Source organism: Oncorhynchus kisutch, linkage group LG11, assembly GCF_002021735.2.
Source record: "Oncorhynchus kisutch isolate 150728-3 linkage group LG11, Okis_V2, whole genome shotgun sequence".
In the NCBI taxonomy this organism is placed as follows: domain Eukaryota; kingdom Metazoa; phylum Chordata; class Actinopteri; order Salmoniformes; family Salmonidae; genus Oncorhynchus; species Oncorhynchus kisutch.
Window position 1 is genome coordinate 31,789,760 of NC_034184.2, and position 72,089 is coordinate 31,861,848.

The following is a 72,089-nucleotide window of genomic DNA, read 5'->3' on the forward strand; positions in this document are numbered from 1 at the left end:
ACAATTCACACAATGAAACATGAATGCACAAGAATTGGCGGGAGACAGCGGAGTGCATGCATTCCGGAGAGAGACGCACCATATCTTAGCCACACACCCCTGACAGTCGCAACTCAATCAGTTAGACCTATTGCCACACTCACGACCCAAATTGCGGTCTTCCCAAGTAGGCATAGGCCAACACATTTGTGATTTGAATCAATTCACAGCAAACATTTTTTAAAGAAGCTAATGATCATCTGTGGCTAAGTAATGCTCCCTGGTGAAGTATTTTGTATGATTTTTTATTTAGACAGGAGTATAGCCTATACTTTCGGCGAAATACCAATTCACTTGAGGGGAATCCAGCTACCAGCCAATTTTCATTTCCAATTCCCAAGAGACTGAAACCAGAGATATGTATATAATGACGAAATGCTCATATAGCCGCAATGGGAGTCTTTGTTCCAAAGGCGGGAAGGCAGGCGACAAGCTTAGGTCTGCATATTATGCACATGGAAACGCATTGGGCTTATTCTGGAAACATTTTGGCGAGTGAGCTCTCTCGTTTCGCCTTTTCCTCTCTGCTGAAACGACACTACATTATCAAAAGTATGTGGCCACCTGCTCGTCGAACAACCTACTCCAAAATCATGGGCATTAATATGGAGTTGGTCCCCCTTTTGCTGCTATAACAGCCTCCATTCTTCTGGGAAGGCTTTCCACTAGATGTAACATTGCTGTGGGGACTTGCTTCCATTCAGCCACAAGATAATTAGTGAGGTCGGGTACTGATGTTGGGCGATTAGGCCTGACTTGCTGTCGGAGTCCCAATTCATCCCAAAGGTATTTTATGGGGTTGAGGTCAGGGCTCTGTGCAGGTCAGTCAAATTCTTCCACACCAATCTCTACAAACCATTTCTGTATGGACCTCGCTTTGTGCACGGGGGGCATTATCATGCTGAAACAGGAAAGGACCCACACCATTATACAGTTGAAGTCGGAAGTTTACATACACCTTAGCCAAATACATTCAAACTCAGTTTTTCCACAATTCCTGACATTTAATAGCAGTAAAAAAAAAAGATTTTAATTTCTTTCTTCACATTCCCAGTGTGTCAGAAGTTTACATACACTCAATTAGTATTTAGTAGCATTGCCTTTAAATTGTTTAACTTCGGTAAAAATGTTTCAGGTAGCCTTCCAGAAGCTTCCCACCATAAGCTGGGTGAATTTTGGGCCATTTCTCCTGACAGGTTTGTAGGCCTCCTTGCTCACACACGCTTTTTCAGTTCTGCCCACAAATGTTCTATGGGATTGAGGTCTGGGCTTTATGATGGCCACTCCAATACCTTGCCTTTGTTGTCCTTAAGCCATTTTGCCACAACTTTGGAAGTATGCTTGGTGTTTGTCCATTTGAAAGACCCATTTGCAACCAAGCTTTCACTTCCTGACTGTTGTCTTGAGATGTTGATTCAATATATCCACAATTTTCCTCCCTTATGATGCCATCTATTTTGTGACGTGTACCAGTCCCTCCTGCAGCAAAGTACCCCCACAACATGATGCTGCTGTACTTCACGGTTGGGATGCAGTTCTTTGGCTTGCAAGCCTCCCCCTTTTTCCTCCAAAACATAACAATGGTCATTATGGCCAAACAGTTCTATTTTTGTTTCATCAAACCAGAGGCAGGAAACTGACTTGTTGGAAAGGTGCCAACATATGACGGTGCAACGTTGTAAGTCATGTAGCTCTTTAGTAAGGCCATTCTACTGCCAATGTTTGTCTATGGAGATCGCATGGCTGTGTTTTCAATTTAACACACCTGTCACTCACGGGTGTGGCTGAAATAGTCTAATCCACTAATTGGAAGGGGTGTCCAAATTAATTTTGTATATGCAGTGCATTCAGAAATTATTCAGACTGATTGCCTTTTCCCACATTTTGTTACGGTACAGCCTTACTCTAAAAATTGATGAAATTGTAGTCCTCAGCAATCTATTCACAATAGCTCATAATGACAAAAATGACAATTTTGTTGAATTTATTAAAATTGAAAAACAGAAATACCTTATTTAGACAAGTATTCAGAGCCTTTGCTATGAGAGTCAAAATTTAGCTGAGGTGCATCCTGTTTCCATTGATTATCCTTGATATGTTTCTAAAATATGATAAGAAACCACCTGTGGTAAATTCAATTGATTGTACATGATTTGGAACGGCACATACCTGTCTATATAAAAAGGTCCCACAGCTGACAGCTTGGTTTTTACCTAGACATGCACTATGAGGTTGAAGGAATAATGCGTAGAGCTCCGAGACAGGATTGTGTTGAGGCACAGATCTGGGGAAGGGTACCAAAATATTTCTGCAGCATTGAAGATCCCTAAGAACACAGTCACCTCCATCATTCTTAAATGGAAGAAGTTTGGAACCACCAAGACTCCTCCTAGAACTGGCCAAACTTAGCAATCAGGGGAGAACAGCCTTGGTCAGGGAGGTGACCAAGAACCCGATGGTCACTCTGACAGAGCTCCAGAGTTCTTCTGTGGAGGTGGGAGTACCTTCCAGAAGGACAACCATCTCCGCAGCACTCCACCAATTAGGCCTTTATGGTAGAGTGGCCAGATGGAAGCCATTCCTCAGTAAAAGGCACATGACAGAGTTTGACAAAATGCCCCTAAAAGGTTCTCAGGGCATGAGAAACAAGATTCTCTGGTCTGATGAAACCAAGATTGAACTGTCTGGAGGAAAGCTGGCACCATCCCTATGGTGAAAAATGGTGGTGGCGACATAATCATGCTGTGGGGATGTTTTTCAGTGGCAGGGACTGGGAGACTTGTCAGGATTGAGGCAAAGATGAACGGAGCAAAGTACAGAGAGATATTTGATGAAAACCTGCTCCAGAGCGTTCAGGACCTGACTGAGGCAAATGTTCACCTTCCAACAAGACAACGACCCTAAGGACACAGCCAAGACAAGGCAGCTGTGGCTTTGGGACAAGTCTCTGAATGTCCTTGAGTGGCACAGCCAGAGACCAGACTTGAACCTGATCGTACATCTCTGGAGACCTGAAAAACAGGAAACAGCAGAGAGAACACGCCTATCCACATTGACGGGAGCGCAGTTTAGAAGGTGAAAAGCTTTACGTTCCTCGGCGTACACGTCACCGACGATCTGAAATGGTCCACCCACACAGATCGTGTGGTGAAGGCGCAACAGCATCTCTTCAACCTCAGGAGGCTCAAACGTTTACAGATGCACAACTGAGAGCATCCTGCCGGGCTCCATCACCGCCTGGTACAGCAACTGCACTGACCGCAACCGCAGGGCTCTCCAGAGGGTGGTGCGGTGTGCCCAAAGCATCACCGGGGGCACATTGCCTGCACTCCAGGACCCCTACAGCACCAGAAGTCACAGGGAGACCAAAAAGAACAAGGGCATCAACCACCCGAGCCACAGCCTGGTCACCCCACTACCATCCAGAAGCCAAGATCAGTACAGGTACATCAAAGCTGGGACTGCGAGACTACATTTTTTTATATCAAGGCCATCAGACTTAAATAGCCATCACTAGCCGGCTACCACCTGGTTACCCAACCCTGCCCCTTTGAGGCTGCTGCCCTATATACATAGACATGGAGTTACTGGTCACTTTAATAATGTTTACATACTGCTTTACTAATTTCATAGGTATATACTGTATTCTATTCTACTGTATTTTGGCCAATGCCTCTGACATTGCATGTCCTAATATTCATATATTTCTAAACTCCATTCTTTTACTTTAGATTTGTGTATTGTAGTAATTGTTAGATATCACTGCACTGTTGGAGCGAGGAACACAAGCATTTCACTACAACCGCAATAACATTTTGCTTGGTCATTATGGGGTCTTGTGTGTAGATTGAGGGGAAAAAACTATTTCACCAATTTTAGAATAAGGCTGTAACTTAACAAAATGTGGAAAGTCAAGTGGTTGGAATACTTTCAATGCACTAGTGTGTCATCCAAGAAAGCATCCGAGTGAGCGAAACAGAGCCCCACTATAGCCCATTTATCTGATGCAGTCTGGCCAGAAATATACTGAACAAAAATAAACAAAGTAATGTTTTGGTCCCATGTTTCATGAGCCAAAATAAATAAAAAACTCCAGAAATGTTCAACACGCACAATTGTATTAAGTAGTCAATATAGTGTAGATATTGCCTCCTAATATTGTACAATTGGTGTCGCTCCACTGGCCTGGGATATTGTTTGAATTCAAGACCAGATTGATCTCAATTTGTCAGTGTCAAAGTAGCCACTCATTTCAGTCATGTGTGGGTTTAAAACATATTCAGCTAATATCTATCATGTCAATGATGTGGAAACAAAATAAGCCTACAAAGAAATGCTAGTTTGTTAACACCACCTGCTTTAAGTCACAAGCTTAAGTTACTCAAGATTTAGACGCATATTCAAATTATTGGTATGCATTTTGACATTTCAACAGTAAAACGTGAAGAATTATCGAGACACGGTGTGGGCATATAGGGGGAGGATGCATTTTAAGCACCTAGTCTAGAATTAAGGAAGGCACAAGGGGGTGTGATATGGCTAATATACCACAGCTAAGGGCTGTTCTAAGGCACGACCCAACGCGGTGTGCCTGGATACAGCCCTTAGCCATGGTATATTGGCAATAAGAATTTGTTCTTAACTGACTTGCCTAGTGAAATAAAGGTAAAAAAAAAGAAAAAGTAATGCTGATTGGCTGACAGCCGTTGTATGAGACCATATGCCACATGTATGACAAAACATATATTTTTACTGCCATATACCACACCTCCTCAGGTCTTATTGTTTAATTATAGAAATGCTACATTTATTCTTCCAATTATGGGCTTGTGGTGCAGTTAAGTGAAAGTAAGAAAGTGGTGTATATTTCAGAGGATGCTGACATCTTTAAAAATATGTTTAATACAGACAAATGAACATTAAACGTTCTAGCTCATTCATGTCAGTCAATCCTTTTAAGACTGCATAATAGGAAAACACATTAACAGAACAGATTAAGAGAATAGTTAAAACCGACTCAAGACAGGTGAAATATTAAATAGTTAAGAAATGTAAAAGGAAAGTCACATTCTACTAGTTCTGACACCCGAGTGGTAATTTGGACCTGAGTGGGGTATCGTGAGTGTCATTTTCTGCCATCTTGGAATGATTGAGGGATTTGTTTTCCTTCTTGCCTGCCTTCTTTTGCTGAAAGGAGAAAACATTACATTCAAAACAAAGCCATAGCTGGGGCTAGGAGCGAGAGATGACAGTACATTAACAAAGAAACACTGGGGCAATCTTACCTTGAAGAATGGCACTCTTCCATTCTCGTAGCACATGAGGTTTTCGTCGATATAAGATGGCTCAGTGACATAGCTGTCATTGTAGCTGCTCAACTCGTCCTCCAGAGAGTCCTATGGCAACAGATGTCATAACATCTATTCTGTACACTGAACTTCACCCTTTCCAATGTCATTATTGCCTATTACATGCTGAATAGTCTAGATCAGTCAGTATTCATAGTCCGTGTATACAGTAGAGGTTGACCAATTAAAATCGGAATAACCGATTAATTAGGGCCGATTTCAAGTTCATAGCAATCGTAATCTGCATTTTTGGACTCCGATTATATTGCAATCCACGAGGAGACTGCGTGGCAGACTGACCACCTGTTACGTGAGTGCAGGCAGCAAGGAGCCATGTTAAGTTGCTACCTAGCATTAAACTTAATCTTACAAAAAATATATACATAATTTTTTAAAATCAAGCTTAACATAATCACTAGTTAACTACACATGGTTGAAAGATATTACCAGTTTAACTAGCTTGTCCTGCGTTGCATATAATCAACGCAGTGCCTGTAATTGTCACTTCTCTTGCATTCAGTGTAAGCAGTCAGGGTATATGTAGCAGTTTGGGTTGTCTGGCTTGTTGAACTGTGTGAAGACCATTTACTTTAGATTTGTGTATTGTAGTGAATTGTTAGATATTACTGCACTGTTGGAGCGAGGAACACAAGCATTTCACTACACCCACAATAACTTCTGCTAAATATGATATTTCGCAAAAACGTTTAAAGCAGCTCTTCGCAATACTTGAAGCACAGCGATGTTATTGACTTCAAGCCCATCAACTCCCGAGATTAGACTGGCAATACTAGTGCCTATAAGAACATCCAATAGTCAAAGGTTTATGAAATATAAATGGTATAGAGAGAAATAGCCCTATAATAACTACAACCTAAAACTTATTAACTGGGAATATTGAAGACCCATGTTAAAAAGGATCCACCAGCTTTCATATGTTCTCATGTTCTGAGCAAGGAACTTAAACGTTAGCTTTTTTTTTTTTACATGGCACATACTGCAATTTTACTTTCTTTTCCAACACTGTTTTTGCATTAAATAATGAAACATGTTCAGTTTTGGTTTGAGACTAAATTGATTGATTTGTATTATATTAAGTAGACAATACTGTTCATTCAGTATAGTTGTAATTGTCATTATTACACATACAAAAACGGCACACTTTTGGGTACTCAAAAAACAAACAAAAAACAGTATTGGTGTTAAAATCAGTCAGTCAACCTCTGGTATACAGTTCCCTTAATGTAACCGTGACAGTAATCTGCAATACTGCCCCAAACTGACATGACCCAACCAGGTAAAATTGGGACCTAATGTGTACCTGATCGACCTGCTTCTCCTCCTCTACTGTGTCACACTGGAACAGGGCTGCCTGCAGCTCCTCCTGCTGGTGGCGGAAGCTGTCCAGCAGTTCAGCTCTGCTCTTCGACTTGGCCAGGAGACATGGGTACACAAACTCCCTCCTCTGAGGAGTTGTACCTGCCAGAACAAAACAATGTCAGTGACTCAGACTATACATGTAGAAGAAAAAAAGCCAATTTCACATTTTAGATGGCATTACATCCACGTCAGGCTCACCAGTTGGGACATCCCGTTTGAGCTGCTCGCTGAGGAAACTGTGGACACTGACCACGCCACCCTCCATGTGGGCCTTGAGTTCTATGTGGTGGTGTTCCAGAGTGTTCTGGTCCAGTGACGTCTGCTCCTTCAAGGCGCCCAGACCCTCCTCCACCAGCCCTTGCTGCCACTTCAGTTGACCACTCACCTCCTGGACCCTCTCCTCACAGCTCTGCTCCACCCTCTGATTCACACCAGAGAAACACCGGTCAGGATTTCAGTTATGATTTCGAAGCTAACCATTTTTGTAAAACTGAACGGTGTAGTACCAGACTACTAATATTTTCCGGCACTGAGCAAATTTCAGGTCTGCTGAGCGCAAACTTGAAACGTGTGCAACTTCCAGCACGTCTTTACTGTGAACAGAGGCTTTAATTTACGTTTCAGTGGCCAAATAGCCTACTGTGACTATTTGATCATAAATGTACACCTACCAGAGTGGCTTAACATAAAAAAATATATTTCTTTTAGAAAACGCATCATGTAAAATTAACATGGAAATTGGTTATATCATTCAGCCTACAGTAGCAGCCAATGTATAGTGTTTAATGTAGGCCTATATTCCATGAAACTTTTCCTTCAGACAAGGTGGTGACTGAACATTGTTTAATACAAGAAACCAAAATAGGCATAGTTATTCCCATATCATTATTAAAGACAAATCAGACAAGTTATGCTACTCTGTGCCTATTGGCTACTTAGCTTATTCAGACTCTTCTCAAAATAAAACACTTCCCCTTAAGACAAAAAGCTCTTTACCTGGCACGCTTTAAGATGGCTAGAAAATGTACACATTGTGATCTTGTAGGAAGCACAAATTTGCTATAACTGGGTTAATAATTCACTAGCTAGCAAATATATATATATATATATATTTTTTTTTAACCTTTATTTTACTAGGCAAGTCAGTTAAGAACAAATTCTTATTTTCAATGACGGCCTAGGAACAGTGGGTTAACTGCCTGTTCAGGGGCAGAACGACAGATTTGTACCTTGTCAGCTCGGGGATTTGAACTTGCAACCTTCCAGTTACCAGTTACTAGTCCAACGCTCTAACCAGTAGGCTACCCTGCCGTCCCAAATATGTACAAAATGTGCACACGGTGCTACATGCGATTGTTTTGAGATCAAAGTGTGAGCTGCGTAAATCACAACCGCTCATGCTGTAAAACAGTCCAGTTCAAAGTGAATGGCACAAATCCATATATGGCAATTGTCTACTTGCACATAGGCCTACTGCAGCTGTGATTGTTATGCCGCACTGGTCTGTGTAAAGGAATACAATAGAATCCTACTCTGATGCGCTCAAATGTCGATCGACCGAGAATAATCCGTTCTTTCTTCCAATCTGAAAAAAAGGTGTACTTCTCCATATATAGACACCCTACACGCCGAGCTGGTCTGATACTTTAAGTGCACTCTTAGATAAAATTACTCGTAACAGGCAAATGTTTACTGATTGCTCAGGAGGGAAAGTCAGATCTGTGGAAGACATCCAGATAGAGGGTATAGGAGCAAGCGTTGCGTGAGTATTATGCGCCAAACGGGTGCGATTAGAATACAATATTTTTTATCATTTGGAAAAGTGCACACACTAAGTGTACCAGAGTGTTAAGGAAAAAATATGAAGCCTTTAAAACAGCAAAGACAAAAACTGTTGCATGCATTTGTGATTTGCAGTTTATTCATCGCTTAGGAAAATAATTCAAAGCTCCCTTTCTTATTCCGTTTTAAAACTAAAAGTTTGATTACATTTCAAAGCATGAATGACGTGTCATGACATGGACTGATACATACAGTAGCATACATACAGTAGCATACAGTGCCTTTGGAAAGTTCAGACCTTGACTTGTTCCACATGGTTAGCCTTGTTCTAAAATATATTTTTTTATTTTTTATAAAAGAATCCTCAGCAATCTACACACAATACCCTATAATGACAAAGCGAAAACCAGTTTAGAAATCTGAGAAAATGTATTACAAATGGGGGTTGGGGAGAAAAATACCTTTACATAAGTATTCAAACCCTTTGTGATGAGACTCGAAATTGAGCAAAGGTACATCCTGTTTCATTGATCATCCTTGAGATGTTTCTACAACTTGATTGGACTCCCCCTGTGGTAAATGCAATTGATTGGCCATGATTTGGAAAGGCACACACACACCTATATAAGGTCCCACAGTTGACAGTGCATATCGGAGCAAAAACCAAGCAATGAGGTCGAAGGAGTTGTCCGTAGAGCGCCAAGACAGGATTGTGTCGAGGCACAGATCTGGGAAAGGGTACCAACATATTTCTGCAGCACTGAAGGTCCAATAACACAGTGGTCTCCATTCTTAAATGGAATTAGTTTGGAACCACCAAGACTCAGTTTGGCTGAGCTGGCCGCACAGCCAAACTGAGCAATCGGGGGAGAAAGGCCTTGGTCAGAGAGGTGACCAAGAACCCAATGGTCACCGACAGAGCTCTATAGGTCCTCTGGAAATGGGAGAAACTTCCAGAAGGACAACCATCTCTGCAGCACTCCACCAATCAGTCCTTTATGGTAGTGACCAGACAGAAGCCACACGACAGCCCGCTTGGAATTTGCCAAAAAGTCAAACACTCAGAATATAAAAACAAGATTCTCTGGTCTGATGAAACCAAGATCAAATGCCAAGCTTCATATCTGTAGGAAACCTGGCACTATCTATACAGTGAAGCATGGTGGCGGCAGCATCATCCTGTGTGGAATTTTTTCAGCTGCAGGGTCTGAGAGACTAGTCAGAATCGAGGCAAAGATGAATGGAACAAAGTACAGAGAGATCATTGATGAAAACCTGCTCAGGAGCACAAACTGGGGCGAAGGTTCACTTTCCAACAGGACAATGACCCTAGACACATCGCCAAGAATGCAGGAGTGGCTTCGGGACAAGTCTGAATGTCCTTGAGTGGCCCGGCCAGAGACCAGACATGAACATCTCTGGAGAGACCAGAAAATAGCTGTGAAGCAACACACCCCATCCAACCTGAGAGCTTCAGAGGGATCTACAGAGAAGAATGGGATAAACTGCCCAAATACAGGTGTGCCAAGCTTGTAGCGTCATACCCAAGAAGATTCGAGGCTGTAATCGCTGCCGAAGGTGCTTCAAAGTACTGAGTAAAGGATGTGAACACTTGTGTAAATGATATTTCAGTTTTTTTTGCTTTGTCATTATGGAGTATTGTGTTTAGATTGATGAGTAAAACATTAATTTAAAATCAATTTTAGAATAAGACTGTTACGTATCAAAAAAGTCAAGGGGTCTGAATACTTTCCGAATGCACTGTATGCATGTATACATGCACACACACAGTACAGGTCAAAAGTAGACACCTACTCATTCCAGGGTTTCTTTTTTCCTATATTGTAGAATAGTGAAGACATTAAATCTAAGAAACATACAAAATCATGTAGTAACCAAAAGTATTAAATCAAACTGATTCTTCAAAGTAGCCACCATTTGCATTCTCTCAACCAGTTTCAAGAGGTAGTCACCTGGAATGCATCTCAATTAACAGGTGTGCCTTGTTAAGAAATTCCACAAATTAACTTTTATCATCTTAATGGGTTTGAGCCAATCAGTTGTGTTGTGACAAGGTAGAGGTGGTATACAGAAGATAGGGCTATTTGGAAAAAGACAAGTTCATATTATGGCAAGAACGGCTCAAATAAGCAAAGAGAAACATTCCATAAATTCTCTAAGACATGAAGGTCAGTCAATCCAGGACATTTCATTTAACTTGAAAGTTTCTTCAAATGCAGTCGCAAAAACCATCAAGCGCTATGATGAAACTAGCTCCCATGAAGACCGCCACAGGAAAGGAAGACCCAGAGTTAACTCTGCTGCAGAGGATCAGTTCATTGGAGTTAACCGCACCTCAGATTGCAGCCCAAATAAATGCTTCAGAGTTGAAGTAACAGACATCAACTGTTCAGAGGAGACTGCATGAATTAGGCCTTCATGGCAAAGAAGCCACTATTAAAAAGGATACTAATCATAAAGAGACTTGCTTGGGGCAAGAAACAAGCAATGGACATTAGACCAGAGGAAATTTGTCCTTTTGTCTGAGTCCAAATTTTTGGTTCCAACAGCTGTGTCTTTATGAGATGCAGAGTAGGTGAACAGATGATCTCTGCTTGCATGGTTCCCACCATGAAGCATGGAGGAAGAGGTGTGATGGTAAATTGCTGGTGACAGTCAGTGATTTATTTAGAATTCAAGTCACACTTGAGCAGGATAGCTAACAGCATTCTGCAGCGATATGCCATCCCATCTGGTTTGCACTTAGTGGCACTACTATCATTTGGTTTTTCAACAGGACAATGACCCAACACACCTCCAGGATGTATAAGGGCTATTTGACCAAGAAAGAGTGGCGTGCTGCTTCAGATGACCTGGCCTCCACAATCACCAAGCTCAACCCAATTGAGATGGTTTGGGATGAGTTGGACCGCCAAGTGAAAGAAAAGCAGCCAACAAGCTCTCAGCATGTGGGAACTCCTTCAAGACCGTTGGAAAAGCATTCCAGGTGGAGCTGGTTGAGAGAATGACAAGAGTACGCAAAGCTATCAAGGCAAAGGATGGCTACTTTGAAGAATTTGTTTAACACTTTTGTTACAACATGATTCCATGTGTTTTTTCATAGTTGATATCTTCACTATTATTCTACAATATAGAAAATAGTACAAATAAAGAAAAGCCCTTTTAATGAATAGGTGTCCAAACTCCTGACTGGTACTAACATGAAATTCAATCTCCTACATTTTCTTAGACAATTAAAAGGCAAGAACTGTTTCCTCATTCCGCTGCTGCCTCCGCCACATTGTTCTCAACACCAATACGCACGCTGGTTAACTTTGCTATTATGTATATAGCAACATAGGGAAAGGCACCAATTCAAAGGCACACTGAAGATTGTTTCAGAACCGTGGACAGCGACCTCTATCCAACACAGGAGAAAGCGCATGTTACAAATTATTATTTATTAGTGGTGCATAATTATTTTCACACAATATAACCATATACAATTTCAGGTATCATATGGTTGAGTGAAGACTGTGCCATCCCCGTGGCCGCCACAATTGTTTTGTCTACCGAAACAGGGGTGAATCAGACAGCTCGTGCACCATGAAAAAACGATTTGCGATTGCTCGACCAACAGCCTATCGACCAGTCAACTAAATGGGACTAGCCCTAATGAGGTCTGATCCTGTTGGTATCCAACATGCCATCAGACTGCTGAACACTTGAACTAGACTGCAGACTCTACAAACCTCTACACATACAGTATATTCATGACACACACACACCACACTACTAATGATTGCTAAATACTGCACAATATAAAACACTCCCACCCCCCCCAATCCCTGCCTTCCCCAAAACACATGAAAATATTGGACTATAAATTGTGCCTTCCTGTATTATGATAAAAAGTGTACTCTATTCTACTAAGCTATTTACGTAATTTGTATTCTTATCATTTCTTACAACTGAAACGTCTAGGCCAAGAAAAATTGGCTAAATAGCAAAAATACATGTTAGTACTCCATTTCATAAAGTACCACCAAGTCCCTGTTTGAGGTAAAACTGCACAATATTCTGTCTGAGTGTATAGTTTACCTGTAGCAGGGTCTGAGCAGAGGCGGTGTTCTCTCTCATCAGGGTGAGCTGAGCATGGGAGTCAGTGCTGTCCTTGGTAGAAGCACACCATTGCAGACTCCTCTCACACAGTTGGGTCAGAGAGCTGTGCAGGTGGCTGCAGTAGACGGAGCACTCCTCCATCGTATGCTGGGCCTCCTGGGCAGTCTGCTGGACCTCAGAGATAAGGCTGGCGGTGGAGGACGCTAGACGCTCCTTTTGGGTTGCGGTCTGGTTCTCAGCTGCACTGCATCTCCTGGAAGACAGAATCAAATGAATTAGAGGCTATGCACTGGCAAACATCAAGTGAAAAGAGTCATATGCAGATTCAATGGACCAAGTCAACGACATGGTAGGGCTGACTCCAATTAGTCAACCGGTCGATTGTTTGGTCGTTAGGCTGTTGGTCGACCGAGATTGTGTGTTACTGCTTTACTAAAACACACACCCAACTCCGTGAACTAATCCATTGGAGGCCAAGACTAAAAGCCAATTTGTTTGATCCGAAAATGTGGTTTGAGGCTCCATATGGAGAGATTAACGCAATTGCGGAGCCTCCAGAGGCGAAATCAAGTTCTGTACTGCGTCGCCATGCGCGTCCCAAATGTTGTAACAATGAGAAGGGATCTGTACAGCTCCGCATTGACATGACATTGGTTGACGGTAGGTGGGGGCGGTACATCCTGTATAAACACAAACTCACTTCTTTGAGAACAGCTGTGCATTGCGCCGTTAAGCGCAAGAAGTATGAATTCCCTGACATCTGATGAGACTATGTAAATGCTGCATGGCCAATGCAGATGTCGGATTGAGCACGCACAATGCACTTCTCTCTCCAGCATGCGCTCTCTCCCGCAGATTTGTGCACATTCATAACTTCATTGTGTGAATTGTTTGCATATATCACCAGTAGTATATTTAAGCAATAAGGCCCGAGGAGGTGTGGTATATGGCCTATATATATATATATATAAATTAGTAGTCTTTTGTTTGGAGCTCTGCGGTCGATGTTGATTAAGGACACGCACGCATATAAGTAGGTCTACAAGCTACCGTGAAAATGTAGACAGTGTTTATTTGGGGATATGATAGTATTTCTGATTGGCTTGACGCACCATCACTAATGACCTGTGGAGCTTCTCAAAGTAATGTTTTCACCTCAAAACAGCAAGCAAACGGCAGCTGTTTTTACATCCATTGAGAATTACAATAGTTAGACGACTTTCGGTTAACCACAAAAAATATATATATTTGAGTCGAAACAGCCCTAACGCCATGGACAGGTATTCCACGTCACATTAGGCCAATGGCCCAGTTAAGACAGCCCAGTTGCACTTACGTTTGCAGGGTCTGCTGAAGGGACTGGACAGGGACCTGCAGGGCGTCGGAGGCACTCATCATGCCAGCGTAGTTATTCTGAGTCTCCATGGCCAGGAGGTTGAGCTGGTTCTGCAGACACTGGATCACTTGGGTCATGCCCTGTAGGGGAGGTAATGTCACAAGGTCAGATCAAAAAGCACACTTGTTGACCAAAGCCTCGATAGTGATTTTTTTTTTTGGGGTCAACATCCAGATGTCTAACAGGGACTGGACCAACGGTATAAAAGCAGAGTAGACATTGCCAGAGCAATCCTATTGTGCATATCAAAGTGTATTACGTTGACATCTTGTTTTTTCAGATGATTGCAGAGGGTGATAAGACACTTTATAGACCACCCCAAATCGATCCCAGGCCGTACCGTCTGATGCTCCTTGTCTGCTCTGCTGATCTGTTTCTTCAGGTTGTTGTGCTCAGTCTTTAGGGAGCCGAGACCTGCTGTGGCAGTCTCCCTCAGGGCAGCCAGGTCCTGGGCATGGCCACTGAAGAACGACGTCATCTCCACCTTCATGGACGCCATCTGGGAAAGAGGAAAGCATTCATTAAATTGTCTAACACATACATAAGCAAAGTATTTAGAGTATATACAATGCATTATTTCAGCCAGCTTCACTTACCTTAGCTGCCAGGGCATGGTGGCTCCCCAGTGTCTTCTTCAGGCTGTCATTCATGGCCATGATGGCACTGAAACCAGGCAACATCTGGGCCACCAGGACCTCCTCAAGCTCCAACTTGTGCTCCTCCTGTTAACACAGGATCATATTAATCAAGAAATGTCACACACACACACACGCCTCTTTATACAGATGTATACAGAAAAAAGAAAAAAAAACACCAGAAAAGAACAGACATGGCTTAATTTATACCCTTACCAAAACCTGGTGCAGAGTGTTTTTGGCCTCCACACACAGAGTCTCTTGCACCATCAACTTAGCCTGACACTTGGTCATGCCATCAGTAAACAGGTTATTGATGCCGCAGAAGGACGCGGCTACAGTAGCCATGGCACCTTTGAAGGCTTTGTCGTTGACTGTAAGAAGACCCTCTGAGGGCGCAAAAGACATTCAATCAGATATTAATTCCTATGATGCGCTCATATCACTCTTGTAAACTACTGGTCTATTTCAAGCTGCTCACCAACTGAGGTTTTGTAGGAGTCCAGCATGCTCTGGTGCTTGTTGCGCTGGTCTTCCACAGAGTTCTGCATCTGGCTGAACATAGCATCCATGTGGTCGGTAAAACTAATCTGGATTTCAGAGTTGTGCTCCTCAACTTTCTTCTTCCTCTCTAGCTTAGCATGCAGGTCAGATACATCTTTGGTGCTCACATCAACAGTTGTCAGCAACTGGAGAAAAAAAGGTTAAATCTTAAAAACAGACAGTCATACAGTACATGTTCAAATGTAATTTTAGTAATTTAGACTGAACTGTTAACCAGAGCGAATTATAGCAGTGAGTGTATACATTTCCGTACTGGCCGTAACCCTAACCTTATCTGCAGTGGTGTACAGTTTCTCCTCAGTGGTGGCCAGCTCAGACACGATAAACGCCTCCTCAGTGAGCTTCTGTTTGGTCTCCTGCAGGTCCTTGTGAGTCTCCTCCAGCTTATAGTTCTTCTCCTCCAGATCATTGATGCACTGGTCCAGCTTATCCTTGCTATCCTCAAACAGCTCAAAGACCTGGGAATGAGGGACGATCACAATATTTTTGGATTAGTCATGTGGAGCCAGTAGCCATTGTTCAGCTCATCCAAAAACAGGAAGTAAAATGACATTTTTAAACATGCTTACTCTCTTCAGCTCCTCCTCCACTGATGCAATCTTCTCGGTGTATTCTGTTATATGCTCCTCTTGGGAAGATATCATGCCCGCCATGCTCCTGTGGGGTGATAAATTAAAATGTTAAACTCCTGTACTTTCTCCTTCTGAAGTGATTACATTCCAATACAGATTTTTGTAAAAATGTTTGGTTCATGAACAAAATGTGTGTTGTACAATGGGTAATTACTCATAGTTCTCAGACGACAAATACACTCCATTCTTGTCACGAGTGGCAGCCAAATCCCGTTTTAGACGCTCAATTTCCTCTGTGTATTCCTGATAAAATACAATATTTTAGTATAGACATTTCACCAAATAAAATATTCTTAAAAACATACATAAAGTAAACAGAATTCTCCAAATTTCAATTTAGAGTTTCAGTTCTTATATTCACCTTGATGAGAGTTCTCTTTGTCAACTTCTGGTTCACCTCAGGCTTGTTCATGATGTTCTTGGCCCTGTTGGCATATTCCAGCGTGCTCAGAGTTTCCTGGGGATTTCATGAAATGAAAAGTTAAAGTATTGAGGCATTGCTAAAAACTAGACATCAATCTAGACACACGTGCCAAGAGACAGTAAGACAGCCAGACACCTCCAGGTTGATTGAGGCTGGGGAAACGGTGGCGATGATGGAGGTCTTGGTGCGGCCTCCCAGTGAGTCCTGGAGGATACGGGTGAGTTTGGACTCCCTGTAGGGCACGTGGGGCCTCTTCTCCACCAGTGCAGTGATCACCCTGCCCAGTGTCAACAGAGACTGGTTGATGTTGCCGGCCTCCCGCGCCCGCTTGTCCACAGCCCCCGATCGGCCGATGTTCTCACTGCCAGCAAGGTCCACCTACAAGAGGTCACGTTAGCGAGAATTCCTAATGGGTATCACAAGCAGGTGCACATACAGGACAAATATTTGATCTTTCTTTGTAAGTCACGGGTACAGGATATGTGACAATGATATTTGTAGGTAATACCGGTTAACCGTACCAAATTCAGTTTTCCAATCTTGACCAGTTCCTCTCCTTCAATGGTGATCTCCTTCATATGAATCGTGACAGAGAACACAGAGTGAGAGCGGCTGAAAAACAAAAAGGGGCAGATCAATATTAAACTATTCAAACGCTATAACACCTTGCTATGAGAAGTTTAGCTGGTTAGACATGCAGGTTTACCTGGAGTAGGCATTCATAAGAGTGGAGGCAGTTTTTCTCTTGGCAGATCCACGCTCCAGAATCTGGTAAATCTCATTTTTGTTGTGTACCGTGATTTCCTCCAGGCCCTTGATGATGACACCCCTCTGATGGACAGAAAGTACATTTAAACACCATAACTAGTTTAAGAACATCACCCAATTGGTGGAATAGCAGGTTGTCTATGGAAACAGCAGTGACGTGTTGACACTTGTGGAATTCAACTAATTAGGAACGTACATAAATGTGAGAGTGAGTACTACCTTATTACGTGGATCATCAAACAATTGAAGGCGTTCAGTGACATCAGGACAAGGACTTAGCAGGTCAAACAGCTCTTCATTGTAAATCTCCAGCAAGGAAACCTTGACAGAAAACTCTGTCCCATTCTCAGACAGCTTCTCAAATATCTGATGAAGTGTCCGGGGAATGATACCAGCAAGAGGGTCCTGAAAGAGTAGATTCAAATCACACATTAGTACACATACAGAGGACAATAACAAAAAAAGTCAACTGACAAATCTGACAATTATGTTATACCTCTTCCCATGTAAATTCTTCATTCGGAGATCTTTCTCCTTCCATTGTGAAGGTCTTTCCTGTTCCAGTTTGGCCATATCTACATGACAAAAGCCATTTAAATCAAAAATATTTTAGAAAAACAGACAGACAAGTCTTCAGTGGCCAATGTCAGCTTCTTTATGGGGGGGGTGGCACTCGGTGTTTGGTCACTGCTCATGTTTTTGTTTGTTAATTTGTGGATTGCGCTGTACTCTGCCACTAAATGTTGTCTATTGCTTGCTAGTGAAGGGGAATATATACATTTTAGAATAAGGCTGTAATGTAACAAAATGTGGGGAGTCTAGATGTCTGTATACTTTCCAAATGCACTGTAACTGCCTTAAATGCTGCTGGAACCTGCTAAGAGCCTTAATAAATATAAACATATTTCTCACCATATGTCTGCTGCAGAGGGACAAGAGCCATGAGAAAACAAGTTTAGATGAGTCATGGAAATAAATTAATTATTTAACAATATCGCACTGTTTGGACACTGACGAAATGTTATTCTTGCACCAGTTCAGTACTTTTATTTCCATGACTCATCTAAACTTGTTCTCATGGCTCTTGTCCCTCTGCAGCAAACATATGGTGAGCAATATGTTTATATTTAACGCTCTTCGCAGAGTCCAGCAACATTAAGGCAGTTACAGTACACAGACTCCGACTCCCCACATTTTGCTACTCTAAAATGGATTCAATATTATTTTTCTTAATCTACAAACAATACCACAGAATGATAAAGCAAAATCAGGTTTAGACATTTTTGCAAACGTATAAAAAATCTGAAAAAACGTATTTACATACAGTTGAAGTCGGAAGATAATGACCCCAAGTTTAAAACTCAATATTCAACCACTAAACAAATTTCTTCTTAACAAACTGTAGTTTTGGCAAGTCGGTTAGGACATCTTTGTGCATGACAAGTAATTTTTTTCAACAACTGTTTGAATACAGATTATTTCACTGTATCACAATTTCAATGGGTCAGAAGTTTACATACACTAAACTGACAGTGCCTTCAAACAGTTTGGAATATTCCAGAAAATGTCAGGGCTTTAGAAGCCTCTGATAGGCTAATTGAGGCTAATTGAGGTCATTTGAGTCATTGGAGAGGTACCTGTGGATGTATTTCAAGGCCTAGAGTCAAACTCAGTCCCTCTGCTTTACATCAGGAGGAAAAAAAAATATATCTGCCAAAACCTCAGAAAAGTTGTAGAACTCCACAAGTCTGGTTCATCCTTGGGAGACACCTGAAGGTACCACGTTCATCTGTACAAACAATAGTATGCAAGTAGAAACACCATGGGACCACGCAGCATTCATACCACTCAGGAAGGAGACGTGTTCTGTCTCCTAGAGATGAAAGGACTGGTGCGAAAAGTGCAAATCAACCCCAGAAAAGCAGCAAAGGACCTTGAAGATGCTGGAGGAAACAGGTACAAAAGTATCTATATCCAGAGTAAAATGAGTCCAATAACGACATAACCTGAAAGGCCGCTCAGCAAGGAAGAAGCCACTGCTCCAAAACCACCATAAAAAAGCCAGACTAAGGTTTGCAACTGCACATGGGGACAAAGATGGTACTTTTGAGAAATGTCCTCTGGTCTGATGAAACAAAAAATAGAACTGTTTGGCAATAATGACCACTTATGTTTGGAGGAAAAAGGGGGAGGCTTGCAAGCCGAAGAACACAACCCCAACTGTGAAGCGCGGGGGTGGCAACATCATGTTGTGGGGGTGCTTTGCTGCAGGAGGCACTGGTGCACTTCACAAAATAGATAGCATCATAAGATATGAAAATTACGTGGCTATATTGAAGCAACATCTCAAGACATGAGTCAGGAAGTTAAAGCTTGGTCGCAAATGGGTCTTCCAAATGGACAATGACCCCAAGCATACTTCCAAAGTTGTGGCAAAATGGCTTACGGACAACAAAGTCAAGGTATTGGAGAGACCATCATAAAGCCACAACCTCATTCCTATAGAAGAATTGTGGGCAGAAGTGAAAAACCATGTGTGAGGAAGGAGGCCTACAAACCTGACTCAGTTACATCAGCTCTGTCAGGAGGAATGGGCCAAAATTCCAACTTATTGTGGGAAGCTTGTGGAAGGCTACCCGAACCGTTTTACCCAAGTGAAACAATTAAAAGGCAAAGCTACCAAATACTAATTGAGTGTATGTAAACTTCTGACCCACTGGGAATGTGATATAAGAAATAAAAGATGAAATTCTCCATCATTCTGACATTTCACATTCTTAAAATGAAGTGGTGATCCTAACTGACCAGAGTTAGGGAATTTTTACTAGGATTAAATGTCAGGAATTGTGAAAAACTGAGTTTAAATGTATTCGGCTTAGGTGTATGTAAACTTTTGAATTCAACTGTAAGTATTCAGACCCCGTTTCCATTGATCATCCTTCTACAACTTGAGAGTCCACCTGTGGCAAATTCAATTAGACATGATTTGAAAAGGCGCACACCTGTCTATATAAAAGGCCCCACAGTTGACAGTGCATGTCAAAGCAAAAACCAAGTCATGAGGTCGAAGGAATTGTCCATAGAGCTCAAAGACAGGATTGTGTCGAGACACAGATCTGGGGAAGTGTTCCATGTAGCCATGGCTCTGTGGTACTGCCTTGTTCCGAGCCAATTGTAATTTGTGGCACCTGACCACACGACTGGACAGTAGTCAAGGTGTGACAAAACTATGGCCTGTAGGACCTGCCTTGATAGTGTTGAGGCAGAGCAGCGCTTTATTATAAAAACAGACTTCTCGCCATCTTAGCTACTGTTGCATCATGTTATGACCATGACAGGTCACAATCCAGGTTTACTCCAAGCAGTTTAGTAATCTCAAATTGCTCAATTTCCATACTCATTACAAGAGTCGCTTGAGGTTTAGTGAATGATTTGTACCTACCACAATGCTTTTAGTTTGAAACATTGAGGACTAACTTATTTCCAACCATTCTGAAACAGACTGCAGCTCTTTGATAAGTGTTGAAGTAATTTCACTTGCTGTAGTAGCTGACGTGCAGTTTTGAGTCATCCGCATACATAGACACTTTACTGAAAGCCAGTGACATGTCATTAGTCAAAATAAAAAAGCCTAGACAGCTGCCCTGGGGAATTCCTTATTCTACCTGGATTACGTTGGAGGCTTCCATTAAAGAACACCCTCTGCTATAGTGTGGATAAAGAGTTACTTGTTGTTAGACATCAGATAGTATCATGAGGTCCCTGGCAATTCCCAGCCCTATGGCTTACAGCACCACCTTACAGCAAGTAAAATTCAGAGTATGAGTAAATGTACTTGGCAAATAAAGATGATTTTGATGTCAGTTATTACTTAGTACTTACGCAAAAACTGTACAGTTGTATCCACTTATCACTTCATCCAAAATGGGACAGACAACACTCTTGTAGACGTCGATTTGCTTTGCAGCTGGACCGAAAACCTGAGGGTTTGATAACATGTAACTTAAATGTGCAACCTTACAGATGGCCTTCCAACCCAAGTAAATATTGGTGTTAGTCCATTTTACACAACATTCGCTACATTAGTTACCATATCAAAAGTGTACATTTTCCTAGCTGCCTTGTCGCCAATCCCTCCCGTTCGCACATTGATCTCTTTTCTGTTTTCAACAGTATCAATGACTCCATGGGAGGCAGACTTGCGTTCCGCGTTGTTGAAGGGTCTGAAAAGGCAAGGGCAGAGAAGTTAACGAGACATTAGTTAAGCCTAGATACAGTGCATTCTTAAAGTATTCAGACCCCTGGACTTTTCCCACATTTTATTACATTACAGTTCCCCCCCCCCCCCCCCCTCAAAGACCCCATAATGACAAAGCAAAAAAGTTGACAATTTTGCAGGACAACACTCCCCATCCAACCTGACTGAGCTAGAGAGAATCTGCAGAGAAGATTGGGAGAAACTACCCAAAATACAGATTTTCTCCCAATCTTCTCTGCAGATTCTCTCTAGCTCAGTCAGGTTGGATGGGGAGCGTCGCTGCACAGCCATTTTCAGGTCTCTCCAGAGACCGGGCCACTCAAGGACATTGAGACTTGTCCTGAAGCCAATCCTGAGTTGTCTTGGTTGTGTGCTTAGGGTTGTTGTCCTGTTGGAAGGTGAATCTTCAAATCAAATTTTATTTGTCACATACACATGGTTAGCAGATGTTAATGCGAGTGTAGCGAAATGCTTGTGCTTCTAGTTCTGACAATGCAGTAATAACCAACAAGTAATCTAACTAACAATTCCAAAACTACTGTCTTATACACAGTGTAAGGGGATAAAGAATATGTACATAAGGATATATGAATGAGTGATGGTACAGAGCAGCATAGGCAGTATATACATATGAGATGAGTATGTAAACAAAGTGGCATAGTTAAAGTGGCTAGTGATACATGTATTACATAAGGATGCAGTAGATGATATAGAGTACAGTATATACGTATGCATATGAGATGAATAATGTAGGGTAAGTAACATTATATAAGGTAGCATTGTTTAAAGTGGCTAGTGATATATTTACATTTCCCATCAATTCCCATTATTAAAGTGGCTGGAGTTGAGTCATAGAGATCTTAAACCCAGCCTGAGGTCCGGAGAGCACTGGAGCAAGTTATCAACGATCTCTGTACTTTGCTACATTCAGCTTTCCCTCAATCCTGACTAGTCTCCCTGCCGATGAAAAACATCCCCACATATGGTGGTGGCAGCATCATTTTTTCACCGTAGGGATGGTGCCAGGTTTCCTCCAGACATGACACTTGACATTCAGGCCAAAGAGTTCAATCTTGGTTTCATCAAACCAGAGAATCTGGTTTCTCATGGTCTGAGAGTCCTTTAGGTTCCTTTTGGCAAACTCCAAGCGGGCTGTCATGTGCCTTTTACTGAGGAGTGGTTTCCATCTGGCCACTCTACCATAAAGGCCTGATTGGTGGAGTGCTGCTGAGATTGTTGTCCTTCTAGAAGGTTCTTCCATCTCCACAGACAAACTCAGTCAGAGAGGTGACCAAAACCCAATGGTCACGCTAACAAAGGCCGTTATCCTCCGATTGCGCAGTTTGGCCATGCAGCCAGCTCTAGGATGAGTTCTTGGTGGTTCCAAACTTCTTCCAATTAAAAATCATGGATGCCACTTCTCTGGGATCTTCAATGCTGCAGACATTGAAAGTGCCTCGACAAAACCCTGTCTCAGAGCTCTACTGACAATTCATTTGATGTTTGTATTTAAGTCCCAACTGGTTTCATACAAGTCACGTTTAGCTTACCTGCATCTCACAACGACTTGAATATTTCTCCCCTTCTCATCCTTTTTGGCAACATTGAACAAGTTGTTCGAAGCCATGTTTGCAGAACACTCAAAATCCTGCCAACGTCAACTGTAACAAATAACGTTACCGTTTTTCAATTGAAAAACGCAAATGTATTAGTTAGCTAACATACCATTACTGTTATTCTAACTAGGCAGTTAGCTAGTTAATTAACGGTAGCTATCTACTGTTACTAACTAGCGATTATCACTTCAATATATTTGCTAACGTTATCTTGCTTAGTTAGCTAGCTATGTTACATAGGCAACCAATCCAAATGTGTCATTACCAAATCTTTGCTCTCGGATTTCTCTCGAACAAGTATCTTGTAGATTGCTAGCTAATTTTAACAAAAACAACTTGATTTCGTTCGGACAGTGTAGTATTTCAAACTTCAAAATACTTTCATCCGAGTTCAGCCAATCGCTAAATTGGAATGTCTCAAACGAGATTTTATTGGCAGTCTGTGGTCACATGAAAAATGGAGGAGTGATGCATCACGGGAACTATAGGCTATAAATAGGGACACATGCTAAAATGCACTGCATGACCAAAAGTATGTGGACATCTGCTAACAGCTTATTCCAAAATCATGGGCATTAATATGGGATAGAGGTGAGGGCTCTGTGCAGGCCACTCTCATGCCATATTCCTATTGCTAACGTTATAGTTATTGCTATTCCATTACTTCAGTTCCATTTCTATAGTTTATTTAGTCTGGTGGCCAGTTAGTATATGAAAAGATAAAGATTTCCATTCTTCTCATCACGGACTGGTAGAGTTGGGACACCAGGAGGGTGCAATAATGATCAAGTAGAACAGAAAAATGACAGTTCTCACAACCTCCATACACGGACCTCTAGCTGCTGTCCTCTTAAATTCCACGAGTACAAAATTACTAGCTGATAACACAATTCATGTTTGTATTTACATCATATAATGTAGTGCTTAGTAGAAAGTATATTTATTGTTAAATTGTAACTAGGTTTTCCCCAATGGTTCCTCTAGCTAGCAAGTGATTGTGAAAATCAAGTCGTCTGCTGTAAAACTCGTTGCTGTGTAATACGCAAAATATCGTTGTAGTGAACGGGGATATGACGTCATTACAAAATATGTATCCCTTCTAGCCATGCTATTTTTTGGGTGGGAGGAATTATCACATTTGGTTTGGCATTGTGACTCAAGCAGAGTTTCTAGCACAGAGATGCAACATCGCGAAATTTACGGGAATGCTTGCTGAACAGACCAAGCAGACCAGGCTGGGATTTTGGGTTTACAAAATCAGCGAGTTCATTAGTTCATTTTCTCGAAATCTGAAGGCACAACGTAGATTCGAACCAATGTCTTAAGTACTTGAACATGTTATTACCCCAACCGCTTGAAAGAGACAAACTGACACGTTTTAATTGACGTCAAAAACAACTTTATATCGAAGGAGTGCCTTTGATTTGACGGCCGGAACATGCGCAGTTTGGCTTGAGACAATCATTAGACCCGAGGATGTATTTCTACGCATGAGTTTAGCTAGCCAACAGGGATTTATTTTGGAGAAGCAGTTTCTGCCTATCTTTATACTGTACTGTCTTTGATTCAAGGCAAATAACATTTACATGACAAACATTGCACGGGAAGTCAATGTCATTTTTTTTCTCCCCACATTTGGTAAAATGTGCCATTCACAACGTAAGTCGACTATTTGTTTAAAAAACAGTTGTTTGAAACACACTGTGGTCAATACAGATCCATCAGTTGTCAATTCAACCATAGTAAGTGTCTCAATTATTGATTTAAAATGTAGGTGGAAGTTGCAATGGGTGTAAATTGACCAAAGGTATGGACTTTATCATACAAAGTGAGAGACACACTTTAAAATAACTCATAGATATTACCCGTTCAACAAAAGTATTTGTTAGGATATCACCTTTCCAACAAGTCAGTTTGTCAAATTCCTGTCCTGCTAGAGCTGCCCCAGTCAACTGTAAGTGCTGTTATTGTGAAGTGGAAACATCTAGGAGCAACAACGCCACACAAGCTCATGGAACGGGACCACCGAGTGCTGAAGCTGTCCTCGGTTGCAACAATCACTGCCGAGGTCCAAACTGCCTCTAGAAGCAACATCAGCACAATAACTGTTAGTCCGTAGTTTCATGAAATGGGTTTCCATGGCACACAAGCCTAAAATCACCATGCACAATGCCAAACATAAGCTGGAGTGGTGTAAAGCTCACTGCCATTGGACTCTGGAGCAGTGGAAGCAAGTTTTCTGAAGTGGTGAACGTTTCACCACCTGGCAGTCCGTAGGGAAATCTGGGTTTGGTGGATGCCAGGAGAACGCTACCTGCGTAAATTTATATTGCCAACTGTATGGAGTGCATACAGAAATGGTTTGTCGAGATCGATGTGGAAGAACTTGAGTGGCCTGCACATAGCCCTCACCTCAACCCCATCAAACAACTTTGGGATGAATTGGAATGCTGACTGCGAGCCAGGCCTAATCACCCAACATCAGTGCCCGACCTCACCAATGTTCTTGTGGCTGAATGGAAGCAAGTCAATGATCCAACATCTAGTGGAACGCCTTCCCAGAAGGGTGCATGCTGGTATAAAGAGCAAAAGGGGGACCAACTCCATATTAATGCCCATTATTTTGGAATGAGATGTTATACGAACAGGTGACCGCATACTTTTGCTCATGTAGTGTATATTCGAAATGTTCATGAGAAATTTACATTTTGTTCATCTGTTTATGTGACTATGTTCTGGGTGGATCTTCGGCTAGACTTGGGTAAAAAAAGATTTGGTAGGGACATCGATCTGCAAGCTTGATGTTCTTTTTATTTTTGATAGTCCAAGGTTTTCCACCGAGAAAAAGTATGTGTAATTTGATTTTACACCCATAAAATATTTTTTTATTTAAAAATGATCCTATTCAGGTAGATTTAAATAATTAGTTTGCCAGATACTATGCACTATAAGAATAAGAAGGTAATGAAATCAGTACTCTTAACCTTTTCACATTTCTTTAAATGTAAAAACCCGTTATGCGTTTCTGTTTTTGTGTTTCTGTTTGTTTGATGTTTACATGATCAATTCATCAGTTATGTCACCCTACAGACTTGAAGCTGACCAAATAGCTCAGAACATAATTTCTGTTATCTCAGTGGCTACTTGACTGACTGGTGGAGGGAATCTGTATAAAAAACTATCATGAATTTTGACACTCAACTCTTTATCACATAATTTTTTTGCCCTTATAAACCAGGTTTCATTACAGGCCTGATGGAAACAGAATATTTTGGGGTCAACTTTCCAAGGTGGATCTTTTTCTGTCGGTTAAATTAATTATGCGAGAAATGGCGGTGCACAAATATCGATTTAGTAACCATCATATTAAAGTAAAACTTGTAGTCACACTATGATATGGTGTGTGGTCCTTCCACTGCGATTATGGAAACCATGCAGTTTATTTGGCTACAAATGAAATAGCTGGCTGTTGGGCTGCAACCTGGTCTCAGAGCATTTCGTATTATTCTGCTCCTAAATATGACACACTCCATTTAGTATGATATGGTATGTATTAAGGTGTGGATGTCATTCACCCATTTCGTAAGATATGTTCTGAATTACAATTGGCATTAAATGTTACGAATTTACAAAACGTATGATATGTTACGAATTCTAGTAAGCCAGCTAACGTTAGGCACTTAAAGTTAGCTATGCTCAGGGTTAAGTTATGGCTAGCTAAAAGTTTTTTTTAACTAGGCAAGTCAGTTATGAACAAATTCTTATTTTCAATGACAGCCTAAGAACAGTGGGTTAACTGCCTGTTCAGGGGTAGAATGACAGATTTGTACCTTGTCAGCTTGGAGATTTGAACTTGCAACCTTTCGGTTATTAGTCCAATGCTCTAACCACTAGGCTACCCTGCCGCCGGTTTAGGGGAAGGCTTAGCTAATATGCTAAGTAGCAAAAAATTTGTAAGTAGTTGCTAATTAGCTACAATACTAAAGTTGTTTGTGATGAGATTCGAACTCACATCCAGCCACCTTACTTTCGTTTTTGCCTTAAGTAACAATCTTTCTAATGTAAACATACCACACTAATTTGGCAGTCACTAATGTACGTTTACTATGGTACGTCTAGTGTATGAGACCAGGCTGCAACCATTTATGACGTACTTCCCTGGATGGTGAAAGTGCACTGTGCTCTTGATGCTCCTTTCCAATAAATATCTAGGGTCTGATTGTGGTGACATAAGGATCAATGCTTGACTGCCGTTTGACCAATATTCTGGCTCTTAACCATAATCTCATCATGTAGACTAGCCTATACACACTATCTGTGAGCTGTTGGGTAGAGAGCATGTGCCAAGACCATTTGGAATTCACTATTTAACCCAACAGTTTTTGTGACAAAACTATTGGTAGAGTTGAAAACTGCGATAGAAACACATTATTTCATGTACCAAATAAATATCTAAAGTGATAAAGTACATGTTGTGTGCACTACGTCATCACGCACTGTTTTTTCTATCTGCAACAAGTAGGTTTGGTGGAAACACCACCGGTGAAAAAATTTGCATATTTTATTTATGCAGATTTTAGAATATTCGCATGGAAATTTGATGGAAACCTAGCTATAGAAACACAATATGAGCCATTTGAGGAGCACACTTCCATCCAGTGCCAATATCCTTGAATATACATTTAGTAGGTCGTCATACAGCTATCATATTGAGGTAGATGAACAACTGTTTGAGATGAAATTTGTTATAAGCACGTGCACTGGACTGGTGAGATGTACCATTGAATAAAAGAGCCTAGTCTCTGTGCTTAAATCATGTGATAAACCTCAGCAAGAAAATAAACCATCCTTCTGTGCTTGCTCAATAATTTGCCTTCAACAGAGTTTATTTCTTGTTTGTTATGTCTGACTGTTGAAATACAACATGATTATGAATAATAGAGAAAATAGATTGGATATTCTAAATTAGAGAACAAGGGACAAGATGTATAGGACAATGTTTGATATAATTGTTATCAATGATTAATTGTTCTAGTATTTTATCATGTTTCCCAACAATAAGTTAAAGTAACTAGCTGTGAGTCAATTCAGTTCTGCCCTACACCTCTGTCAAAAGATTTTTTGTTTTACTTGCCAAGTGAAACCTCCTCTCCCTGCAATCTTTGTCTCATATTTTATGATATAACACCACCCATCAACCTTGCAGAGCAGTCATCCATCTCCCGGGGGGCATCCACCCACTCAACCTAGTGGGGGGGGGGGTATTCCCTCATTTTCCTCTCTCTCTCTCTCTCTCTCTCACACACACACACAATTTTCCTACCCCGGTGTGACTACTCAGCAATTAAGCACTTTCTTAAATAATCTAAGCCTGTGTTTATAAACGATGGCGGAAAAGGGCAACTCATCCCAGTCCTCAATGGTCACACAGTCCACTGATTTACTCACTTTTAGTACAATAATAAACACATTATCTAGGTAATCAAAAGGGGGAAAACTAATAAAAGCACATTGCATGCATCTTCTGTTTTTCCTATCCAAAATCACATGGGCAGCTGGTGGAGGATATGAAGAGAATGAGGGTATATCATGAACACATACCCCAATTATAATGTAGCGAAATGGAGGAATCTAAAACTGTGCTGTTTGGATATGAATCCTGCATAGATGGTCGCTGGGTCTCTGAGATGAGCCTCTCCTGGAGTTTCATCGTCATGAGAGCAGCTGTCCCCCAGGCCACGCCCCAGGCATGGGGTTTGAGTGACCCAAACACCTCCGGTTCCTCCGATCAAAGAGACCTTTTCTTTTACAATCTGCTGGGTCTAACAAATCCACTTCATTATCATAACAATTTTAACTGCGAGGGTGGAAGCAAAGTGAAGTGGGAACAATCCTATTGTTTCTTTTTTCCATCAGTCAGAGGAGTAAGAATCTAGTCGGTAATTTTGGTTGATCAGACGTTAGGGGACTGCCACAGCAGAAGCATCTCTCTCTCCATCTATCTGAGGCCCTGCTATCACTGTCTCGGGGGCTATTACAGGTAAGCAATTGAGGGGCTGTTTCAGCTGTTTTTTTGTTTTTTTTTGTCTCTTATTTTCTTGAACATGCAGAAATCTTAGGGCCAGTTTCCCCAGACATAGATGAAATGTAGTCCTGGACTAAAATGCTATGGAGATTCTCAATCTGTGTCCAGGAAACTGGCCCATAGTAACAGTATCGTTGTTTTAAGCTTGTAAAAAAAAGAATGTAGAATAGATCACTTTTAAAAATGCACATGTAATCAACACCTTTACAATATATACTCTATATGTAAACAGTTAGGTATGAAATTAAGGTAGTATCATCAGGATCTATTACAAATACAACTCACTCTTGACGAAGCACAGTATGTCACTGTACACATACTACTTATCACGAGTGCCACTATGTATTGGTAGGCTGCATGGTAATAGACTATCATTCGAATGTTGTAGTTTATTGATGCTCAAAATACTTGACAAACAATCAGGCCTCAATCTCACAATAAAGGGTTCTGAAAGTAAATGTAAATGTAAGTGATGTACAATAACAATACTGTACTATAAAAGATTCAGGTCATGGGTGATTCAAACACATCAAGACATACATTCATCCCATTTGCAATACATGCATTTATGAATGGATATTCTCTGGTCTGTTTTTAATATATAAGAAATTTTACTGCAAACCTCAAACATATCTTCAAATCAAATTCGTCATGCATGTATTACCTATTTTACAAAAAAAGTGTTATAAAACAAAGATTCATAATAACAAAAACCACACATGACATTTGATTAATCGTCATGCAGGGGTCCCCAGACCCCTAGGTGACACAGGCATAGGCAACACAAAACGCCCCCCTCTAAATCCCACTCAATGTGGCGGGGCGTGGGCGTGGGGTGCAGGGAGGGCACCATTCCCCACGGAGGCACGCTGTGCAGAATGACAACCGGACACTGGACCTGGAAAAACTCCCATCTGCCAGAGGGAAGAGGCATTCACCCAATCCACTAACATTTTTGTAACTGTGGGCGTTAAAAAGGGAACTTTTGGGTTAATTTCCCCCACTGCAAGGGGAAAGGGGAGTTAGGTAGGGAAGACCGTTCCTAAACTACCCACTAGTCATTGGGATGTCTTATTTAAGTAGGTCTATCATTTTTAGGTGGACAAGTTGTTGCCTGTGTTACAAGCCTATGGACAATTGTTTTTGTGTTTCCTACATAGTCATATGTGCTATAACAAATTACATACACTAACTAGCCTATTGTGGAATATGTTGAAGGTTTCACAAATAGGAATACACATAGATGATGTTATTAGGAACATGTCAGACACATTTTGTATAAGAAAGACTAAAGATCATCACCATTATAAGTAGACGGTATCCCCTGTGACAGAATAGCAAATCAAATCAAATTTTATTGGTCACATACACATTTAGCAGATGCTATTGCGGGTGTAGCGAAATTATTGTGTTCCTAGCTCCAACAGTGCAGTAGTATCTAACAATTCACAACAATACACACAAATCTAAAAGTAAAAGAATGGAATTAATAAATAAATATTAGATCGAGTGGCATTGACTAAAATACCATAGAATACAATACAGTATATACATATGAGATGAGTAAAGCAGTATGTAAACATTATTTAAACATTATTAAAGTGGCCAGTGATTCCAAGTCTATGTAAATAGGGCAGCAGCCTCTACACTGCAGGGTTGAGTAACCAGGAGGAAACCGGCTAGTGATGGCTATTTAACAGTCTGATTGTCTTGAGATAGAAGCTATTTTTCAGTCTCTCGGTCCCAGCTTGATGCACCTGTACTCACCACGCCTTCTGGATGATAGCGGGGTGAACAGGCCGTGGCTCGGGTAGTTGATGTCCTTGATGGTATTTTTGGCCTTCCTGACATCTGGTACTGTAGGTGTCCTGGAGGGCAGGTAGTTTGCCCCCGGTGATGCATTGGGTAGACCGTGCCACCCTCTGGAGAGCTCTGCGGTTGTGGGCGGTGCAGTTGCAGTAACAGGTGGTGATACAGCTTGACAGGATGCTCTCAATTGTGCATCTGTAAAAGTTTGAGGGATTTAGGGGCCAAGGCAAAATTCTTCAGCCTCCTGAGGTTGAAGAGACGCTGTTGCACCTTCTTCACCACACTGTCTGTGTAGGTGGGCCATTTCAGACCGGCAGTGATGTGTACCGAGGAACTTGAAGCTTTCCACCTTCTCAACTTCAGTCCCGTCAATGGCGATAGGGGCGTGCTCCTTTGTTTTGTTGACGTTGAGTGAGAGGATATTTTCCTGGCACCACTCTCCCAGGGTCCTCAACTCCTCCTTGTAGGCTGTCTCATCATTGTTGGTAATCAGGCCTACTACTGTTGTGTCGCAGCCCGTCAGTAAGTCCAGGACCCAGTTGCACAGGGTGGGGTTGAGACCCAGAGCCCCGAGTTTAATGATGAGCTTGGAGGGTACTATGTTGTTGAATGCTGAGCTATAGTGAATGAACAGCATTCTTACATAGGTATTCCTCTTGTCCAGATGGGATAGGGAAGTGTGCAATGTGATTGCATCGTCTGTGGATCTATTGGAGCGATAAAGCAAATTGAAGTGGGTCTAGGATGTCAGGTAAAGTAGTGGTGATATTATCCTTAACTAGACTCTCAAAGCACTTCATGATGACAGAAGTGAGTGCTATGGGGTGATTGTCATTTAGTTCAGTTACCTTTGCTTTCTTGGGTACAGGAACGGTGGGCATCTTTAAGCAAGAGGGGACAGCAGACTGGGATAGGGAGAGGTTGAATATGTCTGTAAACACTCCAGCCAGCTGGTCTGCACATGCTCTGAGGACGGGGCTATGGATGTCGTCTGGGCCAGCAGCCTTGCGAGGGTTAACACGTTTCAATGTCTTACTCACGCCGGCCACGAAGGAGAGCCCACAGTCCTAGGCAGCGGGCCGCGTCGGTGGCACTGTGTTATCCTCAAAGCGGGCGAAGAAGGTGTTTAGCTTGTCAGGGAGCAAGACATCGGTGTCCGCGACATGGTTGGTTTTCCCTTTGTAGTCCGTGATTGTCTGTAGATCCTGCCACATGTCTTTTGTCTGAGCCATTGAATTGCGACTCCACTTTGTCTCTGTACTGACGTTTTTCCTGTTTGATTGCCTTACGGAGGGAATAACTTACACTGTTTGTATTCGGCCATATTCCCAGTCATCTTGCCATTGTTAAATTCGGTGGTTCTCGCTTTCAGTTTTGTGAGGATGCTTCCATTTATCCATGGTTTCTGGTTTGGGTAGGTTTTGATAGTCACAGTGGATACAACATCTCCAATACACTTCCTGATGAACTCAGTCACCGTATCTGTGGATTCGTCAATGTTATTCTCAGAGGCTACCCGGACCATATCCCAGTCCGTGTGATCAAAACAATCTTGAAGCATGGATTCTGATTGGTCAGACCAGCGTTGAATAGACTTTAGCATGGGTACTTCCTGTTTAGGTTTCTGCCTATAGGAAGGAGAAGAAAATTGGAGTCATGATCAGATTTGCCGTAGGGAGGGCAGGGGAGGGCCTTGTAGGCATTTCGAAAAGTTGAGTAGCAGTGGTCCAATGTTTTTCCAGCACAAGTACTACGGTCAATATGCTGGTAGATTTTCGGTAGTGTTTTCCTCAAATTTGCTTGGTTAAAATCACCAGCTACAATAAATGCTGCCTCAGGATTATCTACTTGTGTAAGGAGAAGTCTCATTACCTGTGTGTCATAGTGGACGTGCAGGCATAGTGTTTAAAAGGCCTCCTCTTGCTTTGTTACTAACTGCCACAGCCCTTGGATCAACAACCTTGTCACATGCACAGTATGCCTACAGACATCAGCCATATGTAATTTACACTGAATGAGGGCAGCTTGATGAGAAGAGAGGAAGGAGTCCCAAGATGATCCCTTCAATAGTGTGGGATGTAGAGTAGGTGCAGCTATGTCATACATTCCTTCAGTCCATACAGGTTGGCAACCCATAACTCAAGAAGGATTAATAGTCTATCTAATGACCATCCTGTTCACTGGGTACAAATGTTCCAACTTTATGGGTTGATATGAAGCATATGCCTTATAAAGCATTCTAAAGCATATACCTTCATACATTTTTTGTTTATCCTACACTGATTATTTCCCCCCAAAATGTTTTAGGTAGCTATAGAACTTTGACCAATTCAAATGTCAATTGTTGCACATGAAATCGCTCTTATCATATGCCTCTACTCTATATTTAATGTATGCAATTTACCGGATGTATTTAATATCAGTAGAAAGTGGGTGTCTTCTATTACACAAGTTGAATCCATTTTTGGTGAAGTGTTACCAGAGTTCCTGTAAGCTTTTGTCAGCATGCCGATTATTATATAGACAATAAAATGGGAAATCAACTTTACATGGTAATATTTACTCAACTGAACCAGGTTAACAAATACCATGTAAAAAGAAAACTAATTTGTCATGTATTTTTTTAAATAATTGACAAGTGTTCTTTGATGTTGTAATCAAGTTTGAGGCCTAATCCTTGCCCGGTTTTTCCCCCGTTTTAATCACCTAGTCCTTGGGTGGCCAGTGACGTCAAGGGACATTATTAAGAGACTCCCTTCAAATTCAAACTACAATATTGAATCCCCATAATACAACGATATTATATTATATTTGTCATGCGTAGGCGACACTATAGGCTATGGCAGAGAATACATCACTGGATTTGAAGGTTATATATTGAGTGCGTAAAGGCACGTAAAGGCTTAAAGCGCAAACTCTTGGTAAAATAAATGACAGCTAAAACCATGGATAAAGTTTGGGTACCAATCTGTGTTTTTTTTCACGACATTCACGAGGGAATTTACTCAAAGGAAGAGAAAATATCCGTATCATTGTCAGAGACGGAACTGGGTTAAAAGTTGAGTCATTGTAGAAACAGCACAGCCAATTAGATAAAGCTTTTTGAGAAAAGATTCATTTCTATTTCGCTGCTCTAGCCAATGGAAGGGAAGCCGGGTGTTCTCATCAACCTTACTGAAATGTCAGTATTCAAATGCATTATTAGTCATTTGAGATGATCGTAAATTGAGGAGAATAATCCAAATTATTGGTCAATATTAATCCAATAGATTCATTGTCTGCTATAGTAAACCAATGTATTTTTTACAAAGCACTATGTGACATGAAACTTAATTCGTACCCATTACAAAACCACAAATTGGTGCTCAACCGCAAGCGAAAAACCCATGCATAAAATGAAAAACCCGTGCGTAAAAGTCAGAATACTTTTTCTTTTGGCCACATATCTAACAGTACTTTTTATTTGCTCCGCAGGTGATCGTTTGAGTGAAGAAAGGGACAATTTCGAGTTGTCTTTCCAGAGCAACTTTACGCAGCCCCCGCGCACTCAGCCTGTTGCATACAAGGACACCGGAATCCCAGGGGCTTCAATAAGTAGTTTGTGATTTAACGACAGCAGCTTCCTCCCGGGTGTCTGCCTCGCTCTCGCCTGAAACACAGAACCTTTACGCATGAACCGTGAGCTGCACCATGGCGCAGAGTCAACATGATATAAACCACATGTATGCTCCATCATCGTACTCTTGTAGCAGGGAAATGTACCAGGACCAATCAACCTACCTGGCAACCTCGACCTGCCCCATGTCCTACCAACAGCCGTCCCACTCATACACGTCACCAAAGTCGACAGTGGACAGTGCGCTCTTAACCATCATGCCTGACTACAGCGGGTTCTACCAGCCAAATTGTCAACGAGACATCCAGGCTTTTCCTGACAGGAAAGTGTTACCATATTCACTGAACTCGCTGAGGCTTCCACCACCTCTGACACCTCTGAACACAATAAGGAATTTTACACGTGTGGGACCTGCGACAGAGGGCCCTTGTCAACCCAATCCCTACAACACTCCAAATTTACCCCTGAGGCCAATACCGAGGCCGAGAAAGTATCCAAACCGCTCAAGCAAAACACCTGTCCATGAGCGACCATACCCTTGCCCGGCAGAAAGCTGCGACAGGAGGTTCTCTCGGTCGGACGAGCTGAGCAGACACGTCAGGATCCACACAGGGCACAAACCCTTCCCATGTCGGGTCTGCATGCGCAGTTTCAGTCGCAGCGACCACCTCACTACGCACATCCGCACACACACTGGAGAAAAACCATTTTCTTGTGACCACTGTGGAAGAAATTTCGCCAGGAGTGATGAAAGAAGGAGACATACGAAAATCCACTTAAGAGAGAAAGAGAAAAAGTAATAATAATGACCCTGGCATAATTGGTTTGAACATTCAGTCATAATGTTTCCATGCAGTCCAAAAATAATTTTATAACATCCAAATCACATTCACGCTGAATTTAGCAGACATGGTTAACTTGGGCGACTACTGAATGTGGATATAAGGTGCTGAATGAATAACATCATAAATGGACAGGGCTATCACGTGTATATTATAGAAGTTAGGCATAGAGCCAGTTAGCCATAACTTAACTGTAAATGTGCACAAACACTAGTGCTCAAGATAGAACGTGTTTCAATAGAGCAGGTTAGGAAACAGTCATAGAGATGCTGAATAGCAGGCAAGGAGTAAGATTCAACGCCAATACTAAAGGGTATCAGCCGGCAAGTAGATTCTCTTTTGCCAGTGTTTAAAGAGCAGCTGAAAAACAGATGATACCACAATAGATGAGACTGTGATGGGCATCCCTGCATTTTAGCTGGAAAGGAGTGCAATGACCAATATCAGAGTCTAGAGGTCTGTTCTGTTCTGCTGAATATCATCACCATTCTGAGAGTGGGGGCTTGACTCCCATGTGTGCAAAAACTGGAAGCTTTGTACAGTGACTGTCAAGAGAGACAATTAACTGAATTTATTAACCTGCTGTTTGATAACTTTTTTAAATCTCCTGTTACTTGTTGGATAAAGATGACAGAGTAACAAACAATTGATGCCACTTAGCCTCTCAGCTGTAAGATCATTACAGAACGTAACAAAGGAGAAAAACTTTGATACTTTTATTTTACATGTGTTTTACACACTGAGTATTGATATTTAACTGACTTGATGCTTCTTACAATAAATGTAGAATATTTTGACGTTGTTGGCATAAAGAAAACTGCTTGTTTGTTAGTGTGCTTGTGCATTGTTCCACAAATGTATTCTTAATTAGCCTAGTACAAATTAAATTACTGGGCAAAGGACATGGCTGAATATTTTAAACAACAATGAAATCCACTTTGTGTTGTAGAATATGTATTTCTGTCTTATTTTGGTCCTTTGAAAGTAGGCTATAGGCTATTGTATATAAACTCAGCAACAACAGAAGAACATCCTCTCACTGTCAAATGTGTTTATTTTCAGCAAACTTAACATGTGTAAATATTTGTATGAACATAAACAAGATTCAAAAACGGAGACATAAACTGAACAAGATTCACAGACATGTGACTAACAAAAATGGAAAAATGTGTCCCTGAACAAAGCGGGGTCACAAAGGGGGGGTAACAGTCAGTATCTGGTGTGGCCACCAGCTGCATTAAGTACTGCAGTGCATTTCTCCTCATGGACTGCACCAGATTTGCCCGTTCTTGCTGTGAGATGTTACCCCGCTCTTCCACCAAGGCACCTGCAAGTTCCCGGACATTTCTGGGGGGAATGACCCTAGCCCTCACCCTCCGATCCAACAGGTCCAAGACGTGCTCAAAGGGATTGAGATCCGGGCTTTTCGCTGGCCATGGCAGAACACTGACATTCCTGTCTTGCAGGAAATCACGCACAGAATGAGCAGTATGGCTGGTGGCATTGTCATGCTGGAGGGTCATGTCAGGATGAGCCTGCAGGAAGGGTACCACATGAGGGAGGAGGATGTCTTCCCTGTAATGCACAGCGTTGAGATAGCTTGTTGTCATTGCAGGCAGTCCGATGATGCTGTGACACACTGCCCCAGACCATGACAGACCCTCCACCTCGATCCCGCTCCAGACTACAGGCTTCGGTGTAACGCTCATTCCTTCAACAATAAACGCAAATCTGACCATCACCCCTGGTGAGACAAAACAGCGACTCGTCAAATAGCACTTTTTGCCAGTCCTGTCTGGTCCAGTGACGGTGGGTTTGTGCCCATAGGTGACGTTGTTGCCAGTGATGTCTGGTGAGGTCCTGCCTTACAACAGGCCTACAAGCCCTCAGTCCAGCCTCTCTCAGCCTATTGCGGACAGTCTGAGCACTGATGGGAGTGATTGTGCGTTCCTGGTGTAACTCGGGCAGTTGTTGTTGCCATCCTGTACCTGTACCGCAGGTGTGATGTTCGGATGTACCGATCCTGTGCAGGTGTTGTTACACGTGGATGATCAGCTGTCCGTCCTGTCTCTCTGCAGCGCTATCTTAGGCGTCTCACAGTACGGACATTGCAATATATTGCCCTGACCACATCTGCAGTCCTCATCCTTCCGTGCAGCATGCCTAAGGCACGTTCACACAGATGAGCAGGGATCCTGGGCATCTTTATTTTGGTGTTTTTCAGTCAGTAGAAAAGCCTTTTTAGTGTCCTAAGTTTTCATAACTGTGACCTTAATTGCCTACCATCTGTAAGCTGTTTGTGTCTTAACGACCATTCCACAGTTGCATGTTCATTAATTGTGTGTGGTTCAATGAACAAGCATGGGAAACAGTGTTTAAACCCTTTACAATGAAGATCTGTGAAGTTATTTGGATTTTTACAAAAACATTTTTTTTATTAGTTTAGGTCAAGGGAGGCCTATACTGTATACAGTATTCTACTAGTCACATTGTCCTTCTCAGGTAATACTCAGTATGTCCACAAGAGGCCCCTAAGCTGCAAGCAATGAACTCAATAGCACTCTGCCAAATATGAGCTAAATTCCCAAATTGATGAAGCAAGCAAAATTATTATGGGGATTAAGTTTAATTGGTGAAGTTCGATTAACTAAGCAATGTTTAAGATAATTATTCAGTAACCCATGTCCCATGGGACTATCTCAAAGAATGTAGTTTGGTCCAATCAAAACATACCTATAGTAAATTATGACTTTTTTCATTTGTAAAGTCTGATTAATTCAGGCTGTAATACACAATTGGTATATACAACCTGAAAGTAATGACTTCAAAATCATGTAAATGTTCCATACAAGAAAGAATGTTTAATTAAATGACATTTAAACTTACTCTACTGCTTGTCTGTTAGGTTTGTCTTTCAGTTGCTTAACCAATCTTTTTAGAGTGCCAGTTGGTATATGGTTCAGTTTGGCATAGAGGTAAAGTTAGGCAGTATAATATAATAAATGGTATATTATGAATCACGGGAGGATGGAGGACATTGCACACTGTATTTTTGTTGTTGTTGAAGGCTTGAAATCTGAATATAAATAAATAAAAATCTCACAACGGTGTGGATTGTTCTCCATCCTCCCGATTCAGAATATAATTTTCATTATCATGGCATGCTTGGTTCAACAGCTATTGACTAAATAAAATGTAAAATTCAATATAAAAATTGTTTATCTCAGTGCCCGGAACTGAACAATATACCTCCCAGCTCTTTAACAAGTTGGGTAAACAAGATTTTCCTTGGGATATTTTGTTTCAAATTTAGAGCAGCCAAAGAATAAACCACAGACAACTGGTAGAGTAATTTTAAATGTTATTTGTTCCACATTCTGGCTTGTAAGGAACACTTACACGATTCTTCAGGCATTAGTTTCAGGTTGTATATAGCAATTAATTGTGCATTACAGCATACCCCATTTAGTGAATTCTTGAGTCCCTCAATATTGTTCTTCTTAGAAATGTTATGTTTAATGTATGATTTCAGTTCATTTCAAGACATGATATATTTGGTGTAATTTCAAATACATTAGAGATGATGTACAAAGATCACAATTGATCAACTGAGTAACTACTTTCATTACAGGCTAAATGCATTGTGACTGGCCAACCCCCAAATGGAAGAGACGATTGTGAGCATTTGTCCAACTTTAGTATAAGTGCTTTAAGTTCAGACATGTTTTCCCATTACACACCACAGTGACAGTGATATATCCATTCCATAATAATCCATCATTGTAGGAATTATGACCATCATACATTTATACCATGTTGTGACACAGCCCTGAGAATCAATGGTTCACATCAATTCAGCGTTCATAGTGCGCTTCAGATATTGACTTCAGGGCCGGGGTAAGGTTCACCACCACACCAAAAATCAGAAGGTTGCGGTACTTCCATGAGCCAAACTTCCTTTTGCCCCTGAGCCTCAGCCTTTTTGTCCTCCGAGTCCGAGGCAGACTCCAGAACTTTGTAATAATGACAGTCTCTACCGTCATCTGGATCATATGGTGGTGCCAGAATATCGAGGAAAGCAGTGGGTCCATCGACTGCGTCGATTTGATGAAGGTTGTCTCGGTCAGGTGTCAAAATACACGGGCCACTCTCTTCTGTAAACTCACCGACCGACCGGAGTATTGACCTCCTCAGCGTATCTCTCTGGAAAGGTAGCAGGGGAGGCTTGAATTGCGTGTCACTGGCCACGTTAGTTGATTTGTCCAACCTGTCAAAACAGGTGATCCTGACCTTGCCATACATAACTTTTAACATGCCGTACATTCCCGGGTGGTCGTGCAAGGGGATGGAAGCACCGCTCTTCAGCAGAAACACCCCCATGCTGAATTGGTCTGTCTCGCATATGTGCATGTATGTGACCGGGGGGTTGTGTGGCAGAGGTGTAGACGCGCAGTCAACTTTCCTTGGAGCAATCTTCAGATCCGCAGCTCTGATTTCGGTCATGAGGGTTTGGAGTTTACCTTGATTATCCAGAAACGCTTTATCACCTACCAAAGATGGGTTTCTAAAAGTTACAAGGGCCTGTCTACCAATTTTCTGAACGAGGGAGGTCATGCTGTCGCGAGGCATCATTAAACCCGTGAAGTACTGTTCTGTAATTCCACACTAGCCTCGCGCTTGCTAGCTAGCGTTTTGCAGGCTGGGCTTCAAGCACAGCTGCTGTTGATCCTGCCTGTCCCTCTCTCGGTGAGAATGATTGATTACTCCCGGTGAAATATATATTCCAACTTCACATAAAAATAGAAAGTCGAATACAATTTTAAGTGAGGGGTACTCTGTATGACACAACATCAAATTTCTCTCCAACTCCCCATTTACGGATATCTTTCACACACGTCCGCAAAGGAAAACGCTTCAGTTCGTGACGCGGGGCATTGTGGGAAATGTGGTTTAATAATGTACTGTTGGTATTTATCTTCACCCAAACACATCGTTATTAGATAAAACATATAAAGCATATGAAATGTGTATAATATTTGTTATGATACTATGTTAAATTACAAGTCTTACATTTCATATCATTGTGAGAGATGATACACGTATTTATTTATGTACTACAATAACCAAAATACCATTCCTCACCTCCTTAAAGGGGAACAGCAGTGAGGTTGTTGACCTTTTCATACTTGAGGCTACTGATTCTGGACATTACAGAGCGCAGCAGTGTACTATGAGTAGGCCTACCATATAAGACTAAACTCGTTTATTATTCTATCAATTGAAAAAGCAGAGCAGCATTAGGTTTGAAATAATGGCAGGACTTTGAAAGAATAGTATAATTTTCTCTGAAACATAAGAGAGTCTATAAATCTCACCGAGCAGCAAGCCCAATGCACATTTTAATTTGAGTCATTTAGCTGACACTGTTATCCAGAGCAACAAGAGTTAAGTGTCTTGCTCAAGGGTACAACAACAGATTTTTCACTGAGTCAGCTCAATGATTCGAACCAGCAACCTTTCGGTTACGCTCTAAACACACTTTACCACTAGGCTACCTGCCATCTCAATGTATGTTACGGCAGCCTAATATCCTTTAACAATTTGGCCACCAAAAAATAATTAATGAATCATAAGTGACCTGTCATATGGAAGCTATTAAGCATGTTATCTAAAAAGAGTGACAGATGGTTCCACATTTGTTAATCGTTCCTCATCACGTTGTTTTTCTGTTATTTTTTCCCCACAATTCTCCATCATCTCACACACACACACACACACACACACACACACAAAGGATACACTCGTGCAGGAAATGACACCAACTCCCCCGTCCATTCCTTTGTTCCTCTTATTCTTGGCTCCCGGTAAAGTGTATTTCTGCTACAGATAAGTTGAGGCATAGCCTAAGAGGCATAGCCTAACCACATTTATAAATGTGTTTTGCAAACTTGATTAATTAGGTGCTTTCATGTGAGATACAACTGGATGGAAGCAGGTGGAAACTCTGGAGCTAAATTGAAAGTAAAGCTTAGCAAGAAGCATAGCTAAAGCAAGAGGACTCTGTCCTGCCTCCTTAATTCTATTGTGGTGCTTCTGTCGAAACAAAACAAACAAGATTTTTATCTGCAAGAAGCTGTTTATTTGTGGCCTTGGTTCACCAGCAAACCCCACAAACCACTTGTATATTTATCACTGTGTCTTAGAAATTCCTCGAGAGCAGCAGTAGTATCTTTCAAAACATCATGGAGTTTGTATGCTGCTGGGCCTGCAATGAGCTGTAGAGCACTCCTCCATTACTCAGGGAGTCAGCTTGATTTCTTGTGAAACAGCAGTATGGTAATAGGGCATTGTTGCAGTAAATTACATAGAGATATTTTGGGTTTGATCTTAAAACGGATATCCACTGTGCTTTGGAGCTAGGCAAGACAAGCCTATCCCCCCCCCCCCCAAATTCTTCACATCGAATGCTACGCATGGCCAGTAAACAGGATTTATGTTTTCCAGAATCACTCTCAAGGTCATGATGGATATAATATGCTTAGAGTTGTCGGGTCTCTCAACCCAGAGTCATTGTGTGCTCTCCCGACACTCCGCTGGGTATTTGCAGGAAGCAAGGCTGTTGTACAGTCCCCCCCACATGCTATCTTATCCCTAGGGATCCATAAGGAGTGGCTAACGGCTAGCTAACACAGTCTTTTTTACATTTTATTTTTTACTTCTGCTTATAGCCATAATCTTTATTACTAAACAGTTGGTCCTCCCAACTAGAGTAACATCGGTTTTCTGTCTCCTGTCACCACACTTTATATGGAGCATATCAATTGTGGATATACCAAATTAAAAACAACTAATTGATAACAAAATATTCTAGGGTAAAGGGTCCCTAAATGTTGCATGCATATTATTCTGTCAACAGAGAAACATAAAAAAAAGTCATATTTGGCATCACTGATGTCGTTTCAAGTTTAAGAATCTAGCTCACTGGTTTCATAAAGCCACAATGTATTTACACAGCTTCCAAGGAAAACAAAGGTTCTGGCTGGAGCCTTTGATTCAAGCTGGCCTTTCAGGGATAAAAAGAGGAAGAGGAATAGAGAGAGGGTGGCGGGGAGAAGAGTGAGCTTAGGCATTGGCTTGCAAGTGCAGGGCCTCATGGCCCCCATCCACTAACAGCCCATCCTCTCTGCTTGTTTCCTATCGACATAGGGTCCCTGCACTGTGAACAGGGGACTCAGAGGACTTGGGTTCTGTTGATAATGGGCCCTGTTTCTCCTTTGAGAAGTTTATTATCTCTGGCAGAGGAATCTTCAAACATTCTCTCTGGCCAGGCCTGGGCCCACTGACTTCATATGCTAGATTTCATATTGTCAGTTTGAGTTTGTGTTGCTGGGTGAAAAGTTATGATTTAACAGATAATTAATATCTTAACCAAGGTGGCTTTATGAATGCTATATTCAAGGAGCCATACAGTATAGATAAAATGATCAATACAGAGCCAAAGAGATACTGATTTAAATAGTTATGTGGCTGGGCACCCAAATTCAGGTAAACCTGTTGAGATTTGTTTATCTTCTCAAGGAACGATAAAAACATGCTACATGCAGTATTATTGCATTGTAATGCAGCTTTGTGAATCATAATGTATGGTGAGGTGTTGTCTATATCAAAGATGAAGATTCTAAAGCAGAGTGAAGGATGTTTGGATTATCACTTCCAAATGGACTACAAGAGTTGCAGCGGAGACGGGACATGTACACAATTCAAGTCCCAGTATAAAGCAGAGTAGAGTTGATGTCAACAGCAGGCATATGGTATACAAGACTGTAAAGGTCCAGTGATAAATGGTTATATATTATGGCACCACAACTTACTTTTGTCAAGCAATGTGCAGAAACATAACCTATTTATATCTTATTCCTGTCAATCAACATTATTCATCATTGGGAATGTTATTATTAGTTACAGTTAGCCAATGTGTTGGTACATAATTTGTGTGTGTTGTGTGTGTGTGTGTGTGGGGGGGGCATTATACAAAAATTTGCATTGTGGCATCACTGGTGTTTGGTAAGTAATCAGCCACCCAATGCATAGGGAAATATTGACATCAGCCAAGAAGCAACTGCTTCCATGATGCAACAATTAACAAATGTCCACATCCTTTTAATGATAACACAAAGTGTCATTACTGCTTATCTCTATGAGATCAGTGTTGTGTATTGTGTTGAGAACAAACCTGTTTTGAGATGTCATTTTCCAAACAGTAGATTTCAATGAGAAATCCAGTGTGGAAGTCTAGGATGATAATATCATTCATTTATTCTACAGCAAGCCTACAGCAATCCACAAAGATCTCACTCTAAACTTCCTGCCTGGACAATTGCAAACATTCTTTATCTTCACCATGATCCATCCTAGGGCTGACCCCATTTAGTCGACTGGTCGATTGTTTGGTCAATAGGCTGTTGGTCGACCGATAATTTTTTAAATTAAGCAGTTGCAAAAAAATACAAGTTTTATGGCACATTTTGATTGACGCCTGTCTCAGTGGACTAATCCATTGCGGATTCCACGGGGACGGCACACCAGTATCACCAGTAGTATATTTACTGTTAATTCATATAATTTCTCATCTACAATGTTTGTTTGGCTTCCGTCATTTCTCTTATTAATTAAATATGTTATTATTACAGTGTTTTACAGTTCTTATTGTCAGAGTGGACACGTTGTTTGCAGAGCTCACAACCTAGGCTACGCTTGTGCAAAACAAGTTTGGGGCTATTTCATTCCATTTACGAGTTGTCAATTTATTCATTGTGTTTAGTTTGGAGTGATCCTGTCAATGTTGAGTACGGAGGCACATCTAATTATGCATAGCAGTAGGCCTAGGCTTCCTGGCCTGCGCGCAAATGTAGGCTTATAAATGTGCCCATTTGGGGATCTGATAGTATTTCTGATTGTCTTAACTCAACACCACTAATGAGCTGTGGAACTTCTCAAAGTCATTTTTTCCTTCACCTCAAACAAATCAAATCAAACAGCAAGTGAACAAAGTCTGTTTTTACATCCATTGAGAACGACAATAGTTCCTCAATGTAGCCTATTTGAAAAATCTTTCCAGCTCTATCCTTTTGATAACCACTTGGCATGAAAGGAAATAATATGTAATGCTCTGATCTGGTGGAAACATCATAAAATAGGCCTACCTGATTACTTCTTATCCCTTGCACAAATACAGCTGTGTCTGTCCAGAGCTCACTGGTGGCAGGAAACTGCCGTTTCCTGCTGGTCCAGAATATTTTATACAATGTTGTAAGTTTGTTAGCACAAGCTTTGGGCTGCACCAAGTTGATAGTTGATACAATGTTTCAAGTTTCTGCAGACAGGCCATGAGTAACCAATGTGATTAATTTTTATCTGGATATTTTCTACCTGCAGGCTGCAATGTTTTTATTTGCTGGCTTTATGTAGGCTATTTTGACTAGTTGGCGATGGCAATAGAAGTTACTTTTAGATTTGTATTATTTTCATTTAGATTTAGATATAATTTTTTATTAATCCCATGACAATGATTTTGAGATATGAAGAATTGATTATAAAATAAAATGTGCATATGAAAATCCTAACTGGCACACAGATCGGTAGAAATGGTAAGATAAATCCAAATGGAAAAGGTTTGCCGACCCCTGATGTAGCCTATAACCGGAAACTTCGGGAACATAAAGGCAGAATCTGTGAAGGCCAGCAGCAGCTGGCAGCTAGAGGAGGGTCAGGAACAGGTTTTTGTCTTCCAGTTAGGCTATCTTGATCTCTGGCTCCCTCTTGAGTCAATTGTGTGTTTTAATTATTGAATCACAGTGTGCTTAAAGAATCAGACAAGCTTAGTAGCCTACATATACTGTAGTTGATTTTATTAAAACACATAGGTTGATTCTATAAAAAAATAAACATTTTAAAATCGAATTGGTCGGACTCTTGGTCGACCAGTATTGTTTTTAGTCAGGGACAGCCCTAATCCATCCACAACACTTTTGTTGATTATGAGATGTTTGAACTTGGTAACCTTTTCATAGGAACTGAGAGAAAGGAGAGGGGACTGTCTCACCCATTGCTACCCAGAGGTACAAGGCAGACCCTCATAAGAGTCTCATTCAAAATGCAGTTTTGTTAATGGATCAACAATTATGCAGAATTCAAGGGTACATTTGGAGACAGTGTAGACAGAGATGAATCAAATAGCAAAAGTCTACAAAGGACTTGTCTACCATGCATCTGATTATGTTCTGGCAATGTTGGCAGTATTGCAATTACAGTGTAATAACTACAGTGCATGTTGTATTATTTTATGGGGGATGGATATATATTTTTCATATATTATTATTTATTTTTTTACAGTCAGTAACACTTTATTTGGACAGTCCATCTGTAGATGCTCTACAGACTATCGGTAACATTTCAACTACACTGAACAAAAATATAAATGCAACATGTAAAGTGTTGGTCCCATGTTTTATGAGCTGAAATAAAAGATCCCAGAAATGTTCCTATATGCACAAAAAGCTTATTTCTGTTTACATCCCTGTTCGTGAGCATTCTCCTTTTGCCAAGATAATTAATCCACCTGACAGGTGTGGCATATCAAGAAGCTGATTAAACAGCATGATCATTACACAGGTGCATCTTGTGCTGGGGACAATTAAAGGCCCATCTAAAATGTGCAGTTTTGTCACACAACACAATGCCACAGATGTCTAAAGTTTTGAGGAAGCAAGCAATTGGCATGCTGACTGCAGGAATGTCCACCAGAGCTATTGTCAGAGAATGTAATGTTAATTTGGCAGTACGTCCAACCGGCCTCATAACCGCAGACCGCGTGTGACCACACCATCCCACATCCAGCTTCTTTACCTGCGTGATCGTCTGAGACCAGCCACTCAGACAGCTGATGAAACTGTGGGTTTGCACAACCTAAGAATTTCTACACAAACTGTCAGTAACTATCTCAGGGAAGTTTATCTGCGTGCTCGCCATCCTCATCAGGGTCTTGACTAGAGGTCGACTGATTATGATTTTTCAACGGCGATACCGATATCGATTACTGGAAGACCCCAAAAAAAGCCGATACCGATTAATCGGCAGAATTTTTGTATTTCTTTATTTGTAATAATGACAATTACAACAATACTGAATGAACACTTATTTTAACTTAATATAATACATCAATAAAATCAATTTAGCCTCAAATAAATAATGAAACATGTTCAATTTGGTTTAAATAATGCAAAAACAAAGTGTTGGAGAAGAAAGTAAAAGTGCAATATGTGCCATGTAAGAAAGCTAACGTTTAAGTTCCTTGCTCACAACATGAGAACATATGAAAGCTGGTGGTTCCTTTTAACATGAGTCTTCAATATTCTCAGGTAATAAGTTTTAGGTTGTAGTTATTATAGGACTATTTCTCTCTATACGATTTGTATTTCATATACCTTTGACTATTGGATGAACTTATAGGCACTTAATATTGCCAGTGTAACAGTATAGCTTCCGTCCCTCTCCTCGCCCCTACCTGGGCTCGAACCAGGAACACATCGACAACAGCCACCCTCGAAGCAGCGTTACCCATGCAGAGCTAGGGGGAACAACTACTCCAAATCTCAGAGCGAGTGATGTTTGAAACGCTATGAGCGCGCACCCTGCTAACTAGCTAGCCATTTCACATCGGTTACACCAGCCTAATCTCGGGAGTTGATAGGATTGAAGTCATAAACAGCGCAATAGCTGCTGGTAAAACGCACTAAAGTGCTGTTTGAATGAATGCTTACGAGCCTGCTGGTGCCTACCATCGCTCAGTCCGACTGCTCTATCAAATTATATACTTAATTATAACATAATAACACATAGAAATACGAGCCTTTGGTCATTAATATGGTTGAATCCGGAAACTATCATTTCGAAAACAAAACGTTTATTATTTCAGTGAAATACGGAACCGTTCGGTATTTTATCTAACGGGTGGCATCCATAAGTCTAAATATTCCTGTTACATTGCACAACCTTCAATGTTATGTCATAATTACGTAAAATTCTGGCAAATTAGTTCGCAATGAGTCAGGCGGCCCAAACTTTTGCATATACCCTGACTCTACGTGCAATGAACGCAAGAGAAGTGACACAATTTCACCTGGTTAATATGGCCTGCTAACCTGGATTTCTTTTAGCTAAATATGCAGGTTTAAAAATATATACTTCTGTGTATTGATTTTAAGAAAGGCATTGATGTTTATGGTTAGGTACACGTTGGAGCAACGACAGTCCTTTCTCGCAAATGAGCACCGCATCGATTATATGCAACGCAGGACACACTAGATAAACTAGTAATATCATCAACCATGTGTAGTTATAACTAGTGATTATGATTGATTGATTGTGTTTTATAAGTTTAATGCTAGCTAGCAACTTACCTTGGCTTCTTACTGCATTTGCGTAACAGGCAGGCTCCTCGTGAGGCAGGTGGTTAGAGCGTTGGACTAGTTAACCGCAAGGTTGCAAGATTGAATCCCTGAGCTGACTAGGTAAAAATCTGTCATTCTGCCCCTGAACAAGGCAGTTAACCCACCATTCCTAGGCCTTCATTGAAAATAAGAACGTGTTAACTGACTTGCCTAGTTAAATAAAGGTGCACATTTTTTAATATTTTTAATCGCCCATTCCGATTAATCGGGCGACCTCTAGTCTTGACCTGACTGCAGTTCGGCATCTTAACTGACTTCAGTGGGAAAATGCTCACCTTCAATGGCCACTGGAGAAGTGTGTTCTTCACAGATGAATCCTGGTTTCAATTATACCTGGCAGATGATGGTATGATTTGATTCATTAGAATCCCCATTAGCCTACGCCAATGGCGACAGCTAGTCTTACTGGTGTCCGACGCATAACGAAAAAGAAATTACAGACAAAAGGCAATTTACATACATTTAAAAACATTAACATGTAGTGTGTGTATCAAGTAGGTGTATGGCGTCGTGTGGCGAGTGGTTTGCTGATGTCAACGTTATGAACAGAGTGCCCCATGGTGGAGGTGGGGTTATGGTATGGGCAGGCATAAGCTACGGACAATGAACACAATTTCATTTTATCAATTTGAATGCACAGAGATACGGTAACGAGATCTTGAGGCTCATTGTCATGCCTTTTATTCACCGCTATCACCTCATGTTTCAGCATGATAATGCACAGCCCCATGTCTTAAAGATCTATACAAAATTCCTGGAAGCTGAAAATTTCCCAGTTCGTCCATGGCCTGCACACTCAGCAGACATGCTACCCATTGAGCACGTTTCGGATGCTCTGGATCGACGAGTACAACAGCGTGTTCCAGTTCCCGACAATATCCAGCAACTTCGCACAGCCATTGAAAAGGAGTGGGATAACATTCCATAGGCCACAATCAACAGCCTATAACGAAAACCCAATCTATAGCGAAAGAGATGTGGGGCGCTGCATGAGGTGCGCTGGTGGTCACACCAGATACAGACTGGTTTTCTGATCCACACCCATACCATAAAAAAATAAAATGCATATCTGTACTCCCAGTCATGTAAATTCCATAGATTAAGCCCTAATGAAATCAATTCAACAGACTGATTTCCTTACATGAACTGTAACTCAGTAAAACCTTTGAAATTGTTGCATGTTGTTTATATTTTTTGTTCAGTGTAACTATCTCTAACCATAAACCTTACTATTATTATAAACCTACTCCTAGCAAGCAGTTGCTTATCAACAGATGGTCATACTATCAACAAACTATATAGAGCATCTACAGACAGAAAATCCAGTCTATCCAAATAGTGACACATTATTATAACTGTAGCAGTGGAGACACTGAGTGGCCATCAGTGAGTATTGCACTTTTTTTGTGGCACGTGTGTGTTATAGGCTACAGTATTATATATTCCCAAATAATTTCTGATAAATTGACATCAAGGTCTAATTCATTAATTTCATGTTTTAAATGAATTATTAAATAAGTTAGTGACCACTCACTACCTTTGGTCAAGTCACCGGATATGAAAGGGCACTAGATAAAGGGCTGACGTCAAATGAACAGAACTCTGACGCACTGTTAAAGTGAGATGAGAGCAACCCATTCATTCTCAAAAAGACAAGCCTGTTCTCTCCATTGTCAAACCTACTCACAAATATGCATGACAGATTAAGGATTTCAATGTCCACTATACACATTTGTGAATAATCAAACTTTAAGTTAAGTACTTCACTAATGTAGAGTAATATGGTGTTTGAAGTACAGTAGAAGTAGCTTAATTTACAACCATCAATAATGCTCGAGTCTCTAAATGTCACAAAAGATGACTGAAAAGACAGCAATAAATACACACTACAAAAAAATGGTTGTTCTCTCCATGCACATATGCACACAGGTTATTATTTTTACATTTGGATTTGAATAATGAAACAAAAAGAGATTTTTTGTATTTTGTTTTTTACTCATGTCACACAGGCCAGCAAGTTTAAACAAAAGTAGTATAATTGTTCACAGTATTGCATTTTGCACAGTGTTATACAGACTACAGTGTTTCAAGTGAAGGCACAAAACAAGAGGTTATTCTTGCAAATAAACCCCACCTACAAACATAAACCAGGGAGACTAAACTTGTAGATATAAGAGTAACACATAATTAATCTAACTTTATCTCTGGTCACATCAACACCTTAACCTCTCTTTCTGATTGTCCAGTGTTAACAATGTCCTGATGAAACCCATAAGCCCCAAAGTGCTCTTTTGCTCAATTATGCAACTCTCTGCTACCATTAAAATATACATATACCTCGCTCCGCTACAAAACTACAAGTTACATATTTTTAACACGTTGTATTTGCTATATAAAGGAGCATGCTCTCACAAAAGCTATGCACCTCATGCATCTAAGTCCAATTACTTCCACAATGCAAAGACAGACAAAGGTAGTGAACTGAATACCTGCGACAAAAACGTACTTGAAGCACACACATAAAATCATTAAAATCTGATTCAAAGTACTGTATAAGCATTCCGTTAACCCTTTTGGTAACAGGGCCCTCTATGCATTGTATAGTCGTGGCCAAAAGTTTTGAGAATGACACAAATATCAATTTCCACAAAGTTTGCTGCTTCACTGTCTTTAGATATTTTTGTCAGATGTTACTATGGAATACTGAAGTATAATTACAAGCATTTCATAAGTGTCAAAGGCTTTTATTGACAATTACATGAAGTTGAAGCAAAAAGTGAATATTTGCAGTGTTGACCCTTCTTTTTTAAGACCTCTGCAATCCGTCCTGGCATGCTGTCAATTAACTTCTGTGCCACATCCTGACTGATGGCAACCCATTCTTGCATAATCAATGCTTGGAGTTTGTCAGAATTTGTGGGGTTTTGTTTGTCCACCCGCCTCTTGAGGATTCACCAAAGTTCTCAATGGGATTAAGGTCTGGGGAGTTTCCTGGCCATGGATCCAAAATATCGATGTTTTGTTCCCCGAGCCACTTAGTTGTCACTTTTCCCTTATGGCAAGGTACTCCATCATGCTGGAAAAGGCATTGTTTGTCACCAAACTGTTCCTGGATGGTTGGGAGAAGTTTCTCTCGGAGGATGTGTTGGTACCATTCTTTCTTCATGGCTGTGTTCTTAGGCAAAATTGTGAGTGAGCCCACTCCCTTGGCTGAGAAGCAACCACACACATGAATGTTCTCAGGAAGCTTTACTGTTGGCATGACACAGGACTGATGGTAGCGCTCACCTCGTCTTCTCCGGACAAGCTTTTTTTCCAAACAATCAGAAAAAAGATTCATCAGAGAAAATGACTTTACCCCAGTCCTCAGCAGTCCAATCCCTGTACCTTTTGCAGAATATCAGTCTGTCCCTGATGTTTTTCCTGGAGAGAAGTGGCTTCTTTTGCTGCCCTTCTTGACACCAGGCTTACCCCCCAAAAGTCTTCACCTCACTGTGCGTGCAGATGCACTCACACCTGCCTGCTGCCATTCCTGAGCAAGCTCTGTACTGGTGGTGCCCCGATCCCGCAGCTGAATCAACTATAGGAGACAGTCCTGGTGCTTGCTGGACTTTCTTGGGCACCCTGAAGCCTTCTTCAACAATTGAACCGCTCTCCTTAAAGTTCTTGATGATCCGATAAACGGTTGATTTAGGTGCAATCTTACTGGCAGCAATATCCTTGCCTGTGAAGCCCTTTTTGTGCAAAGCAATGATGACTGCACGTGTTTCCTTGCAGGTAAGCATGGTTGACAGAGGAAGAACAATGATTCCAAGCACCACCCTCCTTTTGAAGTTTCCAGTCTGTTATTTGAACTCAATCAGCATGACAGAGTGATGTCCAGCCTCGTCAACACTCACACCTGTGTTAACGAGAGAATCACTGACATGATGTCAGCTGGTCCTTTTGTGGCAGGGCTGAAATACAGTGGAAATGTTTTTTGGTGATTCAGTTCATTTGCATGGCAAAGAGGTACTTAGCAATTACTTGCAATTCATCTGATCACTCTTCATAACATTCTGGAGCATATGCAAATTGCCATCATACAAACTGTGGCAACAGACTGAAAATTAATATTTGTGTCATTCAAAATGTTTGGCCACAACTGTAGACAATGAAACATATTAGGCTTTGATCTTGTCCCATCGACATCCCCATGATCCATGAAAACTTCCCGTGAGAAAGGCTGTTTGGTCACGGTTTCATTATGAAATGTCAGAAAAATAACCAAATAAAAAGTTATACTTAGCCACAAAGCACAGTATTGTTCAACATTCAATATCAATGCCAGAAGGGGACTTGGTCTACATAAGGGTTGGTGACAATTCTATTTAAATTTCAGTCAATTCAGGAGTTCTGCTTTAGAAATCCAATTATTTTCCTGAATTTGAACTTGTAATTGACTTCAACCCTGGTCTATACAGCAGCACCATGTAAATAAATAACTATAAAAAGATTGAGTATATTCATTTGTTTGCTACATTGCCTTAATTTCATAAAACTACATTTCACTTTGAGACATACAGTAGCTCTATACAAAATATCAATCAACACCAATAACAAAACATACAGTTACAACAAATACCAAAAGAGACATTTGTTTTACATTGATTACCATTCGAATACATTCTCATGGTTTGATGGAGTGAATTGACTTGTAAACATAGATACATCACCACAGCAAATAAGGATGCACAATTTCATTCAAATTTACCCCCACGTTTCGCTACATTCACAGAGTTTCCATTTCTTTTTACCAGAGAAAGGATGACCCATCACACATACATTTAAATGAAAGGACATATCTGTTATCTGTGCTTGTTAGGCCTAGAAAAAAATGACGTGTTTTGGTTAAAAATCACGGCCTTTGATTCAAAGTATGCATCTCTGTACATTAAAAAAGAGGAATGTGACATGGAACCTTAAAGCCCGTTATGAAATATGACATAGCAAGCATGATGAGCCTGTTCTTGATGACCACAGCTTTAGGCTATGTGCTTGACAGATACAGCTGAATGCTCAGGATACCAGAATGTTTTTATTTCATAGATTTCTATTCAAATCACTACTGTTCCTCAGTTTTTGCAAAGCTAGGCCTACTGTATATGATTTGTTAATACTTAAATTACACTAGTATTATGATTATGTGCAGAAGCGCAATATAGACCTGAATACCAGGGCTGGAATAAAATACTTTGCTTTGTATTAGCTGTTCTGCGCTCCTAGAGGCAGTGCAGTCAAACATTTTTTTTAAATATATATATATACACACACTGCTCAAAAAAATAAAGGGAACACAAACAACACAATGTAACTCCAAGTCAATCACACTTCTGTGAAATCAAACTGTCCAGCAACACTGATTGACAATAAATTTCACATGCTGTTGTGCAAATGGAATAGACAACAGGTGGAAATTATAGGCAATTAGCAAGACACCCACAATAAAGGAGTGGTTCTGCAGGTGGTGACCACAGACCACTTCTCAGTTCCTATGCTTCCTTGCTGATGTTTTGGTCACTTTTGAATGCTGGCGGTGCTTTCACTCTAGTGGTAGCATGAGACGGAGTCTACAACCCACACAAGTGGATCAGGTAGTGCAGCTCATCCAGGATGGCACATCAATGCGAGCTGTGGCAAGGAAGGTATGCTGTGTCTATCAGCGTAGTGTCCAGAGCATGGAGGCGCTACCAGGAGACAGGCCAGTACATCAGGAGACGTGGAGGAGGCCGTAGGAGGGCAACAACCCAGTAGCAGGACCACTACCTCCGCCTTTGTGCAAGGAGGAGCAGGAGGAGCACTGCCAGAGCCCTGCAAAATGACCTCCAGCAGGCCACAAATGTGCATGTGTCTGCTCAAACGGTCAGAAACAGACTCCATGAGGGTGGTATGAGGGCCCGACGTCCACAGGTGGGGGTTGTGCTTACAGCCCAACACCGTGCAGGACGTTTGGCATTTGCCAGAGAACATCAAGATCGGCAAATTCGCCACTGGCGCCCTGTGCTCTTCACAGATGAAAGCAGGTTCACACTGAGCACGTGACAGACGTGACAGAGTCTGGAGACGCCGTGGAGAACGTTCTGCTGCCTGCAACATCCTCCAGCATGACCGGTTTGGCGGTGGGTCAGCCATGGTGTGGGGTTGCATTTCTTTGAGCCCTCCATGTGCTCGCCAGAGGTAGCCTGACTGCCATTAGGTACCGAGATGAGATCCTCAGACCCCTTGTGAGGCCATATGCTGGTGCGGTTGGCCCTGGGTTCCTCCTAATGCAAGACCATGCTAGACCTCATGTGGCTGGAGTGTGTCAGCAGTTCCTGCAAGAGGAAGGCATCGATGCTATGGACTGGCCTGCCCGTTCCCCAGACCTGAATCCAATTGAGCACATCTGGGACATCATGTGTCGCTCCATCCACCAACGCCACGTTGCACTACAGACTGTCCAGGAGTTGGCGGATGCTTTAGTCCAGGTCTGGGAGGAGATCCCTCAGGAGAACATCCGCCACCTCATCAGGAGCATGCGTTGTAGGGAGGTCATACAGGCACGTGGAGGCCACACACACTACTGAGCCTCATTTTGACTCATTAAGGACATTAGATCAAATTTGGATCAGCCTGTAGTGTGGTTTTCCTCACTCCAAATCCAGACCTCCATGGGTTGATGAATTTCATTTCCATTGACAATTTGTGTGTGATTTTGTTGTCAGCACATTCAACTATGTAAAGAAAAAAGTATTTAATAAGAATATTTCATTCATTCAGATCTAGGATGTGTTATTTTAGTGTTCCCTTTATTTACACGTTCAAAAGTTTGGGGTCACTTAGAAATGCCCTTACTTTTTTAGAGAAAAGCTATTTTTTTGCCCATTAGAATAACATCAAATTGATCAGAAATACAGTGTATTTGTAGCTGGAAATGGCACATTTCTTATGGAATATTTACATAGGCCCATTATCAGCAATCAATACTCCTGTGTTCCAATGGAAAATTATGTTAGCTAATCCAAGTTTATAATTTTAAAAGGCTAATTGATCATTAGAAAACCCATTTGCAATCATGTTAGCACAGCTGAAAACTGTTGTCCTTATTAAAGAAGCAATAAGACTGGCCTTCTTTTGACTAGTTGAGTATCTGGAGTATCAGCATTTGTGGGTTCGATTACATGCTCAAAATGGCCAGAAACAAATAACTTTCTTCTGAAACTCAGTCTATTCTTGTTCTATTCGATGCGAGAAATTACCAAAAAACTGAAGATCTCGTACAACACTTGTGTACTACTCCCTTTACAGGACAGCGCAAACTGGCCCTAACCAGAATAGAAAGAAGTGGGAGGCCCCGGTGCACAACTGAGCAAGAGGACAAGTACATTAGAGTGTCTAGTTTGAGAAACAGATGCCTCACAAGTCCTCAACTGGCAGCTCCATTAAATAGTACCTGCAAAACACCAGTCTCAACGTCAACAGTGAAGAGGCGACTCCGGGAAGCTGGCCTTCTAGGCAGAGTTCCTCTGTCCAGTGTCTGTGTTCTTTTGCCCATCTTAATCTTTTCTTTTTATTGGCCAGTCTGAGATATGTCTTTTTCTTTGCAACTCTGCATAGAAGGCCAGCATCCCGGAGTTGCATCTTCGACGTTGAGACTGGTGTTTTGCGGGTACTATCTAATGAGGCTGCCAGTTGAGGACTTGTGAGGCTTCAGTTTCTTAAACTAGACACTGTAATTTACTTGTCCTCTTGCTCAGTTGTGCACTGGGGCCTTCCACTCCTCTTTCCATTCTGGTTAGAGCCAGCCCCCCCCCCCCCCCCCTCTCCCCCCCAGAGGAAGGTAGTATATCTTTCACACACACACACTACAAGGTTGGAATAATACTGTGAAAATTATGAAAAAGCTGTTTGAAAAGGTCGCATGAACTTTCAGCTCGTTTTGCATGGGTGGAGTTTGGCCTAACAGGCGGTATAAGTTAATAGACCGATAACAAAGAGTTTCAAACCTCTCTGCCAATAACATCTAGTTTTCAGGTTACATATCCCTTCTATTCGGCTTCTCCCATTATCCCATTAGGTCCTTCACTCAGACCAGACAGTTTTAGCAAAAGTCTTACTTATAAAATGGCTTTTTGCTCAGAAGCAATTTGTTAGTTTTTTTCGTAACTGATAAATGATTTGATATTGAGATTAAAAAAAAAATCTGCATTTGACCTTGAGTTTAAAGGACCCACCCCCCCTTTAAAAAAAAGTGAAAATGTACAAATTATCCAATGGATTATGATATTTTTCTGGTAAAAAAAAAAAAGTGGAGGTGTAAAAACATTTGTACCCCTATTTAAATTTGCTCAATGGCTCAGCCAGCCAATTGGACACAATACTGTTTAGCTCATCTCAGTCACAAAGAGGAATAACTTTGCAGCTGTTTTTATTGTCACATACACCAGATAGGTGCAGTGTGTTGTTTTACAGGGTCAGTCATAGTAGTACGGTGCCCCTGGAGCAAATTAGGGTTAAGTGCCTTGTTCAAGGGCACAGACAGGTTTTTCACATGGCCGGCTCGGGTATTCGAACCAGCGACCTTTTGGTTCTGGCCAAAGCTCTAAACAATGCCATGCTAGTGGGTGGTAACATTCAAATAAAACCCAGCCCTGAAACATAGGCTGAAAATAATTTCTATGTCATATCACAGGAAGAGATACCACATTCACAAAGATTTGCAAGAAGTGGGAAGTTTGGATGTGTCACTTAAAGCCCAAATATATCGTACTTTGACTAATATGATGACTTATTGACTTAACTTGTTGTGCAACATCTTGAGTAAGCTCTGGCCATCTTTCACCTCAAAAGTGGATTTCTACTGGAGTGGACATTTAACAATTCCACCATCTAGTTTTTTTGTATACAATTCTGTATTTTATTAGATCTACACCCATCAATAATATGATTTAATAGTAATTAAAACACCAATGAGGGTCAGAAATACCTATCCATCAAGTTTCTACAGTACTTCCAAAATTGAAACTAGGACAGTAGCAACCTCTAGGACAGAATGTAGCAAAAACTAGCGTACACATGGCCATAAAGCATCCCCTGCTCAGTATTATCTATACATTCAGTAAATACTTATCATATATACATTCATTTGTCGGGCCCTGGTCAGGTTACCTAGTCCTCAAATCCAGCTGATCTGCGGCGCTGGGTCCAGGCTTCATCCCTGCGGTCAGGTCTGAAGTAGCCAGAGTTACCCACTCTCTCACTAGGGCCTTTGGGGAACGCCCGTCCTAACTGGGAGGGGTGCATTCTACCCTCCTGGGGACAGGACTGTGACAGCTGATAACCTGCTGACCTAGAATCAGGGAACAGTGCAACAAACCTCAGACACAAAACCAATGTTTCAACAGGCAGCAGGTAACGATGACAGACTCACTTAGTGGAGAAGATAAATCTCAGAATCATTACTAATGAATGAGGACACAAAATCTCATTTGCGACAAGGGATCCCTATGTATAATTTATATGTAACCATGTCCTAACCTTTGAAACTGGAAACTCAGCATTGTAATCAAAGTGAGACACTAAGGCACAGCCCAAAGCTCATGGGCACAACTATGGAAAACGTAGATCATGTATATCAACAGTAAAAAAATGAGGTTCACAAACTCGCCTGCTTTTGGTTATTCTATGAGGTCCATTTTCAGCTGTCTGGTGCTGCAGGGGAGATGAAAAGATGTCAGCTATTTATACTGTTTACACCAAAACTCAAAAGCTGATATTATCCAGTTCTGGAATGTTTGGAAGGTTATCATGTTTCCCTTTTCTACATAAATACGGAGGAAGAAAACATATCTGCATAGGCTTCCTCTCAACTCCACAACTGAATCTGGGAGGCCAGTTACGATCGGCAGGTCTCAGAAGGGTTCAAATGTGTAACAATTATGATATTCTCTAATCTCTCTCTAACCGTCTTTCCGTTGCCATCTAAAAACAAGTAAGAGCAGCTGCCAGAAAATACTTTGAAAAGGAATCTGTCTTTGTAAACACATTGCTGTCAGTAGTAGGAAACAGGCTTGATATTGTACAGTACCATGTAATCGGTGTAGGTTGGTGGACTGGGTGAGCTCTGATAGTACTCCAGTAGCCTCTCAGCCAGGGCGATGCGTTTGAGCAGGTTCTCAATGAAACGTTGGATCCGAACTTTACCACATATCTCATGCTGGGCTGCAGCCTCCAGAAAATTCTGAATGGTGATGACTTCTCTGGAAGAAAAAAAGAAGAAAAAAAACAGAGATACAAATTCAAGACTTGGGGGGGGGAACGGACAATGGGGGGCGTATCTAGTAACATGCTAAAGAATATTGCTACTGACAAAATTACAATAACTCCATTAGCAACAGCAACAATCTAAGGAGTTACCAGATTAGTGTACTGTCTGCCATTTGACCTCATGATTATGATTTTGACTAACAATACCGTAAGGAAATGTTAAGACTGAGTTACTGGCTCAGACACTACTCACTGTTCTCTCCTCTCCAGCTCGTACTCTGACTCGTTCAGCTGCTCCTTTAGTGTGGCGATCACCATCACGGCCATGTCCACCTGGTGGCTTAGCGCCCTCTCCCGCTCCTGAACCTCCTGCCTCTCCTGGGCCAGGTGCTGGGAGTGGGCACGCTCACACAGCAGCTCTGTGTCCGTCTGGGCCAGCTCCGTGCTGACCCTGTGCAGCCTCCTCTGCATGGTGCTGTCCGCTGCCAGCAGGACCTTGGCAAGCCTGCGCCTGACCGACACCTCCCCAGCACAGACACTCCACTCTGGGGACACCGCCTCAGGCTTGCTGCCTGGGTCTGGAGGGTTGTCAAATGGAAATGGGATATGATCTGTCCCAGGGCTGGACTTGTGGAATTTTAAATCATCTTTACGGGCCTCTTCTTCAGTTTGTATCTCCTCCGCTGCCTGCGTCCCCACACTATGCGTACGACACCTCTCTATGCAGCTAGTGACCTCTCGTGTGTCACTCAGGGAACGCACATGCAGGACTCTCTCTGGGTGAGAGTGCCCCCTGCGGGTCGGGAGGCTCAGCTCGTGCATGGTGTGGTAGTAGCTGTGGCTGTATTCCAGGTGGTCTCTCAAGGAGGCCAGGCTATTGAACCTCTCACGCTCCCCACACCGAGGGCACCTAAATGGGAGCTGGGAGTCCGCAGATGCCCCACAAGCCTGCCCATTCTCAGTGACGAGAGAGGTCCTCCTGGCGCATACCTTCGCCTGCATTTCACCTACAACCTGGAAGCTAAACACACAATGGTTACAGTCAGCTGATATATGACTGATATTCTTAATCCAACTACAGTAGACCTACGACGGCAGGTAGCATAGTGGTTAGAGCATATGACTAGTAACTGAAAGGTTGCAAGATCGAATCCCCGAGCTGATAAGGTAAAAATCTGTCGTTCTGCCCCTGAACAAGGCAGTTAACCCACTGTTCATAGGCTGTCATTGAAAATAAGAATGTGTTCTTAACTGGACTTGCCTAGTTAAATAAAGGTCAAATAAAAAATATAAAAAATGACAAGACTGATATCTCATGCATATATTACTGCAATTGATTAATATTCAACAATAGGTTATTAAATCAAGCATACATTTGTTTAAATCAAAACCAATTGGCTGTTTCATTTATTCAATATGTCACCTTACTGACAACTAAGGTTGCAAAAGCCTACCTTCGTAAAACGAAGTGGCCTGCAGATCCTTGCCAACAATAGATGAATATGGTTGACGGCAGAATCATGTAAATACAATTAAAGTATTTAGCTAAGCGATGGCACATAAGGGCTCTCGATATTAACAGCTTGTTGTAAATGTAACAGGTCATTTTTAAAAGGCTAACTATTAGCTAACGCTGCTAGAATTTCTTCCTACCCCATGCATGGCTCATCACCACTAACGTTAGCTAGCTAGTTAGCCAGGCTGCTGCTCCCAATACACAGCTCCATGGTGTTTTATATTACACCATGATCTATTTCGAGCTACTGATGCATGTAATCTCGCATAAATATATAGTTTACCTGTATTTGCATGATGATGTCATGCAAAATAGCAAGAATTCCCCACACAAATTTCCTGCGTAGGGTTGTGAAAATGTTAGTCAGCTGAGAGCAATGAACACAGCCTCCCCTACTGTAGGCCTACCTGGGAATGGTTATGTATAAGCTAGTGACGATGAGCAACCAAATATCAATGGAATGTTGCTAATTCAGTAAAATAGCTACAATATCGCGTTTACTGGCTACCAATTCGAACCAGAACAGTGTCTTCATTGGGCAGCATTGCACATGATGGCATAAATATTCTTCGCCGTCAAATACATTTTTGAATGGAATTTAAAATAGTCATAATTTCCAACTAAATGAATAAGAAATTATGTGTTATTAACTGTCAGGCCGTTAAAATCGTTTTTTTTTCTTCATTGAACTCCATAATGTGCATCTCAGACAGTGGTGAGGAGGAGTCTACCGTGTCCGGAAGTGACCCTTAATTTTCTGGATTCCGACAGTGCGGAAGAGGCAAAGGAAGTGGCCCAACTCGACGGAAAATCTGTTTCCCTCCAGCAGGTGGCGTTTTTTTTGTTTTTACCTCTCAAGGAAGGATAGAAGTTTCGTAACGCTTTAGGTTGTTTAAAAAATATATACAGTGGGGCAAAAAAGTATTTAGTCAGCCACCAATTGTGCAAGTTATCCCACTTAAAAAGATGAGAGAGGCCTGTTTCTATTTTTATTTTTTTATTTCACCTTTATTTAACCAGGTACGCTAGTTGAGAACAAGTTCTCATTTACAACTGCGACCTGGCCAAGTTAAAGCATAGCAGTGTGAACAGACAACACAGAGTTACACATGGAGTAAACAATAAACAAGTCAGTAGAAAAAAATAATAATAATACAATTAAAATTTTAAAAAGAGTCTATATACATTGTGTGCAAAAGGCATGAGGAGGTAGGCAAATAATTACAATTTAGCAGATTAACACTGGAGTGATAAATGATCAGATGGTCATGTGCAGGAAGATATACTGGTGTGCAAAAGAGCAGAAAAGTAAATAAATAAAAACAGTATGGGGATGAGGTAGGTAAATTGGGTGGGCTATTTACCGATTTATTTACCGACTATGTACAGCTGCAGCGATCGGTTAGCTGCACAGATAGCAGTTGTTTAAAGTTGGTGAGGGAGATAAAAGTCTCCAACTTCAGCGATTTTTGCAATTCGTTCCAGTCACAGGCAGCAGAGAACTGGAAGGAAAGGCGGCCAAATGAGGTGTTGGCTTTAGGGATGATCAGTGAGATACACCTGCTGGAGCGCATGCTACGGGTGGGTGTTGCCATCGTGACCAGTGAACTGAGATAAGGCGGAGCTTTACCTAGCATGGACTTGTCGATGACCTGGAGCCAGTGGGTCTGGCGACGAATATGTAGCGAGGACCATCCGACTAGAGCATACAGGTCGCAGTGGTGGGTGGTATAAGGTGCTTTAGTAACAAAACGGATGGCACTGTGATAAACTGCATCCAGTTTGCTGAGTAGAGTTTTGGAAGCTATTTTGTAGATGACATTGCCGAAGATGAGGATCGGTAGGATAGTCAGTTTTACTAGGGTAAGTTTGGCGGCGTGAGTGAAGGAGGTTTTGTTGCGGAAGAGAAAGCCGACTCTAGATTTGATTTTAGATTGGAGATGATATGAGAGAGGCCTGTAATTTTCATCATAGGTACACTTCAACTATGACAGACAAAATGAGAAAAAAAATCCAGAAAATCACATTGTAGGATTTTTAATGAATGAATTTACTAACTACTTTTTTTTGCCTCACTGTATGTGTGTGGCAACATCCAATCTTTTTCCCAACAGATATTATCAATAAATCCATTCCAATAAGGCATGACATAAGGTATAGATACAACATCCTGCTGAAACAAGGTCCGTATCGCTCTGTTGTTGAATGGACCAAAAGAGAAACAAATCTTTCCTACTGATGAGTCAACAGGGTCAATAGAAGGTAGGCTCTGAGGGTCAGGTCTTGACACGTTCCTGAATAACATTGCAACACCTGAGGGAATGGCATCTAAAACAATTGCAAAATCTTTAGGTGTTACAGGAACCTTGTAAAGCGATAAGAATTCCTTATAACTGAGTAAAAGACCCTCTGCATTTATCAGTTGGCTCACCAATAGGATATTATTTCGGAACCAATATTCTAAAAACAAAGAAGTATTTTTATACAATATATCCCGATTATTCCATATATAATATCTGTGTGGAGAAAAATTGTGTTTATAAATTAAGGACCATGACAAGAAAACCTGCCGATGAAAAGCAGAAAGTTTCACTGGAACTTTGTCAATAGTATAATTGCAAAACAACATGAAGTTAAGGCCACCAAAATTAGAGAAGACATGATGAGGAATAAAATTCCAGATAGAAGTGGGTCTTCTTAGGAATTGTTTTATCCAATTGATCTTAAAACTATTATTTAAAGTAGTAAAGTCCAGAAAAGTCAGTCCACCATTCTCATAAGTGTTCATTACAACAGTTTTCCTAATGTAATGGGTACAGTTTCTCCAAAGAAAGTTGAAAAGCATCTGGTCTATCTCCTTTCTTATTTTACTATCGAGGTATAAAGATAGAGCGCCATATGTTAGTCTAGAGATACCTTCGGCCTTGGTTATTAGGACTCTACCTTTTAAAGATAAGTCCCTCTGTAGCCATTGATTTAGCTTCTTCTGGGTTTTTTTAATAAGAGGGTTAAAATGTAGTAAGCCTCTAGACTTCTTATCCTTTGTAATGGTTATGCCTAAATATGTAAGTTCTTCTTTTACTGGAATACCATAATATGAAGGTGTCACACAATCTTTGACAGCCATGAGTTTACATTTATTAATGTTAAGATATAGACCAGATGCTTTGGAAAAGGATTGTATCACATTGATCGATATGGGAATTTGGTTAGCGTCTTTCAGAAAAAGTGTAGTATCATCAGCCAGCTGGCTTATAATAATTTATTTACCAGCTATGGAAATACCTTGTACAGGACTATTATTTAAAGAATTTGCAAGAAGTTGGGTGATTAATAAAAACAGGTACGGAGAGATAGGACAACCTTGCCTAATTCCTCTCTTTAACTCAAATCTAGGTGAGGTGCCATATTTCAATTTGATAGAGCTGTTACCATTTGCATAGCGAGTCTTAATAGCCTTACAGAAAAAATCCCCAAAGCCAAGTCTCTCAAGGGAGTGGAAGAGAAACTGATGCTCTACTGTGTCAAATGCTTTATAAAAATCTAAATATAATATGAAGCTATCCTCAGTTATTAGGTCTGAGTAGTCAAGTATGTCTAATACTAGTCTGACATTGTTAGAAATATGTCTGTTCCTCATGAAGCCAGACTGTGTTTCATCAATGATTCCATCCAGGACTTCTTTAATTATTTTTGCAGGTAGTAACTGATCACAAGACAAATAAAGTGACCAAAGGGGTCACATTCCGAGTGTAGAATATTACCACCAAAGGTATTTTTCATTGTAGTGACACCAGCGGAGCGTTCAGATCCATGGGAAAACCAAATATCGTTGCCCCACTGTGACCTCCAGAAGTTGGCATCAGCCGAAATTGAGTGAGACTCTGGAAAAAAGCAAAATTCTGTATTCGAAATTGTTTAGCTCATCCTCCGACGAAGTAAGCAGCCTTTCCCTCATTTCGTGCTTTCTTGATCGTTGGTCACAACTTGTTCCTTCTTTCTATGTCCTCTGGGCTGAGATGCTCGGCGAAACGCCGACCATGGCTCTGAAGGAAGGCGTCGTTCTTAGCAGCTTTCCAGACAGCATCCCTGTAGAATCTGGCAGTGAAGAGGATGATGATACCCCTAGGTCTTGAATCATTTGCTGTTGCTTCTTTCCGAGGCGATGCACAACGTCGATGGGATCACCAACTTTGTTCTTCTCTGCAGGCAAAACTTCTTGGCAGATGTGGAAGGCCTCTCCTCGCACATCTTCATTCTCCACCTCTGGCACGCCGTAGAGTCTCAGGTTCCATCTTCTTGTGTATTGTTCCAGATCAGTGAGATGTCTATGGTAGACATTGTTATTCTTTTCCACCTTTTCCACCCTTTTTTAAACTTTTACCACTCTCGTTTTCACATCCTTGATTTCACCTCATGCAAACTCCACAGTCTTTTTCAAGCCTTCAATAACCATGGTGTTCGAGAGAGAGTAGCCACGATGTCAGAGTTCATGTTGGTTTTTTTGGAGGGTGGAGGTTTGCACGAAGTAACCGGTAAAGAGGGGAATTCGTCATCTTCAACAGCATTCGAAAGCATGATATTATCCATAGGGTAAGTGTAGTTATGGCAGTTGTCTATAAGCACGTTTCTCTCTTGTTGATTAGCAATAGAACGGCTAACTTCTTCATTTCTTTATTTTCACAACTTTGCATGGACATGCCAAAATACATTTTCCAATTATTATTCCAGTCACAGGAAAGGTCTTATATCTTGAACAAATAAAAATAGTAATGACTGTAAACTTGTTTTGTTTTTTTCACAATCTTTTTCTGAAGTTTGGTACGGAGCTCGGTAAAAAAGCGTCTGTTCAAGCCGCCATCTTGGCACCTCCCAACGCTTTAGGCTGTTACAAGTGTACTGATATGAGTAGGACACCGTGACTTCCCGGCAACTTTGAGAAAAACCCACTTTGGCTGCATTCCAAACACTTAAGACACACACACACTGGCTGCGTTTCAAACTCATAAAAGACACACCCTCGATTTATGCCCTTGGGGCAATCCCCGTCACCAACTTGGACGTTGGTCCTGACGATTAGCCAAAAAAGGGAAGTTTGCAATGTAAGGCCTTCAGCCCTTGTTTTTGATTGAGTTTGCAATTATATTCACTTCGGGGCCAGAAACACCCCATAATTAAATTCAAGATTATTGTACACCAGCTAAGAAAAGACCGCCAAAACTTAAAACCTCAACATACAAGTGTAAGTAAAAACGAATGTAAATGAGTTAGAAATTGTGCTACTAATACACATGACGCACAAACACGCCTCGTAAAAGTAATTCAGTTTTTGTTTGGTTAGCTTTTGGAAATTGTAGAAATAAAACATTTTCCTGCTTCAGAAGTTCCAGCTAGGCAGGTTAACGTTAGTTAGATAATTAATTTGCTAGCTATCATACAGTAGGAGTATATGAATAATTATATAGTTAATATAAGTAGAGGTCGACCGATTATGATTTTTCTGCGCCAACACCGATACCGATTATTGGAGGACCAAAAAGCCGGTACCGATTAATCGGACGATTTTTATTTATTTATTTGTAATAATGACAATTACAACAATACTGAATTAACACTTATTTTAACTTCATATAATACATAAATAAAATCAATTTAGCCTCAAATAAATAATGAAACATGTTCAATTTGGTTTAAATAATGCCAAAACAAAGTGTTGGAGAAGAAAGTAAAAGTGCCATGTAAGAAAGCTAACGTTTAATTTCCTTTCTCAGAACATGAGAACATATGAAAGCTGGTGGTTCCTTTTAACATGAGTCTTCAATATAACCAGGTAAGAAGTTTTAAATTGTAGTTATTATTGGAACTATAGGATTATTTCCCTCTATACCATTTGTATTTCATTAACCTTTGACTATTGGATGTTCTTATATGCACTTTAATACTGCCAGTGTAACAGTATAGCTTCAGTCCTTCTCCTCGCTCCTCATTGGGCTCAAACCAGGAACACAACGACAACAGCCACCCTCGAAGCCGAGGGTGGCTGCAGAGCAAGGGGAACAACCACAGGCTCAGAGTGAGTGACGTTTGAAACGCTATTAGCGCACGCTAACTAGCTAGCCATTTCACTCCGGTTACACCAGCCTCATCTCGGGAGTTGATAGACTCATAAACGTCACAATGCTTAGCGCACAACGAAGAGCTGCTGGCAAAACGCAGGAAAGTGCTGTTTGAATTCATGTTTACATGCCTGCTTCTGCCTACCACCACTCAGTCAGATACTTAGATACTTGTATGCTCAGTCAGATTATATGCAATGCAGGACAAGCTAGATAATATCTAGTAATATCATCAACCATGTGTAGTTAACTAGTGATTATGATTGATTGATTGTTTTTATAAGATAAGTTTAATGCTAGCTAGCAATTTACCTGGGCTTACTGCATTCGCGTAACAGGCACAGTTAACTAGTCCTTGTGGAGTGCACAAGGACTAGTTAACTGTAAGGTTGCAAGATTGTATCCCCCGAGCTGACAAGGTGAAAATCTGTCGTTCTGCCCCTGAACGAGGCCGTTAACCCACCGTTCCTAGGCCGTCATTGAAAACAAGAATGTGTTCTTAACTGACTTGTCTAATTAAATAAAGATTAAATAAAGGTGTACATTTTTTTTTTTTAAATGGCAAAATCGGTGTCCAAAAATACCGATTTCTGATTGGTATGAAATCAGTAAGGAATTTCCAGGCAAGATGGTCCATTTAAAAATCAGTCCTTCCTTCCTCCGTTGCCCTACAAGTGTATACTCATCAGACTTTGTGTTTTCAGCCACGGGTAGCTGGTGGGTGCTTTATATGCGCTACAGTCAATTATGATTGCATGTATACTTACATAACTATATCATTATTAATATAGGGTGTGTCTTTTATGAGTTTGAAATGCAGCCTTTATATTGGAGTTGTCAAGAGATGGCTATGCATATTCTTGGCATGAGGCTGATAGTGTAGCATTTTTTATTATTTTTTATTAATAACAAACAAAAGAGGAATAATCACATGCAAACAGGAATATATACAAACTATTTACATTGCCAGGAATACTAAACAAACAACTCATATTAATAATGCAACGAGTTTACGTTTTGATATAGACCATTTGCATTGTGAATAGGAAATGTACCTAATATTGACCAATCAAATGTATTTGTCACATGTGCCGAATACAATGTTTAGACCTTACAGTGAAATGCTTACTTACAAACCCTGAACCAACAATGCAGTTTTAAGAAAATACATACAAAAAGTGAGAAATAAGAACAACAAATAATTCAAGAGCAGCAGAAAATAACAATAGCGGGGCTATATACAGGGGGTACCGGTACAGAGTCAGTGTGTCAATGTGCGGGGGCCACTGGTTTCGAGGTAATTGAGGTAAATATGTACATGTAGTTAGAGTTATGAAAGTGGCTATGCATAAATAATAACAGAGCAGCAGCAGCAGTGTTGGGGGGGGGGGGGGTCAATGCAAATAGTCTGGGTAGCTAATTGATTAGCTGTTCAGGAGTCTTATGGCTTGGGGGTAGAAGCTGTTTAGAAGCCTCTTGGACTTTGTGCTCTGGTACCGCTTGCCATGCGGTAGCAGAGAGAACAGTCTATGACTAGGGTGTCTGGAGTCTTTGACAATTTTTAGGGCCTTTCTCTGACTCTGCCTGGTATAGAGGTCCTGGAAGCTTGGCCCCGGTGAAATATTGGGCCGTACGCACTACCCTCTGTAGTACCTTGCGGTCAGAGGCCGAGCAGTTGCCATACCAGGCAGTGATGCAACCCGTCAGGATGCTGTCGATGGTGCAGCTGTAGAACCCTTTGAGGATCTGAGTACCAGTACCAAATCTTTTCAGTCTCCTGAGGGGGAATAGGTTTTGTCGTGCCCTCTTCACGACTGTCTTGGTGTGCTTGGACCATGTTAGTTTGTTGGTGATGTGGACGCCAAGGAACTTGAAGCCACAACCTGCTCCACTACAGCCCCATCAATGAGAATGGGGGCGTGCTCGGTCCTCCTTCTCCTGTAGTCCACAATCATCTCCTTTGTCTTGATCACAATGAGGGAGAGGTAGTTGTCCTTGCACCACACGGTCAGGTCTCTGACCTCCTCCCTCTAGGCTGTCTCATCATTGTCGGTGATCAGGCCTACCACTGTTGTGTCATCAGCAAACTTAATGATGGTGTTGGAGTCGTGCCTGGCTGTGCAGTCATGAGTGAACAGGGAGTGCACGGGGGGACTGAGCACGCACCCCTGAGGAGCCCCCGTGTTGAGGATCATCGTGGCGGATGTGTTGTTACCTACCCATACCACCTGGGGAAGTCCAGTATCCAGTTGCAGAGGGAGGTGTTTAGTCCCAGGGTCCTTAGCTTAGTGATGAGCTTTGATGGCACTTTGGTGTTGAACGCTGAGCTGTAGTCACTGAATAGCATTCTCACATAAGTGTTCCTTTTTTCCATGTGGGAAGGGGCAGTATGGAGTGCAATAGAAATTGCATCATCTGTGGATCTGTTGGTGCGGTATGCAAATTGGAGTGGGTCTAGGGTTTCTGGGATAATGGTGTTGATGTGAGCCATGACCAGCCTTTCAAATCATTTCATGGCTACAGACGTGAGTGTTACGGGTCGTTAGTCATTTAGGTAGGTTACTTTAGTGTTCTTCGGCACAGGGACTATGGCTGCCATAAAAAAACGAACAAAAAAAACACTAATAATGCTATTTTCCTTGGTAAATCCAGTAGCCATCAAGCTAGGCATCAGCACACATTTCCCTTTCATTAACAAAAGCCTTGGCTCCCGCGAAGTATGCACTTTTCCCCTACTTCCTTGCTCTCTCAATCATCAGCCACAAACTATTCCGAGATTCTTTATAAAATGCTGTCAGGTTCTCCTTGAACCTCAGGTTGTTGTACTTTAAATAGTCATTTTTCTTTGCACTTTCCATGTCAGATCCCTTACTGTCCTAGAGATGAATCTCATGATCACTGGTCGCGGTGGCTGGTTGTTCACCCATCTCTCAGCCTACCCAGGCGGTGCACCACATCCAGAGAACCTGCAACAAAATTCCGGTGGTCCTCCGGGACTATTGCCCTGTCGTTCACTTTTGCTTTGATGTTCTTGTCATATCTTTCAAAGAGGTTCCACCATTCTGAGTGACTGCTGGAGAGCATGTGTCAGGTCTCTGAATAGACTGGTGTCGTGGAAATTCAATCTTAAATTAATCATTCTTCATTAATAGTTAACTGGAGAGGTTCCAGTCCCATTAGATCTCTTGTATACTGGTTACAGACATGTTACATCCGTATACTGTAGGTCATAGTGTCGGTTCCAGGATGTGTCTAGCACCATCTCCTATCTCATATCTTTACCAAGCACAGGCAGGAACCAAGGATTATTTAAGACAAGATTAACATTTTCAAGGCTGTCTTTTCACAAGATAAAATGTTCCATCACATTCCATAATCATTACATTTTAATGTAAGCATTAGATTTTAGCCTCTGTATCAAAATACACAATTTTAATAAATCATAATAAAGGTTATACTTAGATTTATGGAAGTGAATCTAATTTCCTTCATAATCATCAAACTAAAGCTCAAATCTACAATCAAAGTAGTAAGTAAACAAAATCAACGTATAAAACCAAAGACACTTTCAAACCCTTCATTCTGGGTTGTACAATACAACTTGCAAAACCCTGGCTTAAGACCTTCACTTCATACAGTTACACATATGCTTCATTCCACAATTTAATTTATGGATTCTGGCAATTAAATTTCAGCTCAGGCTTAATTCACGAGTGGTACAGTGGGGCAAAAAAAGTATTTAGTCAGCCACCAATTGTGCAAGTTCTCCCACTTAAAAAAGATGAGAGAGGCCTGTAATTTTCATCATAGGTACACTTCAACTATGACAGACAAAATGCCAGGTGGGACGCTAGCGTCCCACATATCCCAGAGAGGTTACTAACCTATAGTTTTGGCAAGTTGGTTAGGACATCGACAATGTGCATGACACAAGTAATTTTTCCAACAATTGTTTATAGACAGATTATTTCATATAGAATTCACGGTATCACAATTCCAGTGGGTCAGAATTTTACATACACTAAGATGACTGTGCCTTTAAACAGCTTGGACAATTCCAGAAAAATTATGTCATGGCTTTAGAAGCTTCTGATAGGCTAATTGACATCATTTGAGTCAATTGCGGGTGTACCTGTGGATGTATTTGAAGGCCTACCTTCAAACTCAGTGCCTCTTTGACTGACATCATGGGAAAACCTAAAGAAATCAGCAAAGACCTCCAATTGTTTTTGTAGACCTCCAATTTCCAAACGCCTGAAGGTACCACGTATATCTGTACAAACAATAGTATGTACAGTGCCTTGCGAAAGTATTCGGCCCCCTTGAACTTTGCGACCTTTTGCCACATTTCAGGCTTCAAACATAAAGATATAAAACTGTATTTTTTTGTGAAGAATCAACAACAAGTGGGACACAATCATGAAGTGGAACGACATTTATTGGATATTTCAAACTTTTTTAACAAATCAAAAACTGAAAAATTGGGCATTTAACACCATAGTACCCTCCAAGCTCGTCATCAAGCTTGAGACCCTGGGTCTCGACCCCGCCCTGTGCAACTGGGTACTGGACTTCCTGACGGGCCTCCCCCAGGTGGTGAGGGTAGGCAACAACATCTCTACCCCGCTGATCCTCAACACTGGGGCCCCACAAGGGTGCGTTCTGAGCCCTCTCCTGTACTCCCTGTTCACCCATGACTGCGTGGCCACGCACGCCTCCAACTCAATCATCAAGTTTGCGGACGACACAACAGTGGTAGGCTTGATTACCAACAACGACGAGACGGCCTACAGGGAGGAGGTGAGGGCCCTCGGATTGTGGTGTTGTCAACAAAACTAAGGAGATGATTGTGGACTTCAGGAAACAGCAGAGGGAACACCCCCCTATCCACATCGATGGAACAGTAGTGGAGAGGGTAGCAAGTTTTAAGTTCCTCGGCATACACATCACAGACAAACTGAATTGGTCCACCCACACAGACAGCATCGTGAAGAAGGCGCAGAAGCGCCTCTTCAACCTCAGGAGGCTGAAGAAATTCGGCTTGTCACCAAAAGCACTCACAAACTTCTACAGATGCACAATTGAGAGCATCCTGGCGGGCTGTATCACCGCCTAGTACGGCAACTGCTCCGCCCACAACCGTAAGGCTCTCCAGAGGGTAGTGAGTTCTGCACAACGCATCACCGGGGGCAAACTACCTGCCCTCCAGGACACCTACACCACCCGATGTTACAGGAAGGCCATAAAGATCATCAAGGACAACAACCACCCGAGCCACTGCCTGTTCACCCCGCTATCATCCAGAAGGCGAGGTCAGTACAGGTGCATCAAAGCTGGGACCGAGAGACTGAAAAACAGCTTCTATCTCAAGGCCATCAGACTGTTAAACAGCCACCACTAACATTGAGTGGCTGCTGCCAACACACTGACTCAACTCCAGCCACTTTAATAATGGGAATTGATGGGAAATGATGTAAAATATATCACTAGATACTTTAAACAATGCTACCTAATATAATGTTTACATACCCTACATTATTCATCTCATATGTATACGTATATACTGTACTCTATATCATCTACTGCATCTTTATGTAATACATGTATCACTAGCCACTTTAACTATGCCACTTAGTTTACATTCTCATCTCATATGTATATACTGTACTCGATACCATCTACTGTATCTTGCCTATGCCGCTCTATACCATCACTCATTCATATATCTTTATGTACATATTCTTTATCCCCTTACACTTGTGTGTATAAGACAGTAGTTTTGGAATTGTTAGTTAGATTACTTGTTGGTTATTACTGCATTGTCGGAACTAGAAGCACAAGCATTTCGCTACACTCGCATTAACATCTGCTAACCATGTGTATGTGACAAGTTTTTTTTTGTTGATTTGATTTGATTTATTACCCATGCACATCTATGCACCATATGTATCTTTCACATACATATATAATAACACCACTTGCTATTAGTAGTGGCCGCAGACCATGTAGACACTTGTCTTGTAAATGCCTACAGACAGCTGTCAGTGGAGGCTTTCCATGGTACCGTTACGCCCTCATGCTAGTCTTCTCATAAGACTAGTGAATAGCCTTATAGAGATAAGACTATTGGTACCTTTTATGCATTACTCACCTTCATTTTATTGGTTTTATCATTTATTTAGTTTTTATACAGATTCATTTAAATTGACTTACTGAAATTCAGAAGACATGTCCCTTAATTGTTCATGGATGATGTGTTTCCTCCTGGGCACCTCGCAGAAAGGATCTGGTCTGGGTGGGTTTCGTCGTCTTTTGGTCAGACGGGAATTTCCATCATGCTTCATAAAA

At 41.4% G+C, this 72,089-nt stretch overlaps 4 protein-coding genes across 7 annotated transcripts; 1 reads left to right on the forward strand and 3 right to left on the reverse strand.

Annotated features, from left to right (window-relative positions):
* Window positions 1-4,905: 4,905 nt before the first annotated feature.
* On the reverse strand, window positions 4,906-23,371 carry LOC109899764 (kinesin-like protein KIF11). Of its 2 annotated transcripts, XM_020495275.2 has the most exons (23): window positions 23,230-23,371; window positions 22,899-23,009; window positions 21,181-21,313; window positions 20,973-21,070; window positions 17,587-17,665; window positions 17,310-17,495; window positions 17,029-17,153; window positions 16,844-16,934; window positions 16,458-16,700; window positions 16,260-16,355; window positions 16,053-16,141; window positions 15,836-15,923; window positions 15,536-15,724; window positions 15,184-15,391; window positions 14,919-15,091; window positions 14,664-14,789; window positions 14,408-14,566; window positions 14,008-14,147; window positions 12,651-12,924; window positions 6,966-7,188; window positions 6,709-6,866; window positions 5,325-5,435; window positions 4,906-5,226 (listed from the first exon to the last, which is right to left on the reverse strand). In XM_020495275.2, the coding sequence occupies exons 2-23, from the start codon at window positions 22,973-22,975 to the stop codon at window positions 5,113-5,115; spliced, it is 3,180 nt and encodes a 1,059-aa protein (XP_020350864.1). In that variant the 5' UTR covers window positions 22,976-23,009; window positions 23,230-23,371; the 3' UTR covers window positions 4,906-5,112. The 2 variants fall into 2 exon arrangements, with proteins under 2 accessions (XP_020350864.1, XP_020350865.1); XM_020495276.2 differs by lacking the exon at window positions 22,899-23,009.
* Window positions 23,372-34,453: 11,082 nt separating this feature from the next.
* Window positions 34,454-35,274, forward strand: LOC109898875 (early growth response protein 2b-like). The gene has a single exon (XM_020493933.2). The coding sequence runs from the start codon at window positions 34,549-34,551 to the stop codon at window positions 35,272-35,274; it is 726 nt and encodes a 241-aa protein (XP_020349522.1). The 5' UTR covers window positions 34,454-34,548.
* Window positions 35,275-38,805: 3,531 nt separating this feature from the next.
* LOC109899763 (2-aminoethanethiol dioxygenase) lies at window positions 38,806-40,242 on the reverse strand. The gene has a single exon (XM_020495274.2). It carries the CDS (start codon window positions 39,946-39,948, stop codon window positions 39,190-39,192), a length of 759 nt encoding a protein of 252 aa, XP_020350863.1. The 5' UTR covers window positions 39,949-40,242; the 3' UTR covers window positions 38,806-39,189.
* An 11,491-nt stretch (window positions 40,243-51,733) lies between these two features.
* Window positions 51,734-60,362, reverse strand: LOC109899762 (protein ZNF365-like). 3 transcript variants are annotated; one of them, XM_031835628.1, is made up of 6 exons: window positions 59,909-60,362; window positions 58,363-59,130; window positions 57,931-58,102; window positions 57,511-57,554; window positions 57,012-57,192; window positions 51,734-51,781 (listed from the first exon to the last, which is right to left on the reverse strand). In XM_031835628.1, exons 1-5 carry the CDS (start codon window positions 59,929-59,931, stop codon window positions 57,012-57,014), a joined length of 1,188 nt encoding a protein of 395 aa, XP_031691488.1. In that variant the 5' UTR covers window positions 59,932-60,362; the 3' UTR covers window positions 51,734-51,781. The 3 variants fall into 3 exon arrangements, with proteins under 3 accessions (XP_031691488.1, XP_031691489.1, XP_020350862.1); XM_031835629.1 differs by lacking the exon at window positions 51,734-51,781 and having other exon boundaries at window positions 56,127-57,192; window positions 60,033-60,362; XM_020495273.2 differs by lacking the exon at window positions 51,734-51,781 and having other exon boundaries at window positions 56,127-57,192.
* Window positions 60,363-72,089: the final 11,727 nt, after the last annotated feature.

Excerpts from the sequence above, each read along its gene's own strand:
- LOC109899764 (XM_020495275.2), bottom strand. The coding sequence starts at position 22,975 with ATGGCTTCGAACAACTTGTTCAATGTTGCCAAAAAGGATGAGAAGGGG. Across the intron at positions 14,148-14,407 it reads CAGACAAGGAGCATCAGACG|GGCATGACCCAAGTGATCCA; the intron begins GTACGGCCTGGG and ends CCTCCCCTACAG. Across the intron at positions 6,867-6,965 it reads CAAACGGGATGTCCCAACTG|GTACAACTCCTCAGAGGAGG; the intron begins GTGAGCCTGACG and ends TTGTTCTGGCAG.
- LOC109898875 (XM_020493933.2), top strand. The coding sequence starts at position 34,549 with ATGGCGCAGAGTCAACATGATATAAACCACATGTATGCTCCATCATCG.
- LOC109899763 (XM_020495274.2), bottom strand. The coding sequence starts at position 39,948 with ATGATGCCTCGCGACAGCATGACCTCCCTCGTTCAGAAAATTGGTAGA.
- LOC109899762 (XM_031835628.1), bottom strand. The coding sequence starts at position 59,931 with ATGACATCATCATGCAAATACAG. Across the intron at positions 58,103-58,362 it reads GAGCTGGAGAGGAGAGAACA|AGAAGTCATCACCATTCAGA; the intron begins GTGAGTAGTGTC and ends TTTTTCTTCCAG. Across the intron at positions 57,555-57,930 it reads CAACCTACACCGATTACATG|CACCAGACAGCTGAAAATGG; the intron begins GTACTGTACAAT and ends TCTCCCCTGCAG.